The sequence below is a fragment of the Liolophura sinensis genome, chromosome 8, assembly GCF_032854445.1.
Source record: "Liolophura sinensis isolate JHLJ2023 chromosome 8, CUHK_Ljap_v2, whole genome shotgun sequence".
Classification (NCBI taxonomy): Eukaryota; Metazoa; Mollusca; class Polyplacophora; order Chitonida; family Chitonidae; genus Liolophura; species Liolophura sinensis.
In genome coordinates this window covers 50,151,171-50,223,259 of record NC_088302.1, presented here as the reverse complement: position 1 = coordinate 50,223,259, position 72,089 = coordinate 50,151,171, and the positions used below count along the sequence as shown (strand labels likewise).

General features: G+C 37.8%; 3 protein-coding genes across 4 annotated transcripts in view; 1 reads left to right on the top strand and 2 right to left on the bottom strand.

Moving 5' to 3' along the window:
• Positions 1–15,091, top strand: part of LOC135472612 (uncharacterized) — a 64,643-nt gene extending 49,552 nt beyond the window's left edge. Inside the window, exons 16-28 of the mRNA XM_064752196.1 lie at positions 1–80; positions 389–532; positions 1,817–2,048; positions 2,384–2,516; positions 2,650–2,888; positions 3,250–3,374; positions 4,172–4,416; positions 6,536–6,736; positions 7,413–7,580; positions 8,479–8,623; positions 9,444–9,623; positions 10,253–10,389; positions 11,338–15,091. The exon at positions 1–80 is cut by the window's left edge and continues 52 nt beyond it. Coding sequence (XP_064608266.1) covers positions 1–80; positions 389–532; positions 1,817–2,048; positions 2,384–2,516; positions 2,650–2,888; positions 3,250–3,374; positions 4,172–4,416; positions 6,536–6,736; positions 7,413–7,580; positions 8,479–8,623; positions 9,444–9,623; positions 10,253–10,389; positions 11,338–11,511 — 2,203 coding nt within the window. The 3' untranslated portion in view covers positions 11,512–15,091. The remainder of the gene's footprint in view (positions 81–388; positions 533–1,816; positions 2,049–2,383; positions 2,517–2,649; positions 2,889–3,249; positions 3,375–4,171; positions 4,417–6,535; positions 6,737–7,412; positions 7,581–8,478; positions 8,624–9,443; positions 9,624–10,252; positions 10,390–11,337) is intronic.
• A 4,041-nt stretch (positions 15,092–19,132) lies between these two features.
• LOC135473011 (sodium- and chloride-dependent glycine transporter 1-like) lies at positions 19,133–48,062 on the bottom strand. Of its 2 annotated transcripts, none has more exons than XM_064752781.1 (14): positions 47,939–48,062; positions 45,777–45,969; positions 44,767–44,898; positions 40,507–40,834; positions 39,424–39,556; positions 34,856–34,990; positions 34,096–34,199; positions 33,566–33,690; positions 32,378–32,490; positions 25,577–25,708; positions 23,870–23,969; positions 23,096–23,196; positions 22,498–22,665; positions 19,133–21,977 (listed from the first exon to the last, which is right to left on the bottom strand). In XM_064752781.1, exons 1-14 carry the CDS (start codon positions 47,966–47,968, stop codon positions 21,732–21,734), a joined length of 2,040 nt encoding a protein of 679 aa, XP_064608851.1. In that variant the 5' UTR covers positions 47,969–48,062; the 3' UTR covers positions 19,133–21,731. The 2 variants fall into 2 exon arrangements, with proteins under 2 accessions (XP_064608851.1, XP_064608852.1); XM_064752782.1 differs by lacking the exon at positions 47,939–48,062 and adding an exon at positions 47,394–47,561.
• A 14,531-nt stretch (positions 48,063–62,593) lies between these two features.
• On the bottom strand, positions 62,594–71,847 carry LOC135473640 (sodium- and chloride-dependent glycine transporter 1-like; the record flags this gene model as incomplete). Its single annotated transcript, XM_064753502.1, has 12 exons — positions 62,594–63,661; positions 64,168–64,332; positions 64,658–64,758; positions 65,960–66,059; positions 66,742–66,873; positions 67,235–67,472; positions 67,960–68,198; positions 68,614–68,752; positions 69,277–69,571; positions 70,054–70,263; positions 71,237–71,368; positions 71,700–71,847. Coding segments are annotated over 12 exons (2,190 nt in total), but the record flags the coding sequence as incomplete, so codon positions are not given.
• Between the last annotated feature and the right edge of the window lie 242 nt (positions 71,848–72,089).

Below are 72,089 nucleotides of genomic sequence, written 5' to 3'. Positions count from 1 at the left end.
GGTGTTCATGGAGCTTTCGTTTGGGCAGTATGCCAGCCTGGGGCCTATCTCAATGTGGAAGTCTGTTCCTCTTCTCAAAGGTACTCTTATGCCTATGGCATGATTTACATGTGATTTTGTTCAAGCCCTTTTTTATGATCCGTAAACAGCTCCATTACCAAAGTTAATCATAGATTCATAGATAAATGAGCTTTTGGACACAAACCATTCATTGAAATGCCTCTGTGGTTTCCTTATTTTTAAAAATGTACTTGAAATCTTCAGTGATTTACAGAAAGTGAATTTTTATACAAAGTACTAAACTACTTCTGAATCTGTACTTTCCATGCAAAATATAATACTATTTTAATTAGAAAATAGAAATATTGGTTATTTTCTGGCTTACCAGGTGTTGGTGTCTCCATGGTGATAATCTCTGCCTTAGTGAGCCTCTATTCCAACATGGTAGTGGCATGGTCATTCCTCTATCTGTTCACCTCCATGACGAGCAAGCTCCCATGGATCTCCTGCAAAAATACCTGGAACACTGTATGTAAGTCACCCAGAGCATTATGGTTCCTCCAGAGCCGAAGGGGTTAGCTTGCCAGTGTAGATTTAGATTTGAAATCAGGCCATCTCATTTCCAATTTTCTCTTCTTTTCTCTATTTCTCCCATGTTATTTTGTCAGAATAGGGCGTCCCAATGATACTGAGACACCCCTCTGACGTGCCAGCATAGCACAATGATTCTAGTGCCTCTCACCAGTATGGTCAATGTGAGTTTCATGCCCGCTTCCTCTCTGGCTGCACATGAGAAGGTCTGGCAAACAACCCTGGGATGGTCGTGGGGTTTCCCCGGGCTCTGCTTGGTTTCCTCCCTCCATAATGCTGGCCACCATCGTATAAGTGAAATATTCTTGAGCACGGCATAAAACACAAATCAGATAAATCATGAGGTAATGATATCCACGTATCCACCTTATTCACATAAAAGAAGCCCTTCTCTCTCAAGCTTTCAATCATGCTACTTAAAATCACACTTATAGTCTGATAACAAATAAAATATACATGTACTTATGCTTTCAGAGTATCAGTTATACTTAGATGCATTATTATAATTATTAAAGAAAATCTTTAAATAAGGCTATGCCCCTGTAGCATGCTTTGCACACATGTGCATTGTTCAGACCAAACGGGGGATGGGAAAGGGGCCATCTCCCACTCACTTGGTTTGTTTCTCTCTGTATGTGCGTAGAGGGTTCCAGCCAGCAGGGGAAGGGGTAGGAAGGGGTCGGTAATGGGCCGTCTCCCACTACCTTACTTCTGCTGGTTGGGACAGTTGCAAGACAGTTGTGTCCTATATATTTGTTTTCTCTGCTAAGGCCTTGGATAAAAACCTTGGATAATAAATTCACTGAGCTCCCTTCGATAAATAAAGATGTCATTATTATATATATCAAACTCCCCTAGGCTTTTATCAGTAGATTTATCAGTCTACACAGAATAATGTCGACAGAATATGTTTGAATTAAACACCTTGCAAACATGCAAAGAGGCTGAAGAATTACAGTCCATTATACTCTACATAGTGTTTTTCATACATATATGTACAATGACAATTTCAAAGTTGTCAAAAAAGATTTTAAAATATTGTTTGCAAAATGGGATACCCTCTTCAATATTCTGTATATTTTCATGAAACCAGCTCTGCAGTATTTTTTTTTTCTTTTCTATCCTTTATAAGCAGCCAACACTTTCAAATGAAATCTTAAATGTAAACATATGTTGTTAAAATAAATGTGAAATGATTAGCTTCATATTCTCTTCCTTCCTTCAGGGTGCAATGCCAATATCTTGTTGCCAGGAAACTGTTCTGCAGATTCCACGTCATTAACAAACTCCAGTCAGCAGCCATCTTACAACATGTCAGAACAGTATTCAGGGGACATCACTCCAAATGGCTTTGACCCGTTCTGTACTCAGTGGTCTGTTAATACGACTAACAACACACTATCAGTACTGCACAAGGATGGTTTTCGCTATAATACCCCGAGTGAAGAGTTCTTCTAGTGAGTCTTGTATGCACCTGCAAGTATCTATACCTATACATTAACCTTAACTATTGTTCTCAAATTTCACCCATACATCAAAATTTCTTCCCTAATATTCTATTGTACAATAAGAAATCAGTCTGTTTGCAATGTGAAATGATTGGGGTGTCATGTGTGGTGTCTATTGAGGCAGTAATAGAAGTAACATAACTGGGACAGTCCTTCTTTAATCAGCCACTGTCATAAATCAAGTACTGGAAAATGTTGAAAACTCACTTACCACCTATTTAAATCAAAAGAGAGAAAGATACACGGCTGTTTTAGATACATGCAATGTGTTGTGGTTTTTGCAGTTTGTACATCCTGAACATATCTGGGACTATCGGTGAGCTTGGACACATCCAGTGGAAGCTTGCTCTCACTCTGTTACTCGCCTGGACCCTTATTTTCATTTTCCTGGTCCGGGGTATCAAGTCATCTGGCAAGGTAGGCAAAATGTCACATTCACACTAAGTCACTTCTACGAATAGTTCTATGATGAAAGTGAAAGTATTTTTCATCGTGTTCAATTTGTCATCGTATTACAGTAACACAGTATGCTTGTTTCTGACTGTTCCAGGTGATGTACCTGATCGTGATTGTACCGTACCTGACCATCCTCACCCTACTCATTCAGAGTACAACCATGGATGGTTACCTGGATGGCATCAAGTACTACGTGACGCCAAACTGGAGCTTGCTGGGGGAAGCCAGAGTGTGGAGCGATGCTGCCGCCCAGATTTTCTTCTCTCTCTCCGTCTGCTGGGGTGGCCTCTCTACACTAGCCAGTTACAACAAATTCCAGAATAATATATATAGGTGAGAATTTACACACCTTGGCTTTTTATGAAGCTGGCCTTTTTAAAGACACAAACAAATCATTTTCAGCATCATTTACAAAAAGAATTATATGCATGAATTCCACTGAGGAAAGGACTTTAGTGGTTGTTAAAGGTTGAAAATTTACAGCATATAATTAAAAAGTTTACTTTTCCTGGTTTGATGAAGGAATATTGAAAAAGTAAATCATTTCTATATCTGCTTCAGTCTACTGGTATTCCCACTGGCAGTTTCAGACTGGATTTCTTCAGGGATATGATGTACCTGTACTTTAATACCTGCTTGTTGGTTAAACTGTGATGAATGAATGCCCATACAGGTGTACTGCCATCTCTTACAGGGATGCTTTGATCATATGCTTAGGAGATACACTCATGAGCGTGCTGGCTGGCTTTAGTGTATTCTCCATGATTGGGGTTCTGGGGAAACAGCTGAACACTACAGTTGAGAATGTCATACAGTCTGGTGAGTGAGAATGTTCCCGATTCATGTACATGTGTCAGTGTCAAGTGTGAATGAGACATCTGACTCATTATCAACAGGTCTTATCATGTTAAAGCATTGTAAACTTTTGCAAGCAAACACAATTTGAAACCCTGTTCACACTTTGTGGCGAACTGTTACAAATTAATGTTGTAATGTGATTGTGTTTGCATTCATTGTCTTTTGATTTGTGATTTTTAAGCAATGACCATTTCAAAAAGTTCCAAATCTTTGTTACTGGAAAAAGGTGTGTGATGATTTGCAAGTATTCTTAAAAACTTTGTAAATATTCACGAAGGCATCAGTTCAACTATTCAGTGATGTTGGAAGTATTGGCGTGATGGAATTTACCACAGTGATCAGCGGTGACTAATCCACTGGTAAAGTTTCCTGAAAGGTTAACTACTTTTGAATCATTGCATTTGGCTCCTGTGCATTTGCGAAACTGACATTGAAACACTGAAACTGACAAGTATCAAAACAGCAATATTTTCCAGTGTCATAGGTTTTGATACTGAAATAAAAGATAGACACCTACCTTCAAGAGAGGTAAGTCATTGAAAAGGAAAGTAACCTATGTATTTTGACAATTTCAAATAAATCTCCTCTCATTTAATGGGATTTATGTTTGAACGTGCTAACATATGACAGCCTGTAGTGCCTCTAAAAACTGGTATTTTCAGTGTGAAAATTTGGTGATGTCATTATGTGAATCACATCTCCAGTTGGCTCTCTGATCATAAGAACAAGGAAAAATTGTGGCTTTTCTTACATTTTAGATGTGGGTCTTACCTTCATTGCCTACCCTGAAGCAATATCCAGGTTCCCGATCTCCCCGCTCTGGTCTGTCCTGTTCTTCCTGATGCTGTGCATGATAGGGTTGAGCACACAGATAACCACCGTAGAGACCATCGTAACAGCCATCGTTGATGAGAACATGCCACTGCTGAAGAGACGACGAGTGTGGATGTTACTCTTCCTCTGTTGTTTGCTCTACCTGCTTGGTCTGCCCCTCACCACTCAGGTTTGTTACCGGATGTGTTGTATATCTGTTGAAGATAGGTATATACCCGGTTACAGCTGATGTGTATCTGTCTCTGCAGGGAGGTACAAAATGTATATACTGGTTACAGTTGAAGTGTACCTCTGTTGTAGGGATATACATACGGCTGATGTGTATCTGTGTTGCAGTGAGGCATGTACTGGTTACAGCTGATGTGTATCTGTGTTCCAGGGAGGTACATACTGGTTACAGCTGATGTGTTTCTGTGTTGCAGGGAAGTGTATACTGGTTACAGCTGATGTGTATCTGTGATGCAGGGAGGTATATACCAGTTACAGCTGATATGTGCCTGTGTTGTAGGGAGATATAGACTCACTACGGCTGATGTGTAACGTGTTGCAAGGAAGTATAGCCTGGGTACAGCTGATGTGTATCAGTGTTGCAAGGAGGTATCAACTGGTTACAGCTTATTTGTAACTTGTGTTGCAGGGAGGTATATAGTGGTTACAGCTGTTGTGTGAGTGGTATTGCAAGGAGGTATATACTGGTTACAGTTGTTGTGTGAGTGGTATTGCAAGGAGGTATAGACTGGGTACAGCTGGTGTGTATGTGTTGTAGGAAATATATACTGGGTACAGCTGATGTGTACAGCTGATGTGGATCTGTGTTGCAGGGAGGTATAGACTGGTTACAGCTGATGTGTAACTTGTGTTGCAAGGAGATATATACTGGGTACAGCTGATGTGGATCTGCGTTGCATGGAAGTATAGACTAGTTAGAGCTGATGGCTATCTGTGTTGCACTGAGGTATATTCTAGTTACAGCTCATGTATATTTGTGTTGCAGGGAGGTTTATACTGGCTACAGCTGATGTGTAACTTGTGATGCATGGAGGCATGTACTGGTAACAGCCGATGTGTATTTGTCTTGCAGAGAGATATATACTGGGTACAGCTGATGTGTATTTTGTGTTGCAGGGAAGTATGAAGTGGTTACAGCTTGTGTGTAACTTGTGTTGCAGGGAGGTATATACTGGTTACAGCTGTTGTGTGAGTGATGTTGCAAGGAGGTATAAACTGGGCATAGCTAAAGTGTATGTGTTGCAGGAAGGTATATACTTGTTACAGCTGATGTGTAACTTGTGTTGCAGGGAGATATATACTGGGTACAACTGATGTGTAACTTGTGTTGCAAGGAGATATATACTGGGTACAGCTGATGTGGATCTGTGTTGCAAGGAAGTATAGACTGGTTAGAGCTGATGTCTATCTGTGTTGCACTGAGGTATATTCTGGTTACAGCTCATGTATGTTTGTGTTACAGGGAGGTATAGACTGGCTACAGGTGATGTGTAACTTGTGTTGCAAGGAGATATATACTTGGTACAGCTGATGTGTATTTTGGTGTTGCAGGGAGGTATAGACTAGGTACAGCTGGTGTGTAACTTGTTGCAGTGAGGTATATACTGGGTACTGCTGATGTTTAACTCCGTGGCTCAGTTGGTTAGCGTGCTAGCGCAGTGCAATGACCCAGGATCCTCCTACCAATGTGGTCGCTGTGAGTTGAAGTCTGGCTTATGCTGCTTCCTTTCCGGCCGTACGTGGGAAGGTCCGTCATCAGCCTGCGGATGGTTGTGTTTTTTCCCAGGCTCTGCTCGGTTTCCACCCACCATAATGCTGGACACCATTGTATAAGTGAAATATTCTTGAGTATGGCGTAAAACACCAATCAAATAAATGAATAAATAAGTAACTTGTGTTGCAGGGAGATATATACTGGGTACATCTGTGTTGCATGGAGATATATACTGGTTACAACTGATGTGTAACTTGTGTTGCAGGGAGGTATATACTGGTTACAACTGATGTGTATCTGTGTTGAAGGGAGGTATATAATGGTAACAGGTGATGTGTAACTTGTGTTACAGGGAGGTATATACTGGTTACAGCTGATGTGTATGTTGCAGGGAGGTATATACTGGTAACAGTTCATGTGTATTTTGTGTTTCAGGGAGGTATATACTGGTCACAACTGATGTCTATCTGTGTTGCAGAGAGGTATTTACTGGTACAGCTGATATGTAACTTGTGTTGCAGGGAGGCATATACTGGCTACAGCTGAAGTGTATTTTGTGTTGCAGGGAGGTATATACTGGCTACAGCTGATGGACGAGTACTTGGCTGGCTGGTCAGTGATGGTCCTTGGTATCATTATGTGCTTAGGCCTGTGTTATCTGTATGGGGTGAACAAGTTCCGGTTGAACATCATGCAGATGGTGGGTGAGATGCCCAGTCTGTGGTGGAAGATTATGTGGTGTTTGATCAGCCCTTTGGTCATTGTGGTGAGTAAAGTACACTTGACCTGCATCCTTTATATGGACTTCAGATTTTCTTTAGAATACTACGACTGACATGTGGACTCATAGTGTGTTTGGTAGCATGTCAGTCTTGCTGTTGAGCATGAATTTCATGCTGTATGCAAGGCCTTCTCCTTTCATTTAAAGAAGTTATCCTGCAACCTTTTCAACTGCCTCTGCAACTAATATTTTGAAAGACTGAGAGAACTGTGGGCGTATAGAAATAATTTGCACAGTTTTATGAAGCTTTCATCTTGAATGATTTGGTTCCATTTTCATGATTATGTAATTATATGCAGTTCCACTGAAAAAGTGCTTTAGTGGTTGAAAAGGTTGAAGATTGGTTTATAGTAGTTAAAAAGTGGTGCACGTTGTCTTTGATATCATTTTTATAGTGAGACAGCACCATGGATATGAAAGCAAGTAGCTTAGTGGAGATCATGATATCCCTGATTGCGATATCCCCGAACAGTCCTGTAAAATGTCTCCTCTACGTAGCCAAAAGAAATTCGTGTTATAATTGCCAGTTAAAATAAAGAAAAATAATGTTTTCTTTGTTTAATACATTTGTCCTTCCCTTCCTCTAACTGCCACCTCGGAAGTCTTTAGTGAATTCTTTTAGGATAATAAACATCATTTCTCATACCTGTTGTTGTTTCAGTTTATATTGATATTTGCCATGGTGGACTATGCTCCAGCAAAGTTTGGCTTGCGTATCTTTCCGCCCTGGGCTCAGGCTGTAGGTTTCTGCTTGACCATTGTACCGTTGCTGCCCATCCCCTTTTACATGGTGTATAGAATCGTTTCCCAGGAAGGAACTTTCTTACAGGTGTGTTTTATTATTCATTTTCTTTGATGTAAGATTAGTGCCTAAGGTATAGAAAGAACACAAGCAACACAAGGTCTGTCAGCAAACTGCAGATGGTTGTGGGTTTCCCCCAGGCTCTGCCCGGTTTCCTTCCACCATAATGCTGGCCGCCGTCGTATAAGTGAAATTTTCTTGAGTACGGCATAAAACACCAATCAAATAAATAAATAACTAAACTACTGAGCAATTGCCACTCAGTACTGCTTGTTTCTTTTTGTTTTTTTTTTACCTGTTCGAGCAGTATCGCACAGTTCAGATACTCTACAGTACCAAGCAGTTACTGTTTTGCTTTGCCACAGCATATCAACAAAGTTCTTGCATGTACCCTGTTTCTTCTGAAATCTGGACACCCCGCCTGCTCTTTTTAGCCAACATATATGTAACTCTAGGAGTAATATTGAATTTCTTTTCTCTCACACGGGATGACCATCTAAGGAACAACATACTCATATCTTTATTTTTCCAATAGACTGGTATTATAAAAGAAATGTAATATTCTTCTTTTAACACTACTAATACCTGTCCCAAAATTTGGAAGAAATGAGGTGTGCATGTGCTCGTCTGTTGAATCATTGGGTTATTAGCTGAACAAAAAGTAACAGAATAAGTATCTCATTAGAGAACAAAAAGTAACAGAATAAGTATTTCATTAGAGAACAAAAAGTAACAGAATAAGTATCTCATCAGAGAACAAAAAGTAACAGAATAAGTATCTCATTAGAGTAGCAAAGAGTGTAAAGCTAAGTTACAATTTATCAGAATGAGTGAATGATTATGGCTTATTGTCACATCATTTTCTTAGATACTGTGTGAAACAGTTGATGGATTTACATGTAGCAATGTCTGTTTGACTTTACAGAAAATAAAGTCTAGCTATCAAGCAGACACAGATTGGGGTCCAGCTCTGGGGAAGTACTGGGACATCCAGTACATGCCAACTGTCACTGCCCTCATCAATCAACCTATTCATGACTTGGGAGTCAGCTCTATAGAGACTGTCACAGGTGAATGCAGACCTCAAACTTGCAGTTAAGAAGACTGTAGTTCATTATTGAGCTCTTTTTGCTATTCATTTGATTGTTGCTTAATGTCATGCTCAAAAATTAAAAATAAATAAACCATTGACCTTTGGCAAGTTACTGATGAAGTTTTCCTGATGTGACATGTATGTACAGATATGCACATGGTAGATTGGTGGAAGACAAGTGTTTTTCAACAGATGTTAGACTATGCAAATGAGCATTAGCATATTGTTACAAAGGACCTTCCTTATGGGTATAATAATGATGAATACTTTATTTTCTTGCCAAATTGCTTCTAATTACATCATCCTTTTGTGTTCAGTATTTGAAAGATAAGATTCCTCAAGATAATTAAGTGAGGCAGCATTATGCTTCAATATGTTGGAATTTAAAGTTGGGTCTCTGCTACAAGTAGCACTATTGGGATTAGACTTAGATAGTTGTTTTAAGTGTAATGCTGCTGCAGTGCCAAACAAAGAGTTATAACCTTGTCAACAGATGCAAATGGCTTCAGTTGCATGATACCGGAATATACCTCATGTGATTGTTACTGTCCGCTGAAAGACGGAAAATTTTTTGTCTTATACAGGATAAATGTATATTCATCTATTCACTGTTAATAGTATATTCAAGGCGGTAATTTACTCTCTGCATTCTAGGTTTATCCAGTCATAAAACTGACTGTAAGTACTGTGCTAAATTCCAATCAGATAAACAGATAAATAAATTTATGTTAAAGGAATATATAAAAATCTATTATTATTATTTTTACCAAATTTTGGTTTTTATTGGGATGTTTCAGAGAGAGTGGAATTCACGACGACGGGTGTGAGAACGGGATGTTTATCTGAGTCTAGTCTGCTGACAGGGTCAACAAATTTGAACTCTCCAATCAGCCGTAAACACTATGACAACATACGTCAACGAGCCATTTTACAACATGCCTATAGCAATCCTCAGTGTAATGCATCCCTCTATAATTGTGAGTGCTATCAGCAATAGATTCTTCTGACAGTAGTACTAGACTCAGGAATGCACTGATTAATTGTATAATGTATATATATATATCTCAGACATATACATTCATATTTTTTTTTAAGTGTACAAAATTTATCACAAAAGGTTTTTTCACAGAATGTTGAATAAATATAATACCAAGCAATTAACAATGAATTGAAACTGCTCAGATATTAAGTTTTATTATGTGCCACTGACAGTTCTTACAACTGCAGTTTTGTTAAACTGTTTCTTGTTTGTTATCTCACTTTACAACTCAGAGACAGGTTGAAAAGAAGTGTCACAAAATATTACACAATAGACCAACATTTATTTATTTATTTATTTGATTTTGGTGTTTTATGCCATACTCAAGAATATTTCACTTATTCAACGGCTGCCAGCATTATTGTGGGAGGAAACCCAGGACCATCCGCAAGTTGCTGGTAGACCTTTCCATGTATGGCTGGAGAGGAAGCCAGCATGAGCTGGACTTGAGCTCACAGCAACCGCATTGGTGAGAGGCTCCTGGGTCATTATGCTGCGCTAGCACGCTAACCAACTAGAAGACAAATAGAATGTACACTATAGCGCACTTTATCTTCGGTCAAACAGCATCCAGTGAGAAACTACAAGTGTCCAGACAGAACAGCAGTAACTCTGATTACATTATAATGCCGAGGAAGAAAAGGGCGGTGGAGATGTGTGATAAGTCAACGCAGACTGGCCGTGGCTACATATCCAGTCTGTCAGTAAGTCAAAAACCCTTACTCCAGCAAAATATAATGAGTTCAAGCACAAAAGCAGATAAAAGCCATTGATGCTAAAGACATTTAGATAAAACGAATTCATGCACTTCCAATGGAACTTTTTCCAATAAATTTGCATTTGCTCCCCCAAATTTGTGATAGTTAATTTTTTTACACCTACATTCATATGCCTGCAGTCCTAAAAATGAGAGGTAAATACAAAATTTAATTTCATTCAAAATGAATAATTGGAATTGCCTGTTATTTGCACCTGAACTCTTTGTATGCTTTTCTGCTCTGGTTTTATTCTTTATGCTGTACATCTTTAAATTTGACCTGTAGTAATGGGGTTACATGTACCTTTGTCACCAAAGGTAATTTGCACCCCAGTTTATAATAGTATGTTCTTACAGTAGTAGTGTTTTGTGAGCAGTCTGGTAATGCTATCACTATCTGACATGGAACTAAGTTTACTATTACAGAAGAACATTTACCTCATTGACATGTATCTTCAAGCTGTGGCTACGGGTCATTTCTGCCTCAGTTACCCCTAGTGGTACAAGAGCTGCTTGACCAATAAGGTTGAGAGTTCAAATCTATCTCTTGCTGGTTCAGCTACGCCTTTTTTGTCAGGAGGTTTGTCATATAGATGTACCTGTCAAAGCATAATCATTATTGTTTGTAAACATATTGTAGTTATCAAGTGAATTATTCTATACTATAATCTAAAACCCAAATCCACAAAATAAGTCAAACTCTGATTATACATATCGTCCTTTTCGTTGAGTGTTAAAAACTTTCAGCAGTGACTTTGTCAGATAGATACAACTTTCTGTCAATGATTTCATTGTGGGATATACCTGCAAATTGTGTAGTTTTGTGGCTTTTACATGTACATGAATGCCTATTTATGTGTACATGCACTTGTTTCATATACTCACTGTGTTTCAGCTAAAGAATGTATCAGGGGAGATAATCGCTGGCAATGGGGAGTCAACTAATTGCCCAGTGGCAGTTGAAATGGACAACATGGAGCCTCCTAGTTATCCAGAAGAAGCTGAAGTAGACAATGAGGAGTCCACTGGTTATCCAATAGAAGTAGAGATTGAGATGACCAAGCTGTGAAGTCAGGGGTGTGAGGAAACCTACATGTAGCCCATGCATTAAAGTTTTTGTACATGGAACTGTACACAAGACTGTGTTTCTCATGTGTGTGTGGTCACAGTGTCTGATTTAACTTGGATGTCTGCTGCCGGTGAAGAGTGTCTAATTTTCCATGGTGTCTGGTGACAGTGAAGAGTGTCTGATTTTCCATGGTGTCTGGTGATAGTGAAGATTATGTCATTTTCCATGCTGTCTGGCAACAGTGAAGAGTGATTTCCCATGCCGTGGAGTCTGGTGACACAGTTTTTGTATTTTGTGACACAGTTGTGCCTGGATTTCCATGGATATCTGATGGCATGGCTGTATTTGTGTATCTGCATTTAGTTGAATGCCTTATGGCATGGCTGTATTTATTTATGTGGATTCTCTGAATGTCTGATGGCATGGCTGTTTTTGTGTTTATGGATCTCTATGGATGTCTGATGACACAAGATGTACATGTATCATTTCACATACCTAGTTCAACAAGTACAGTTTGGATGGTTTCACACAAATATACATTTGTAGTTTCTTACAGATATATTGTTTACAAATGTTGAAGTAGTTCATGGATATATTGTTTACACGTGTAAACGTAGTTTATGGATATATTGTTTACACATGTAGAAGTAGTTCATGGATATATTGTTTACACATGTAGAAGTAGTTCATGGATATATTGTTTACACATGTAGAAGTAGTTCATGGATATATTGTTTACACATGTAAGAGTAGTTCATGGATATATTGTTTACACATGAGAAGTAGTTCATGGATATATTGTTAACACATGTAGAAGTAGGTCAACATGAATACAGTGTCATGACACAGATATGTATCATAAATGCACAAGTATATTCTTTTGCAAACATTTTGGAGAAGTTTGTTTTCTTTGAGATGAAAACGAGTTTTACGGGTACTTTGATTCAGAATTTGGGATAGTTCATGCTCTTGTATATTGTGCATGCAGGTATTGAGTACCAAATACAGCACTATATTATTGTTTATTTCATGTGGACGTGTATCAATGAATAGATATCAAATATTTTTACGTGATATGTTAGAATTTAATTTTTTTTAATATAAAAAGGGAATGTTACAGGAAAAACTTGAGTTTCAGTACATGTATCTAATGGCTATACAAACAATGGACATGGAACCTACAGTAGTAACATGTTTTGTTAATTTTCAGCTCATCTTAAATGTATATGCTTGTAAATGTATATGTACAAACCTGTATCAAGTCCTTCCAGTTTTAATAAAATAATTGTTATCCCAAATAGTAAAAGAGACAGATAATTGTCTGGGTGTGGAGCCACATTCACTAAACTTCGAATTTTGTAGCTTTTCTTGTAAGTGACATCACCTTATGGCACTATATTATTACAAACCTAGACAACGTCTTTTACGAAAAATATTACGAGAAGTGATAGTTACAAAGTTTTGTGGCCCTAGTATGTCTGTCATGATGTGGTTCCACGCAGTAATTGCTCGATGTTATCCAATGTTGATAAAATTTTGTGTGCAGGTTCACTTTGCAGAACTTCAGGTACATGTAGAGTTTGAAAATTAGCCCTTCCTGTGCATACATGTGAGATCTGCATATTTAATGAATTCAGCAATTTTCATTGGTTATCAGTTTACCTGCATAAACTGCCATAATGTCGGATTTGGCCCAGAAAATTTGGTAGAGGTTCATTGTGTTCAAATGTCCAATCGAGTTTGAATAACAACTGGATACATGCCTGAGTTATGTGTGTTTAAAGATTTCCTTGATCCTTATGTGTAAATTGTTTCTGCAACAACTTCTTCAAATATTTTATGATTTCTATAAATTATTGTTTGCAGATTCATATTGTGTTCCATCAGGTCAAGATCGAAAACAAGTTTGTTTCTTGTTTTACACATTTAGTATGGTGTATAATAAAATTAGATGGTGTTTTTAATTTTTAGAATGATATCAGTGCTAAACACAAAGCTGCATGAAGGGAAATTAATCACAGGTTGTCATGGAAATGACCTGCTTAATATTGCTTGGAATCAATTTCTAAACTTTCTGTAATTACTAAATACATATACAGTGTCATTAGTTGTACTACATGAACTGTTCCACTTCAGGTACTGCAGAGACTGTGAGCATGTCATATACACGGATTGAAGGCTTGATTAATGGAATGCTTAAGTAATACTAGAGAAATTCATTATTGGCAAAAAATATTTTTTTTATAAATGGAATCTGTTGTTGATAGATACAGGCTGTAGTCCAGAGCTAATGGCATAAGTGTAGCCACATCTAGATGCAGCATGTTGATAGGGTAGCATGTGATGTAATACGGGCTAGCCGAGCTATCATACTCATGCCTCATTTAATACCCAAAACGCCAAAGGCCATGCCATGTCTGGCATGATTCAGACTGTACAAGTTTGAGGCTGATGTCTGGGCTAGACTTGCCATCTGTATTGTCTGTCTGTCCATAGAAGTCTACAGTACACATTGTAACACATTTAAATGCACACTGAACATATGAAAATATATTATTCATTCTGTACAAGTCTAATGTCTGCAAAAAGATGTAATTATAGTTCATTTATGTATAAATCTACATACACAGGTACATATGCGTTTATATCGGGGGTTTTTTCTTTCTCAAAACAAACAGTAAAGGAAAGCAGGCATCCAATATGTTTTTGTACAGTATGTAAATATCTCTAGGTATTAACTGCTAGTAGTGCCTTACACACAAAGACACGTGTTTAAAATGTTGATATTTGTTACAGAAACTTTGTATAGAAAAATGACACCCTGAAAAATTGCACATGCACATATAAATTATAAATGCACATGGACATTTAATTCCAGTCAGTATGGTTTTGTATATATGTTTTCATGATGAGTCTAAGTGAAAATTATGTGTGAATAGTCATGTTTAGTGAAAAGTCTACATACTGACATGTTTATTAAGTGAAAATGTCTTCATATGCAGACACGTTTAGTAACTAAAAGGATTGTATATACAGACACATTTACATGTACATGTATTAAGTGAAAAGTCTGTATGTACAGACATGTTTATAAAGTAAAAAGACTGCATATGGACATGTTTATTAAGTGACATCTGTATATATACAGACATTTATTAGTTGACAGATCTGTGCATAAAAATAGTGCACAAGGATGGGAGAGTGAAATTATATTTTATATTCCAGAAGCATATAGAATGCAGATAACTTTTTAAAGGTTTTTCCTTAATTGTACTGTGCAGGGTATGGGATTTAAATGTGAATGTTAAAGGTGTACATATTGTACATGTGTGCATTGCTTTTTGATGTTTCCTGCTTGCAGATATAAGTGCTTTTTAAAATTAACACAATTTTTATATGGAGAAACATATACCGGTAATTGTCACATGAAATACAAATACTCTTTAGTTTATAATGATTCATGTAGCAAATATGTTTGTACTGTACTGTAATGATGCATAAATATTTACCTGTACATGCCAAAAGAGAATTAAATAAAGTACTGCAGTCCAGTATGGTGGACATCTCCAGTGTTTCATCATGTGAATTTAGGCTTGGGGTTTACTTGGGTTTTAATGTTTGTTTCAACATGATTTCATTCATATTTATGCAACAGTGTCTCTCTGTAACAGGCTGACCCGAGTTCAGATGTTCTTTTATAGTGCTGTGTCACTTAAACACCATGTGTGAGAAACTGGACTTGACTGACCAGACTACATTCCCTGATCAGTAACTGATATACTGACACTAGGCAAATCAGACACCAAGTCTGTTGCACCAACCAGTAACTGTGTACTGACACCATACCAACCAGACACCTTACATGACACCCCACCCAGTCACAGTATACAAAAGTCAGGCCGACCAGACACCTTACATAACATTCTCCCCCAGTAACAGGATACTACTCATACCAGGTAAACCAGTCAACACACATGATGCACCACCTAGTCACAGGATACTACTCTTACCAGGCCAACCAGTCACCAGACATGATGCACCACCTAGTCACAAGGTACTACTCTTACCAGGCCAACCAGTCACCAGACATGATGCACCACCTAGTCACAGGATACTACTCATAACAGGCCAACCAGCCACCAGACATAATGCACCACCTAGTCACAGGATACTACTCATAACAGGCCAACCAGTCACCAGACATGATGCGCCACACAGTCACGGGAAACTACTCAAACTCACACAAGGCCAACCAGCCACCAGATATGATGCACCACACAGACACTGAATACTACTCAAACCAGACCAACCAGACACCAGATGCAATGCACGACCTAGTCACAGTACACTTACAACCTTCTAAGTAACAGTACATGTATGTGGACACAGGCCAACCAGTTAACAGACATAATACACCACCCAGCCACAGCATACTTATACTATACTGACCAGACACCAGACATGATGTGCCACCCAGTCAAAGAACACTGTTGCAGGGGCCTGGCCCATGTACCCACTTAGGCAGAGTACAAAGCCTCACCACACAACTAAGCTTAACAGAACTCTGGACTGGTTACACTGACTGTAGAGTTCTGCTCATCAACAAATGAGGAAATTCATTCATATTCAACTGTAACATCAGTAGTTTTTTGCAAATATTTCAAGACCAACTTTGCTTTTAAGTGATGAGAGCCAGATTTGACACAAATTGTAAACATTTACAAAAAAAAAAGTGCGTGAATGAATAAAATTCACTGAACTAAAGTAACATGTTGTCATAATGGCTGTGCCTGTCTCTAAATTAGGCACGCTTTGTAGAAAGGGCCACTGGCCTTTATTTACATGTACATGTAGACATTTCACTTAAGACTTTTTGTAGCCTTGCATTTAGCTAAATACATGGGCTCACCATGGCAACCATATGTGTACACTGTGTTCGTAACTGCTAACTCATCACCATGCAGTACAGACACCTACATATTTTGCATGCATAATAGCAGACATGCTGGGCTCACATGTGACATGCCAACATCCAGTCTCTGTTTGCTGATAATTGTAGCAGAAGTGACTGGGTTTGCTTCGTTAATTAATACAGGACTCTAGCATAAGATGTCAGGTTGTCCCAAACATAAACAGTTAACACTGAACTTGACATTCTAGGAATTCTCTCTCAAGCTGCAGACCAGCTGTAATGACGCTTGGATAATAAGGGTGTATGCCTCATAAATGCTTGGACTGCTTCAGTGGCCAAATGGTTACAGCGCCTGCCTCGAAGTCGGGACACCTAGGATCAAACCTGGGTCAGGTCATACCAAAGACTTTAAAAATTGGACTAGCGGCAGCTTTCCTTGGCGCTCAACACTTGTACTAAGGAGTTAAAGCAAGGAAACAGGACTGGTTGGCTTAGTGTCAGTCTAATATGACTGGGCGGGGCGTCATGAATAATAATTATATCTTTATTTATGGAAGGTAGCTCAGTCAATTTACACTGAAACTGGTCTTCACAGAGAAAACAAATATATAGGAAACATATACTACAGAGTACACACAAAAAAAATACTTCAATATATCATGTAGTTTGAAAAGTGAAGCTTTATACATTCATACATATAAAAGGCAGCAACACAACCAATAGAGCTGTCCCTACAACTGTCCCAAACAGCAGCAGAAGTAAGCTACCCATAGTGGAAGATGGCCCATAACCCACCCCTTCCTACCCCTCTGCTGACTGGAACCAACTACACACATGTACAAAGAAACCAACCAAGTGAGTGGGAGATGTCGGGTATCTTTGACACCATACTTTTATGGCATGGACTCACCCAGCCACAAGACAATACATGTACACACACAAAATGACTCATTGTCTTATGACTGAAAAATTGTTATACATTGATGTATATTGTTTACACATCATAAACGGTACAGTAAGAGTCATTTCATATCTACATTTACATGTAAGAAATGGATATGTACATAGTTACCAGTAGTACAACCTGGCTTGGCACTCTTCACACACAGAGGGATATGCCAAATACTGCTCTCAATAGACTGTTTGCATGTCTTCAGTATGGCGGTCCAGTAAACATGAGAAAATATGCTGACACTGGGTTCGGCCTGCTATTCTTGAAACACCATTGTGATATGACCCAGATATTGTTGAAAACTAACTTTCACCACTGGTTGGTAATATTTGCAGATATTTGTGACTGAATTATTTTCTTGGAGATATTGCTGAATCATTCAGCTAACCCGGTGTTCATTCTGCAGTCAGTCTGAGTTCTAACTATGAAATCCACAGTCTCTGACGCTGACGGTCTGGTTCATGGGTGGCTTTAAGTCAGGAGATTTCTCAGGTAAAAGTACCTGGTAAGGAGAAGAGAATTACTTTGGTTTTCTCAACCCTGTTTACCAAGCCACTGTGAAAAACTCTTTACAGTCTGGTGTGTGAACACCTATGAAATGGATCCAGCCAACTGTCTGCTGACAGTGCTTTTAGTTAGATTTTCGGTGCTTTGTTCTGTCTCCACCACAAATCTTGTTTTTTTTCTCCCATATTTCACAAATCTTGGATCAGTTTTTGTCACCCACAAATTATTCTTGGTTTCCATCACTACCAAATCCTGCTAATAATTTAGTTGATTCAGACGTAAAACTTAACTCCTAATGAACTATTTGATATCATTTATTAATGTTCATATCACATGAAATAAAAGAATACATGCTTGATAAAATGTGACTCGCATTTCTTAAAAATAATTACATAAACTGTTTGAATACTGTTACACACTCGACTCAACCAGGTAACAAACCCACTAAGCCAGTTTCAACTTTTGCAGTGAAATTTTTAAAATGTTCTAGTGCTTATTCTTGGATAATTTAAGTTAAAACTGTGCTTCTTTAATGCACATAAGTCTTCTGTAGACACAAATATATCTGCAAAGTTTGAACTTACGGGCCCATTCACTGCATATATTGCATCAAAGTTTTATTATGACTCGAGAGGCAAAACTGAGTAGGAATTCAACCCCAACCTGCCTGGAGAGGATGCAGTTCCTAACCCTTAACCATATGACATCCATAGACATGTTAATGTGAGATAACAAGTCGCTACTACATGTACGTTATGGTAGTTAGAAATGAAAGTTTTGACATTGTCAGAACAAAAAAGATTTACACTGGCTATTTTAGTAACTTTTACAGAAGGTCAAACTTCAAACAAAATATGAAAGCTGTGGACTTGGGTTTGCAATGAATATTTACCCACTGGAAGAAAGTACACTTTGAGAAAATGCCAAAATTCCCAAAAATTCCCAAAATTTAATTTTTCTTGCAAGTGTAATGTCAATTACATCTCAATTCCTTTCTCGTGCAGATTATGGTTTCACTCTCCTGGAGCCCAAAAGCTCTTGTCAACAATATAACTATTTATACACACACAACATTTACAACAACCACAAAAAAAAAACAAAAAAACAGTGACAGTATTTCTACATCTGGTCCCTGTATACTAATGCAGGAAGGATATAATGAAGTATTTTGTTTTGGCCATATATAAAAATACCTGTAATTACTAAAATAAAAAACATGATGGAAGGACACAGAATCTCCTGCAACAGTTTGTCTGTTGCAGGAGATGGATAAGCTGACAGTAGACATGTAGAGGTCACTGCGCACTCTATGACTAACTGTACTGATGTCTCGGCTAGAATTAACTCAGTCAATCGATGACGATTCTGTACATCTTTGAAATCACGTGGATTAAATGTAGGATTGGAAATGCTCAGCCAAAGAAAAATTGTTCATTACAATAACACAATCTCCAGCTGTCAGTTTATCATGCCCTAATTCTTCTAATTCTTGTGACATCTGGTCTGCTGTTTTTGGTCAATTCACATGTAATTTTGGCAGGAATATATAGTTTCTATTTTTCACATGGTTAGTCCATCTAATGAACAAAATATGTATATCTTTACTTTCCCAAAAACTGCCAGAGAAGAAATTAGAAGAACTTCAAATAGGGCCTTGGTTCTAGTTTTGCCCACAGATAGCTTGTCATACTATGACTGGTATATTTATCGAGTACACATGCATCAGACTTTCTGGCTAAACAGATGAGATCTTAACCAATCAGATACAAAGTACTTTAACTGTACATTAGTGAGATCTGTAGTGCCTATTAACCAGCTGTGATTGCTGAAAGTATCTACTTTTGGGCTTCTACATACCATATTGTGATTTGTGCCATGTACCATGACATGATTCAAGCCTGCAAATTTTTATCTTTCTACACTGTTTTTCTTTAAACAATATGGCATACAATGCAGCACTGGTAATTGCCAAAATGGCTGACACATGTGGAGTAAACTTGAATATATGCATACATATACAGTGAAAAATATAATACCTTGTCGATCTGATACAAAAATGGTTTAAAAACTCAAAAGTAAATGCAAGTAAAACCCCTTAAGTTTTGAGGAAGAGCACTTCTGCTATATACACAACAATTAAGCACCTCAAGTTTTGTTGACTTCTTACAGGATGATACACATACCCATTTCGTCATTGCCATCTTAAAGTGTAATGTGCTGCATGTAGATATGTCCATGAAGATGTTTTGGGCCACGTATGGATGAAGTCCAGAGAGAGATTTTGGCCGAGTATGGATGAAGTCTAGAGAGAGATTCACAGAAACTAGGACATGTACATGTAAGATGAAGCCAAAAATACACGAGTACAATTACAAGGATTGGTTAGTGAAAACTGAACTTGCTTTACATCAAGAGATAAATTATTGTATCAAATCATGGTCACTGATGCTTGAAGTCTATTGGTAGAGCTTTTCATTTTAAACTGAAGTTGCCCTTGTTAACCAATTGGAGTGCAAGTGCATGTAACTGAAGCATTCAGTCTGGTACAGTTCACTTTGCTCACCTGTTCTCATATCTTATTCTCTTTTTTGAGAACAGGATCTGTGATTGTAAGAGGAGTTTCTTCACCCTTGTGAACCAACTGGGTTATAAACTAAGTCATAAAGTCACATCCAAACAGGGATGTCAACACTATAGCAAAGCTAGAGCAAAGGCTTGCAGGCTAGAAATTACTAAATGTGCATGGTGTGGTTCTGATCAGCCGAATTAAACTTTTGTGATCCACTTCGCAGTAAGCAGCGAAATCTTAAAACATGTGTATATGTAGCTACATAACATGCTTTCATGAAGTACACAGTAAATTATATATGCCTGTGAATTTTGTATTATCCAACCAAAGCTATGGAAAATACTAGGATTTGATATAGAAAGCATCTTTTTTTTTTTGTTTGTTTGTTTGCTATACTTAATGTTTGTGACCAAGTAATTTGTTTACTGGAGAAGTTAGTTTGTACCATGGGCCTTGATCGAACTGAAAATGGTGTATCAAATACCAAAGGATAGGCTTGACATAACTATAACTACATGTGGGCAGCCAAAATGTGATCCTACTATAAACTCAGTATGAACATGGATCAATTCCACAAAGCTATTCTTACTCTTCAGTTAAAAATTTAAACACTAATTTACATATGCATGTAAGTGCTTTGTACTTGATGCTTGGAGTTCAAATCTGAATCAAAATTTTCTCTGTGAAATCAACCACACTCCCTGAAATACTTTAGGAGAATAACCTACAAACGTCAAATTTCTGCATGTGGATAATCTCTTAACCCATACATCTTAATGAAGCCAACATACTGGTCACACACCAAACACCAAACACATAATATAACAAAATTCATACTAATACAAATATGTTAACGATTCTTAACCAAATTAAAGTCTTGGGTTAACAAACCTGTGTACTCCCAGACCACAGCATGTCTCAAAGCTAAAATGTCAACATCCTCACTCAAATGCCATCAAAATATCTTACTACCAACATGATCCACTAAACAGAATATTATGAAATTCAATATCCATTATTAAATGCCATCTTCTAAAATAGGTGCTTGAAATATAGCATTAAGTTCTCTTTAAAAAGCTTCTTTGAGAAGATACATCACGGTTGTCTGGATATACAAAACATCTCTGTACACGTGCCAACAACCAATTTGAACTTGGCATGGTTTGTGACAACTTGGCGCAACAGGCACTTGAGCGTGCTAGCATAGAGTACTGGAAGCTAAACTGAAGTACCACCACAAACATCACTCTGACTGGACATCACGCATCCTTAACATCACCTTAACATGCACTGTCTGACTGTTTCAAGATAAGGTTCTCGTCTGGACACACTACAGCACCAGATTCTGGGCAACCTGCCTCCAGCGCCTTAGGGCAGGCGTTCACGGAACTCCGCAAGCGCACTCCTGCCTGATCGATACCACAGCGCTCTCGCTCCCTCTTGCTCAAAGATGCAATGTACTGTTCACGGAACTGTTCCACTGCAGGTCCCCAATCTGCTCTCGGGCTCATACATATTTTTAGCCTCTGAAAACGTAACCATGATACAACACATTACATCATGTGTATTAGCTTCAGCAAAATTATAAGACTTCTATTTCACCTGAGATAAATTTTTAGTATTCTTCAAGGGACTCATTTAGCTTCATTAAGACTGAGTCATTCACCTCACAGGGCCAATTAAGAGATTTTTGGGAATACTGATTTATTTCTTATCAGAAAAACTTACATGTTGGCATCAAAAGCATCATTTTAAGGCGTTTATGTGCTTCTGAAAGTGCATTTTTACATCCCAAAATTAAGGTGAAGCACAGTATATAAGACATTCCCTGACTAGAATGAATAGAAACTGCAGATGGTCAAAGGTCTGGAAGCTATCTGGTGTCCTTGTCAATGAGTAGTGTAAGTAAAGGTGTGTAACTACCATGGATGAGTGTCTTACAGGAGAAAATACACAAGAATTAACACGCAAACGTTACTAGTTTCTAAAATTATGATCATCAATTTAATCTGTGTAAGTATTAAATATTCTGACATCTTTATTTACCTGAATGAAGGACCCCTTAGCCTTAAGCATCTCAATCAGCATCACAATTGGCACAGGAAGGAGAGAGAGGACACCCAGAAACCATCCGAACCGAATAGCCCAGGCTGGGTACTGGTAATCACCGTAGGACACAGGGGCCAGCTGGGACACGCTAAATGCCCAGATAAACTACAAAACACACATCACCGGGTATGAACCTGGGCTAATTTTGTTACTTATAAACAGAACCTGTTATTTGATCAATCAACTGCTCATCTGATATACATGATTACATACAAAAATGTTGATTGCCTGTTATTCTTGTTGTTGTTTATTTACATCATAAAGTAACACACATAAAACAATGACATCAAGTTTTTCTTTACATTTTAAAAAGAATTGTTTTTACGCTGTACTCGAGAATAATTCAATTATACAATGGTGGCCAGCATTATGGTGCGAGGAAACCGGGTAGAGCCGGGGGTGTGGGTTGGAAATCACAACATCTGTAGGTTGCTGGAAGACCTATTGTAGATGTATATATGTTAATGTAAAATGTCAACCAACAAAAACTTTTTAAATCTGACTTGAATCATTCAAGAAAACATACAGCACCTACCAGAATCACAGCTGGGGTAATGAAACACCAACAGATTTTCCACCATACACTGGGCTGGTAACCAATCATCAATTCAATGTCCTTGTAGAAGCGGTTTATCCCTGTAAAAAAAAAAAAGAAAAAAAAATTTCCTTCATTTCATATGAAAGACTTCACACTTTCAACAGAAAAACAAAAATCACATAGGATGTCAAAATAAACCAGAGAATTTTAGGCGAATCATAATAAAATTTTGAGGGTCACGTCTAAGTTCTGAGAATAGCATCAGCCAACTGACTATTTTTAGGCTATAGCAAATGCTTAACCAGGATTGGCTGAGGTGCGTAATGCAGGGTAAATTTAGAAATGGTAATTTAACATTTAAAAATGTTGTAATAAAATAACTCAGGGATGAAAAGGAAGAGAGTGTGTTATGGCAAACTATTTTTGTCAAATACTCCAGATTCTTGCACATTATGGTATTAAATTTCAGCATCCTCGGTTTATCTTTTGCTTCTCATTGATGAAGAGCTGCTTACCTCAAAGAAACAAACTAGGTCCAAGTCTACTATGCATCACAGCTTCATGACACTCACTTTGAATTTTACCATGAACCATACTTGGTAGGGTTTCACAAGAATACATGTCAATGCCATAAATCGACTGAAGTATCTATAATCAAAAGATACAAATCTTACGCTCTTTGTTGAGATATTCTTTATATTAAAAAACATGATGCATGGCATGATTATCAATTAAACCTGTACATTCCTCTTGTGTGCAAAATTAACATACCATACACCCATGAAATGACAACACATTCCATCAAGGAAATCAGCATAAGGGAGAAGCTGGATGCATACCAGTCCATGATCTGGAGGACATAGACACCACCCTGTAATAAAGACAAACAGCCAGTTATGTGTCTGTCATCAGTCAGGCTGCTGTGTGTTCAAAGCAATTAAAACATTCATATGTGACGTGTATCACCGTTAAACAAGTACTATCCATGTACAGGTACACCTGTACTTGACTAATGCTAGCTCTAAATAGAAACAGTCGATGTCTACATAAACGGGAATAATGTACAGCAATTTCAATAAAACAGCAAATTAAACCACACTTCAGGCTAAAATGATGCCCTTATGGGTCAGATGGTAAACAGAAGCCACATTTCACAAACATGACAATTGTATTTTATGTATTCTTCTGACGTGTACCAGTGAGTAATAACTGGCCAAATGACATTCATATTTTTGTTATATACATGTATCAGTTTGTTTTCGTGGGTAATGAATTTGGGTACCATCCAACTCATACAGGACATGAATAGAACTTACCACAACTGTTCTGGAAATTAAACATCTGCACATATATGAAAACATATGGCAGAACATACATGTAGGATAAAAGGTGACAAGTTAGTGCCTAACATCTTGTATCAAACAATTCTAAATTAATATCTACATGTGCACCGGATTAATTAAAAACAAGAAATATCTGTTTTGGTACCATGGGTTTAATGGTATATAGATGTAAGTCGACAGTAAAGCTGATTACTCTAGAAATGTTTTGAAACTCTGAATTTTGCAAACACCACCTGTAATTATATAACATACTGTGATGCATAACAGGACTTGTGGACTTTGTTGTTGTTCTGAGAGATGCATTTTATGAGTATATACTTATATACACCTTTCACACTACAAGAACACCTACATGGCAAACTGATTTCAGCTGTTTAGGTGACGTGTCCTACTTGTGCAAATTAGAAGTCAGAGGTAATATATGCTGATCAGTAAAGTAATAAGCATTACTGATAATTCTGCCATTTCAATGTACCGCAGCTGTTGTGTCAATAACAACTACAAAGTATAAGCACGTGCTGTTACCATAGAAACTACACATTGATCCATTTAATCCATACTTAAATGTTTTAACAAGGATTTACAAGACACGGACAAAGGACATTCTGCACATAAGATCTGGGAATACACATACTATATTGTCAGTTTTATTTGTAATGTGAGACAAACCAAATTTCAATCCAATATCTGCCCAGTTAACATGTATTACAAAATGTCAATTACGCTCTGGAAACGAAAATCCCCACCTACATGTACCTCACATCATTCAAACAGAAATGCAGTGCTTCAAGTTTGAAATATAAATTGTGATGGAACCAGTTGAATTTATCTCATTGATGCTTTAACCCCATACTAAAAATTTATCACTTACACAATGGTGCCCAGTTTTACTGATGGAGAAAACCGAAGTACTATCAAATGTGTCATCTTGGTGGAAGCTAAAATGGTCTCCCTTTCAGAGGACTTCCTTTAACACTACACAATGGCTAAAGTGTCCAAAACCAAATCTAGCCACCACCAAGGGATCAGGAAAAATGGAAACAAAAGTATCTTGAAATGTCCGTGTCTGAGAGTTCTTGTTCAAGAGCAATTTGTGTACATTTACAGGTAGTTATATGATCATGATATACGCTACCTGAGTTATGCACGGAATGCCAAGAAGGAACTCAATAAAACACAGCAGGGCAGTAAAGAGAGTCTTCTTCCCTTTCAGGTACTGTGGAAACTCATCCACAAAAGCACTGGTCATTGTCTCGAACATCCCAAACTGCAGAAAAAAGACAACACAAGACAATAAGGCATCGTTTCTGACTGGGTTCCGGTCAAGTCCGGCTTCACATACTCTATAACACTGACCAGCCAGGCATCACATGTGTGTGAAAATTAATTTTAAATTGAAATCATGCACCAGTTGAAGTCGGCGTATCGTATGGAGTGAACACGTGTTTCCAGGAATTTAGATTTTTTTGTTGTTGTCATCAACAAAACAATGCCAAAAGTCACAAAAGAGAGATTTCAATGAATAAATGTGTGAAGAAATAAATATGTCCTGACTGGTCAGGACTCATGACGACATTGTCCTGTGATGTCAATTTTTAACAAACAGATTAATTTAGATAAGATATCATGCACATTTAAAGAAAGTTATGAAATGTTTGGAAGTGGTGTGAAGGTAAGCAGTAATTTATAATACATCAATCTTTTCGATCAATTTAGCTTTTTTCCTTCTTTATTTTATAACCAGAACAAACCCGTCATGAGGTTAGAGCATAGCAATGGATCTTGTACGCTCTGTCATACAGATCTTCTGACAATGGGAATTTCTTCAGCAATAATCAATCAATTTAACTGTTGAATTCTGTCATCACAAATAGAAAAAAAATGAAATAGTCACAATCCAGAATAATTTTACTTTTTTCAAAATTTTCATCACATTTCAGCACTTTCGGTAAATTTTTAGTTTGCTGGCTTACAGAAACCTGTATGACGGGGTACAAACTTGCATATACCTGCAAAAACGGAAATTAATAATCCTATTTGTAAATAAAAATTAACATGAAGGAGAGGGGGGGCCTTCCAATCAACTGGACAAACTCAGGAAAACTGTCATAATCAAGAAATACGTGGGCAAAACAACACCCAGAGTTCAGCTAAGGCTAGTTTTCATTTGCTGGAAACTGTATTTTAATCTCACTAAGTTTTTTAGTGAGATTTGGAAAAAAATGGATAAATTTAGATAAGAGTAAAAAGTTACATTTACATCTTCCTGAGTTTGTACAGGTCTGCAAAAGAAAGGAGGGTTGGAGACAATTGCAATGCAGGTATTAAAGTAATCCTTAACTCATGATCTAGTTAGTATGATGATGAACGTGACAGTTAATAACAACAAAATTCTATTTAAGTCTGTGTGTTTTTGTAAATGTTTTTCTTCTTTTTCTCTATTTTAATTTTTTTTTTTTTTTTTGGTAATGGTAACCATTTATAGCATGAGAGTATGTACATGTATATATGTAATCAGGCAACAGATACAAATTAGAACCTATTGGTGGCTTGAGGTCTGTGGTGCGACCAGTCTTCCTCGGGGACCTGCCGGTCACCTGGCCGCCTTGGGGTAGGAAAGGTAGAAACATTTCAACATTATAAGTACAATTTAACTATACAACAGTTACAGCAATTTATACACCTACACTTAGCACAGCTCAAGCTTCATGGCTATACAATATGAGGTTGGAGAGAAGGGCACCTCTTAAAACTGAGGTAAAAAAAGGGTTGTTTTTGTTGAGAAACCATCAATGTTACCCACTTCAGTTATTTTTTAATTCACACAAGTCTTGGTTATAAGCTAAACAATACATCCAGACATACCAATATTGTCATAATGTGACAGATCGCACGTAACCTTTTAACAAGGATAATCAATCAAAATTTATACTGGTGACTATAGGAGCTTTGTGTTGTTGCAGAATTCCTCTATGACAAATATGTATAAATTGCAGCAAAAGTTCACTAACCCATATTTAACAAACAAGGTCAGTAAGAACTTGTTTTATGCAGTCACAAGAATCTAGGTCATTTATCTGATGCAAGTTAGAGTGTCTGAGTATCAGCAGGATGTATGAAGAAACAAACAAGCTACTTAACAACAAACAACACTTTTTATCTCCAAATGGGGGTAAGGAAGTTCTCTCCAGCCTGCATAGTACTGATTGAAGGTTGTAAGTACCTGGCTAGCACAACTACAGTTACTGTAAGTCAACCTTCACCAATTGTAACAACTACATCATTTCTAACATTATTTAAGCCTCCCTCTATCATAATTATGTGTGTGCTTCCCTACAGGTAATTAATTACAAGTATCTGTTAATCTGCTAGAGAATATTATAAAAAAAAATACATCAACCACCCACTATTATAGCAACATGTACTGCAACTTTCACTAACCAAAAATTGAAAAATTTTCAATATATTACTTGAAGAAAAAAAAAAGACATAAATTTTACCACAAATACTGATCCTAATACTTAAACATGTACTAATAAATATTTGCAGTCAACATTTATCTTTTATGCCTCAAACTCCCAAAATAAGCAACTTTTAAATTTTCCACAGCTGTATAACTTTCTGGAACAGTTCAGAAGTGTGAAAATAAAGTTTTGTTTTTTAATCTAATCTCAGACACCTATATTATAATTACCAGTAACTATCCTGTAGAGCAAGTTTTCATAAAAATAATGTAAAATAAAAAAAAAACAACATACTTTTTTAATCTGCATTTCTGACTGTCCAGTGCATGAGAGGAATGAAAGATTTCCTCAGATAGTGTTACACATACAAGACCAGTCTGGAATATTTCCAATGCCTCTTGCTCTGAAATCCAGCTTCAGTTTCTTCAACCAAGCCTTTGTAGGCTTTAATAGTTTTCATTTCACACACACAACCCTTTAGGATTCTGGACGCTGTCATATATGGACTGTGTGTTACGTGCTACATGTAGATTGTCTACATTCAGCAAATTTCTCATGAACGCTGATCCGTCATGAAACACTCATTTAAAATGTGTCTACTGTAATACATAATACCATATGTAAAATGGTATTTAATAATTTACCCGTAAACAACTACTAAAAAACGGTAACTAATTCTTTATACACGTACTGTCCTCCATTACTAACTTTAAAAGAAACATGTACATCGCACATTTATCTGAGAAACCATTTATCTGAGATCTATGAAACCATGGGTTTGAAAAACAATAAGAACAGTTCAAAAGAGAGCAGAACCCAGTTATCCATTTTTTTAATAATTAAATTCAGCGTGCACCAATGAGCATATGCTAGAACTTACATGTACAGAGAGTAAGACCAAATAAATTTTGTAGTAGAAGATTAATTAAAAACAGCATAACTCCTCACTATACATGCAAATATGAGAAGACATCCCCAGTAAGCTTAGCCCACTCATCACAATTAATCCGTGAGCGTGGGCATGAGAATGAGCACAACCCAGTGTATTCTGATATTACTGCCTTCACAATTCAATGACAAATGTCTATATAACACACAAAAAATACTAAATAGTACCTCCCTAATTTCTTTCCTGAGGCTCAAACCATCTTTTCAATGATGGACATACTATGTGAGGTTAAAAGCCAGAGGGTAAGGAGGTGCAGTTAGTTTTCTGTTTACATAGCTTTCCCCCCACATGGCTTCACCCCTTCACCTGCAAGTCAGTCCTGTTTCCAGGCAACCTTACTTTTTTATGCATCAATAGCAGATTACCACATGCACTTTTACTCAGCAACAGAGGCTCTGCCCAAGAAATCAATAGGCTCAGTTACCCTGTATCTTTCCAGTTTGAGGACACTGCTGTAGTCATAGCAATGACCTCTGCGGGGGTCAGACACAGCCCAAACACAAGTCAGACTTTGTAATTGAGTAGAGGGCTGATCCATTGTGAAGACAGCTTTGGATCCATGACATCAACATACTAGCAGATTCCTCAAATACAAGACCTCCCCAGGCTAGCAAATTCAACAGTGGAGGAGTATTGTGTTACAGCAGAAACAAAGACTACCTCTACCCCCCACTTCTTGGATTGGTGTGGACTGACCAACCAATTGGGGACACAAGGGTGGGAGAAGGGACCAGCTGCAATGGCATGGCCACTGAGATCAGATCTGATTTAACTGTTATTAGAGCAGCAGATCACATCAGGCTCAGCCGCTGGTTCAATACTCTATACATGTATGTATCCACCCAATTTAATGTCAGGCCAAACAATATGTCTCCCTTTTACTATTACATGTAAGTGGCACTAAAAGTGTCACTTTAGTGTTAACAAATTCCAGTATTACAACCCTTTTAAATACTGCACATCGTTTAATCAGACGAAACCTCCTTCTGTACATACTTCACAACTTTTACAAAACTACTGTCCTGACAGCAACAGTAATACACATACATATTAAAATATTTTCATACTTCATATTACAAAAACTACACATTTCTCACAACACTTACAGCTCAAAGGCCAATTAATAAAGCACTGTTCCAAAGTGTTTGTTAATTTCTTAATAAATTTTTCCTTACCCCTCCCCAAATGTTCCCTTTTTCTAATAAAGACATCAGGCCAAATACAATTTAGTCACATTAAGTGTTTACTTGAAATAAATAGGTTATGAATTTAAAAAAGACCAGTACACACCAATGTTTTCACTTTTCTTTTTTAACCATTGAGAAAAAAAAAATAATGAGTAACTGAAACTTTAACAAACTTGAATGCACAAAATGTTTTGATGTGCTTTTCTTTCCCCAATATTATGTTGCCGTGATGGAACCCGTGTTGTGAGAAAATAGAGAAGATTATTCAAGAGAAGCCCTCAAGTTTCAGCTGATGTCACTCATCGTTTTTCATTAGGACTTGCTCATAGCTTGTGATTATGAAATCGATTTACGTGATATCTGGCTTTAACAATGCATGCTTATGTTGAATAACCTGCATGGACTCCGCATTAAAACCTGCTATAGCAGAGAACACCACATGCCAACTAGCAGTCACTGTCTGAGAAGTTGTTACTTGTATTTTTGCAAAGAAAACACCATATGCTCCTTCCACTGACCAGCTGGCCAGTTTGAATTCATGCAATTAGGAAACTTAAAAATTAATTAAAGCTACAACAGGTATGAAGAATTTACACAGTCATACACTAAAGTGATGAAGAAGAGGCTAAAGAGAATTGTAAGTTTGCCTTGAATCAACAAGTAACAAATCCATGAAGATGAGACTGGTTTGGCATACTAAGCTTACCTCTTGTCCTGCCCAAGTCGTAACTCATAACGCATCACTCAACCTTTCGAGTGTCAAGCAAGCTTCAAGTTGAATGCTTGAATGAGGAATTCAAATTAACATCTGTCTTATGTATTGATAGCACTTTGACATATAGTGGTATGATAGGTACATCACATATGTATAATTTATGCACAATAAGTTATGTCAACAAGTTACAATTACCTGAAAAATGTACCAAAAACATTTTGTATAAGTTAAATATTCATATAAGTATAGCTCCCACCCAATTTTAAATCATAAAACAAGAAAACTCAAAAAGCAAGGAATTACAACATATGCATTTTTGTGTAACTACAGTTAAGCAAAATCCCTTCCCACCCCTGCCTGTAACAAGGTGAATATCTTGATGACATATATACCAGCAGTTCTACAGGTAACATATGGATTGGGGAATGGCATGCAGGGCTCTTCTAACAAAGAGCCAAGAACCATAAACATAATTCAAATCTGTAAGAGTTCAAATAGATCAAAGTGAGTTAAAACAGCAGTTTAAATGCCAAGCCTTTTGTAAATAATTTACGGAACAAATTTAAGAACACAAAAATTAAGAAACATTCTGGTGAGGTCACTGTGCAACTAGGGGATGGAAAAATGGAAAAGTCAGCAGGAATTTTTGGGGCTGACATATACAGTGTATGCTTGTCAGCATATCTCTACTTGCCAGGAATCTACTAGAGATTGCATAAGGCTGGAGAGTAATGTAAGGTGAAAGTGATACAGCCTTTCATATTTATACACTGGCGCCACCGTGTGTTTAGAAAGCCAACACATCAGACATTCCAGAGTACATATTTCATAGTATTACTCAAATCAACCAGATAGGATTCTTCATTAGGTCATTGGCTTTTACTTTCTCTCCAATGCTACATGAACATCATTTCTGCCATAAGTTCTTGCTGTGCATATACATATACTACATGTATGTCTCAGTTCATAAATGCATGGCTTATGATACAATGTACCAAGCTTTAATTTTCAAAATGCATTTTGAAAATGGAACACACTATAGATTCTCCAAAATCATGGTCACACTTATGGTAGGAGAAGATGGAAATACAGGTAACTGAACCATCATCTTCTGGACATGGTTAGCAAACATGTAAGCACCTTTCATTTAATCTGCTGTTTAAAAACACTTTGTTCTGATACAAAGACAATGCTGACTAGTCAGTAACATGCTTCAGATATGTGGAACTAGAATTACAGTTTTCTATGTTTCTCAGGTTATTTCCTAAAGAAATTAATCAGTTTTTGTTTTTGGTATATACATACATATACAAATTTTCAGCAAGAAAACTTTTATGGCACAGTGCAGAACAATGCAAATTTATTTTTATTTTATTTATTTATTTATTTTTTTAAGGTAGGTTCTCAGGGATAGTCCTGTTACTCAGACTGGAATAGAAAAAGTACTGGCATTGAAACTAGAGAGAGTTTATATGCAGTACACTTACATATATAATGATCAAAACATTCTAGAATTTTGATCCCGTCAGCAAGAAAGCTGCAATCCTAACTACACATGTGTCATCTGGAGGCAATGTGCACTAAACTGTCAGAAATGGAGTTGTGAGAAACAGTGTTTTACCTGACTGTCCAGTCCAATTGTGAACAGCATGAGGAAGAAGAGGATGGCCCAGAGCGGGGAGATGGGAAGATTGGTCACAGCCTCTGGGTACACCACAAACACCAAGCCTGGACCTGTCACACAAGTCAGCAACAATTTTAACACTCAGTCACAACCACAACATAGCATTCTTTATTAAACCACAATGCTCCACACATAAATGAAACAACATTATGCCATCAGCAAGGGCAAAATAACATGTTTTGTAGGTAAATTAATTATTAATAAACCCTGCCGTGTATACATGTTTCACAACATGTATTGCCAATTCTTAAGTCATTCTTAAGAGCTGACATTTTCCTTTTATTATACAACCTGATAAAATTATTACCTTTTTTTAAACTTCATGCTGAAACATGTAATAGATACCAGTACCAATACATAAAGAGCTACATCATCTTCCGGCTACAGTATTGCCTGATCCTAACAATATCCTATACTCTACGCGCGTAATCTGCCCATCCAAAAGTAAAATCGTAACCCCAGTCCAGGACAACCCATGACATAAGTTCTCGCTAAAAGCTGTACTAATATGACAAATTAGCCATTCATGGTGCCTAAATTATCATGTAAAATTTCTGTTATAACTCATACATTAGAGATGGCACTTCAAAGCGAATTATTGTGGAAACAGTCAAAACTCCATCTATAACACGGTTGGTGTTGAACAACGTGGCATTTGTTGTAAGTTACATGAGTTTATGTGTGAATGTTTCTATATGTCTTGAAACCCTATGCGGATGATGGTCGTATCCTACGCCCATCATTCCCGGATCCTATGCACCCATCATACAAGGATGGTACACCTGTCTTGGCTGTATGATCCGTGTATGACATGAAAATCTTCCTGTGACAATACCCCCTTCCTACGTGGATGTTCCCACCCATATCCCCGCCAAATAATATATCGTCAGGATTGAGCAGTACTGTACCTCAGGATAGCTACCTTTGACAATTATCTGGTTTCTTGGAAACCATCACTGAACTATGGTATAGCACATTTAGAATATGTCAGGTGAGACTTGAGTAATTTTGGCTAATCAAATGTGTCATGTTATCAGAAATTACATACATGTACTTACATGACAGACATAGATGTAACAGTGTGTATAGATAAGAGGTACATATGTACTGTATATAGGACATTACCTTGTGTGACCACTTTGTCAATGCTAACTCCAGTCTCATGAGCCATGAATCCAAGGATGGAAAAAATGACAAAGCCGGCAAAAACAGACGTTCCACAGTTCATCAAAGGCAACATCATAGCATCTCTACAAGATGTAACAAAAACAGGGTCAGGGCATTTCATATATACTATTGGAAGTGTTGTCCAGCTTTAGACAGTGGAGTCATCTCCAGTGAAAAAAATGGTGAAATAGCAGTATCAGTGATGTAGAAAATGGTCACACACGTAGTGTTGTAGTTCACACACACAGACACAGACCAATATTACCTTCATGTACCAGACAATTTAATACATCAAAATGGAATTCAGGAACACAGACACTGTTGTTGAATGATTGTATTTACATATTCACGCAGGCAATACATTAATACAGAAATAAGAGAAGGATGTTTCACCTGCATGTGAACATTGTTGCTGAACTGATTTTGTTTATAAATCCACCCAAGGAGAAGACAATACATGAATATGGAATTAGGGGAACGATGTTTACCTGTACACGTTGTTGTTGAACTTATTGTAACTGGCCATGGTGACCAATCCACCCCAGGCCATTCCAACAGAGTAGAAAATCTGAACAGCAGCATCTCCCCACACCTGTACAATTAAGCAGCAATAATCACAATGCTGGCAATAACCATCATTCGAGCTGGTGATTTTCTTTGATGTATAGGACTTCATAGAATTATTCTTCCAACTTTCAGAGGTCCTTCAGGTTTTCAATCAAATTCAGTTTATGTTGGCTATGCATACACAGGATGTTTGGTTTCTTGACACACACTTGAAAGGATCTCAGCATTACATTGGTACAGATGTACTTTAAGGTCCCAATAATATAGTTTCCTTGTTTTACAGAAACTACAGAGTACTATGGTCTACTTTAACCATCAGTGTGTTTCACAAGTTTTCACCCAAAACAACATTGTGATTTATGTTTTTGACAGTAGATAGGCTTACTAAATTGGCATCAGATCAAGCTCAGCTGGAGCTAGCTGGCTATGACTTACGTATAACAATACACAAATGCAAAAAGGTTTCAGGCATTCGCCCTCTAATGCGTTCACCTGGATTGCCTTTGACCAATGAGGTCGCATGTTCAACATCAGCTCTTGTGGTGTCCTGTACAAAAATTAACATAATTCATGATATTGTTTTAAAAACACCTACATGTACATTCTGGACCATTTAATATTTATTCCGTACTTGCATACTGACCACATGCACACACCAAAAAAACCTTGCAATGCATTTACCTTGAATTCAAGAAGTCTTTCCCACTGTGGAACCATGTAAAATCTTATTCCGTCCATGGAGCCTGGGAGAGTAACTCCTCTTACCAACAAAATCAGCAGAACTAGGTATGGAAATGTGGCCGTGAAATAGACAACCTGTAACGCAAGAAAAATATACATACAGAATACAACACCAGTATAAAAATTAATCTCATGTGTCCTTACCTGTTAACAGTTCTATATATATATATATATATATATATATATATATATATATATATATATATATATATATATGTATAACTTTATTTTCTGAGGGTGACAAATGATGAACATTTACTCTGTCAGTTACAAAAACTGTTCTTCCCGGAGGCCATCTGACAGGGTGACAAAACAAACACGCATTTACAAGTTAATATTAACAGTGACCAGACGAACAGTTTAAACGCATAAGGGTATCAAAAGTTACCATGAATTCAGTAATTATATGCTATACAAAACAATACAAAATGAACACAATCAGCAAAGGACAGATTACAATCAAGATATTAACTGTGTATATATTGAAAATGGGTTTTTATGCATTTACATTTTGTTTTCAAGCATGGTCAAATGAAACTTTATACAAAGCCCTTTCTAATTAGTTTCACAGTTACTTCAGTCACCATCATCACAAAGTAATCAGTACAGAAACATCCAAATACTTGTGTTTTGTGTTTTAAAAAGTGTTAAAATCGTTCCAGAATAAAACATATGACCTGAGTGGTTTTTGAATTATCTCTATGTGTATTTTGTGGTGCAAGGTATTTTACAACAGACTGTTTCACGCAGAACTTTCAATACTTTTTTCTGTCGATGTGATGTGTTGACCTCACACAAACTTACATGCATAATATAAATATATATGCAAACTGAGCAAACAGACTGAAGCTAAAGTGAACCATAACCACATGGTTATCCAGACACACAACCACAAAGACGGGCAAAAAGAAGTTTTATCTCCTAGCTCACCAACTTCTTGGTGAAGAATTTATACTATGCTGCCATAAAAAAAAAAAAAAATAGTTGACAGTAACTATACATACACTGATGTTTGTGGCACAGTGAGAGAACACCAAAATTAAAGCAGGGCCTGATCAATATTAAAGTGGTGAACAGTGAATGTAAAAACATCTGGGAACAGAACTATTTGTCAAATTGGCGAACATTTATAGCCACATGCACATTCATAAAATACACAAAAAATGGCACGAGTCAGCTAACTGTGTGTTCTTGTCACTAGCATGAGATCATTATTGTAACAGCTGGTTTAAAGCCCTCGTGCCTTCTAGGGGAGGAGGCCATCACAAACGAGGCTTTACATCCACACAGTACTTTATACAAACAAAATAGGAGATGGAAATCTGGAGTTGTACTGCATGTGCTCAGCTTGTCGACCATATTTCAACAATCCATGGTCCCATCCAGTTCATACAATGTACATATGATGGCTACCCCAATTTCTTTAGTTACATGTACATACATAAGTATGCAAATGTTTGTGTTAAACTAAAAAAACTACCCAAATAAATATGTAACATACACATGTTATCAATTTGCTCATCTGGAAATAGCTATGTAGCTTTAAGACCTTATTAATGTATTACAGAGCTAATGATTACAATCTCACGAACAAAAAAAAATACTGAAACATTTCCTTCAGAAACTGTGCACGAAAATGGTCTCTATAAAATGGTTCATTAAGATTAATACACTCATCTCTCTGCCACATTGCTATGATAAGGCCAAAAAGTTAAAACACAGAAAAAATCTGGTAATAAGCAAATGCAGACAAACATATGATACATATACATGTACAGCCTTCACCATACTTTAGCTCATAAAAAAAATGTGATCTGTCTCCATGTACATGTATGGTGATGTGAGTATGGGCTAAAAGAAAATTCGCAATTCTTGACATCAATCTGTTTCTTTGTGTGAGATTTGTTTATAGCAACTAGTAGACAGTGAGTGCATCAGTTGTCAGCGCAGCGTTATTCTGAAGCGACCTACATAGTTATACCCTTCCAAGAATCACAAATAACTTTCATCTCACATAATTCCTTTACCTTTTACCAGCATTAGGCAACTACAATTTTATTTTACGTTTTATTTGAATGCGATAAAAGTAAATCTGACAATCTAACTTTTTATTTTCTCCCACCTTGATGTTTTTATGATTTTTATGTTTTTCAAGGCTTTCCAATCTTGTAAACATTCCCTCCTGCATTTGTCCTCTTTATGCTATAAGACCACTTATTTTTTTTTTCTTTTCTTTCTTTTAGGTACATTATTAATCAATTAATTATTATTAGTCAGTGAGATTTCAGGCAATCTAATAGGGGAGTTTTCAGTTTGAACTCTTTTATCAGTAGAAAAGTCGAACGGTATCATGTGACCTGTCAAAATGTTAGGCAACTGTTTTTGACCACATCTATCATAACATGGATGTCCAAAAAAAAGTTTCAGAAAAGTAATTTCAGACTAGGCGGCTGAGAAAATTGAGATAACGAATGTTTGTGAACTTGAGAAGTTCCTAAAGGAAAAAGTGTCATTTGTACCCTCCAACAGAGTCAGACATGTAACCTGTAAATTAATGTCAACAAAGGTTGCCTAACACTTTTCACAAGACACAGTAGTACTCGTTTTACCTTGACGACAAAAGAGTTTCAACTCCCCTATTCCCAGGGAAAAAAAGCATAAATCAAAATCAGAATACAGCAACATGTATAATATGAGCCAATCCTTGGTCATGATGGCCTAGCTAACCTAGTGTCAGTAAAATTATATCTGATAACATGACAGCCAGCCTATGGAGATCCTTATCAAGTAAGCCTTAATCAAATCAATAATTCTGAAGGAATTAGTGTTGATCCTAATTGTATACTACATATTGATAATGCTGGCACAAAAATGGCTGTAAACAACTATAATCTCAGAATAAAAGAAAATTCATTGCAATATGAATCAGCAAACTGCAAGCCACTTTGGTCCCTGGGAAAGAACACCCACAGCAGGTTTCTCAAGAACACACATCTAAGAGGACTTCCATTGGGATTTGAGTGGGCTGCAGATCAGGCATCTTCAGTTTAACCTTCTGATGGGAGATATATTTATATCGCTTACAGATACAAGCATATGTACGCTATCAGACAACAAAGGAAGTTCAAAGTTTATAAGAGTTACACAGGGTAATAGTTTTCATTTTCTTTCAAGAAAATGTAATCTTGACAATTTAAATAACCAGATCTCCTCTAAACTCACTGTTTAAGGCCTTATTTTCTTCATCTTCTATTTACTTATTTCTTACTGTGTACATTACCAGAACATGTGTTCATGTGTATGTAGCATAACATTATCAAACCCTGTATAGTCTAGCTGATAAGACATGACATTTTGGGACTCCTAAAGATAGGACACCACGTACACACTCCTTGCAGCAAAAATACGTCCAACTGACCTTTACTACCACAAGAAACTATACCAACATGCAAAAGATAAAATAAAGGGCATGCTGGAAAATACAGGCCAGTAGGTAAACGTAATCTGGGTGAAAGCTTTTGACCGGGGGAAGTAACATTCTTGCATGTTATACTAGTCTTCACACAGCCCCATCATCCCCACAAAAAGGCCCAACAAAATAATATCTTCCAGTACGAAATATATACCTTTGTAAGGTCAAGGTTCATAACAGGAAAGGCAGACAGAACTCAGCAAGTGGGTAATTCCGCAAAAAAATTATTTATTTGATAGGTGTTTAATTATGCCGTACTCAAGAATATTTCACTTTTACAATGGTGGCAAAGTATTATTGGAGGAGGACGGCATAAGTGAGAGGCTCCTGCGTTATTGCGCTACGTTGGCATGCTAACCACCTTAGCCCCCTTGACAAATTAAGGAAATTTCACATACAAATTTTGCACCAGTATCACCTGTATCAGTGCGCATGAACACTAAATCAGAGTGCTTGAATTTCCCATTTCTTCTGTAAGTTTTAGCACATGCTGTCAGAAATTGTTGCACCACGACCCTTCACCATGCCTAAATATCCTCGTTTAAACAAACTATTTCACCATGTAAACAAGATTAAGGGACTTCATTGCTGGTCAATGTACTCAAAGAAAGGAAGTCTTTGATTCACCTATGGCCAGAAAGTAGGCTTCCAGTATGCTATCAATCTTAACCTACATAACAGATTGCCATTCAGTACCTTGGGTGTCAGCAACCCTGGCCTTTAACGGTGTTATTACAGGACAACTATCCTAAAGTAAAAGGTAAGATAAGATAGTGCCATAAATTTTTGGAGACTCTTCACTGTACATTGTTTACTCAGGGCAAACTTGTTCCTTCTGACTGCAATAAATCAACCTCTACAGGTGACCCTGTCTCGACTTAACAGGCCTTTATCATTCTTCCTTGGGCTTGACCAGGGTGTAATAAGCTAGTAGTCAGTGATCCTTTATCGGTGACCCTTGTCTCCACTTAACAGGCCTTTATCATTCTCACTAGGGCTTGGCTGGGTGTAATGAGCAAGTATTCAATGATCTTACCCTTCCAGAAGACTTGATCCCTTTGCATAGACAGAGAAAGACTAAGATCCAGGCCAGGGCCAAGCAGAGTAGGAGCTGCCACCGAATTTGACCAATGTCATCAATTCCATCAGAAAGTTCCAGCACATGGTTCCTGAATAAAAATGTAAAATATAACATGAGAAATAATTTTGTTTTTCTTTATTTTTTTTAATCAAAAAAAATATATCTGCAATACAGAATGACAAAATTTACCTGGAGTAGTGCAGTGTCAAAAAGACAGGTACATATATTGATATATTGTCTGACAGTGAAATTTCAAAATAACATTTGCTTTATTGCCACAAAATGGTTGAGAGATTACAGATCTTATATGAAAACCGATTGCTGTTGTTAGGTGAAATACTCCTACAGGGTTGAACACCAATGACATCAAATAAACACATATACTGATATACATACTGGCATAGATTTCATCAACATACATGTAGTCCTGGTTTTGTCACATTTGTAATCACTACATATCTGAATGCAACACATTCCCAATAAATGTTATCATCAATGTTGAAATCAAATGATTCACAGTTAACACTTACTGACAAACTTTATTTCAAAGCTTTACTCGAAATGTTTTCACACAAAGAAAAAGAGTCTGCTATTCCATATATGTATAGTTTGCTCTTACAGGATAAGGATAACAGACTAGAGCGGCAAGAAAAAAATCACTATGTTAGCTTTATAATTAGGTATACTGACTGACACATCCATGCTGAAGGAGAAGATGGAAATCCCATTTGACCAACGTCTGTATAATTAGCTTAAGCCTAATCCTAAGCATTTTTTCCAATATTTGTACACGAACATCAAACCATACCACACGAGACAGCATGATCATGAAAATGTACATCTCTCAGAGTATTTCCATGGAATAATTCAAAACAGCTGGTGCATGACATGTTGGGACTCTCAAAGCAACTGATGGGCTAACTAGTTATCTACTGAATTCTTGCCACTGTAATCTTCTTGAAACATATCTATCATTATATTAATATATTTTCTACAATCTTTTCAGACCATAAATTTGACAAAGGCATACATGCTTACCTCCAGTATTCCTCACTTGCAGTCACCTTAGTAGACTTGTTGATTGCAGATGACAAGGCAGAGCTGTTCTGAACCATTTCTTGCACGGTGTTACCAAAATCCTGAAATGGAAAGCTGGTTTCATTGGCAGACAGCGTGTCATTGTCAGTGCTGTTGCCAGCATGAATGCCTCGTAAAGCACAATTCACAGTATTCCAGACGTTGTCACATGTGCTCCACGGCAAAACCCTCCTGAAGGACATGAACAGGTAGTAGAGAGTCCATGTGATGATGATGTTGTAATAGATGCAAACAATCCCGGACACTATCACCATTCCATAGCCCACACCTGTCAAATACAGAACATAACCATGACCTATCTTCCTTACAGTCCTCAATTTTAGCAATGTCTAAATATTCTAATACTAAGCAGCATGTTCCAGAGCTTTGAAAAACGTATGTACACAGCAATACATGAAGGAGGTCTTATGAACAACAAATTCTATGGCCAACTGTACAAACAGGCATATGGTGTAAGTTTAATCCTGTGAAAGTAGTCAATTTAAGGAAAACTGCTATAACAGTATATTTGGCTTATGAGGTATGGTAAAACTTCTACTGAAAGAAGTTGGATATGTTTGGAGTTTCTCTTTAATGCTTTCAGTCCGGAGCAACTTGGAATTACTGCACAAGTGATCAGTGGTCAAATCATCACATCACTGGTTATTTACAGAAATAATTGGCCTAATAATGTTTTCATGAAGCTACAGCTGAGAAGTTCTCTCCAATACATTATTAAAAATACCATTCAAAGCACTAAATACCCCTTGGCCAAAAGGCACAGTTGCAATAGATGAAAAGCAATAGGTCGGTCACATGAGTACATGTATGTACACGTTACACAAGATACATATAGAGATATATATTGTGCTCACAAGCTATCACAACATGCATGTGTAACTGAAAGAAACCAGTGACATTTGAATAAAGTTGCCAAGCCTGTCATCAAAAAAGAACAGGTTTCTTTCCAATGCCTGTAAACTGGTAAACATGGTATTTTTTAGTAAACCTGGATTATAAGCTTTATAAGCATTAAAGAGATAGAATGTTTACACAGTAGTGGAGGCACAGGTTTAACGGCATTGAAAAAATCAAACAAGATCAATGAAAATCAACGGCCTTGACAAAATAATAAATAAAAATAAAAAAAATACATATGGTACAAATTTGATGATAATTGCTTATAATTCAAGATGCGTTACAAGTCCGTCACAAACAACACCAATGACCTTGAAACAATCAGCCAACGTCACCAAAATGAATACGGTTGAATCTTCTCAATGTCTATTCCTTTACACTGATACCTATTGTTACGAACCCTGTCTTTAAACATTGTATTATATTTTTTATTTGTCAGTGTCTGACCTACATTTTTCTCTCTGTGTATTATAAAGCCTGCACTGTAATTCAGTTGAGCGTTTTCGTGGCTTTGGTGTTTATGAGTCTAGTGTCATTGTAAATTCAGTGTACATTCTCAAAATATGTATCGGTGTTGTAAACATGTTTACTGTCAAAACATGTTTGTGTTTTGCCACTTGCTATAATTTGGAGATGTTATTTTGGAGCTTGCATCACTCATTGTCTCTTGGTGCAATTACATACATTTCATCCCAGTTTACCCTGACATTGCCTTTGTGTATATTTCCGAGGAGTAAAATGTTCATCGACAGCTCTGCATCACAGGCGCTACTGTCAAACCGTCTACCTTGAGAAGTTATACCTTCAAGGCAGCGGTGACCAACATCGTCAGAGGAGAATTCATCTTAACTGTGGATTCCATATTTACCTGAACTGACTCACCTTTAAAAGCTGGAATATTCCATCCTGATTTGGACGTTGTCTTCAGTAAGACACTATATATATATATATATATATATATATATATATATACTTGTAATTATTTGTATTGTTTTTGTATATTATTGTCTGGAGTATTATTTATCTATTTTGTTCACATGTATGTGCTGAATTTATTCCAGCATCTTCGTGTTTCTTTGTTTGATCTTGTATAAGGCCTATTGCTGATGTAAGAGTTAAACAAGTCGTTTCTCATCTTTACTCTCTGATAGCGGTACCCTTCCACTGTGAAGTTTGAAACCTGGAAATCCTGTTTACAAGCTTTAAAGAGTCTACGTAAATATACAAACAGAAGGCCAGTCAAGTGAACAGATAAACACTTCTCTGCTAGGGCAACACCCTTAAGCCAATCTGGATGAAGAGTATAAAAATATTTTATCAGTTTACACACATCAACTATACTTACATGCTTACAACGGTTGCAAATGTTCTGGATACATGCAAGTAGGCTTGAATGTTTTTGTTGACCCAAGGAAATCTTGTAAGTGCATATTTAATGTAATTAATACTTGTAGATATATAGATAAAGCCTTTGAAACCTGAGGCATGTACACAAGTAGTAATGCATCATCAACACTAAACAAATGATTCAGTCTAATGGATATGACTGAATAATTTGTTTAGAAACACATGTAAGTGTTTATTATGTGCTACTACTTGTGTATGTGTACACTGGATTTATATGCTGACTATCATTGGCCACTGAACGCCCAAACATACTGCAATATTAGAATATAAATTTCTAATAAAGATTAATTGTGTAAACTTGCACTTTTTCTATTAGTACAGGTGGCTGCATGAACATATGTGTATACTGCTGAAAAAGAGCAGATTCAAAGCTGTGGGTACATCATTCATTAATTAATTATTCATTTTAATTAAATAATTTTGAGTAAACTTTTAATTGAAAACAATTCAAGATTATACATCTTTGTCTGGACAAAAAAAAAAATAAAAAACAACACTAACAAAAGCTTTTTGTTCCTTTAATTAAAAACAAAACATTAAAATGTTAGCCCGCCAGTTGCCTAAAAGTCAAGCCCTGTTTCTTGGCAACCTATTGTATGATATTCAAATTGCCTGTCCAACTGTTAAGCCAGCCACTGGTGTGTTTGCTAGATCAATGGCAGAAATAAGCTTGGCCAATCAGAATTGAGCTGCTGTATATCAATGAGCTCCACTGCTGGCCAGCCTGATGGAAAATTACCCTGAAGAATGAAGGATGGTTCTGTCTGCAGCCTTACCCATGTGCCATGCTCAGATTCTTAAAATAAAGGTCACACAAACAGCAACAGGATCTTTCTTATACATGCCGGCATGAACACTTGTTATAAGGAAGAAGGGAAATCAAGAGTACTCTTGAGTGTATACAATGCGAAATTCAGGTGTCTTTAATACTATAATTAGGAAGAAAGATTTATAGCTATACGTAATTGCTAGGACACTCTGGATTACACTGGACCTATATTTTAGCTATGAAGTTTGAAGAAGATTCACTGTCTGCATATCTAGAAGATGTGATGAATCCAATGTAAGTCTGACACAACAATGAAGATCTTGAGATCCCAAAAAGAACCATGATGTTGTAAAATGCATCACAGAAAATGGGAAAACTGTAATACATTTTCAACACATTTATGACACTCAGCATAAACATAATCAGCCAACTTCACTTGTGTTTGGAAGAGAATGTTTTGTCACATTTGACATGCTTGCACAGTTTAACACTTTTATACACAATTCAAAAATTAAAGATTTATTTAATTTGACCACAGTTCTTTTGGTTTGGTATCGCCAAAAAACTTCCACAGGGACGTATACCTTGAAGTGTTTAAAAGCAAATTTTTTTCACATTTAAATCTTGACCCAAAATTTCTATTCACATACCAAGGTACAATTAATGTTGTACAAATCTCTTCTTTCGGTTTTTTTTTTTTTGGTTCATCTGAAAATACTTCAAATTTGTAAATCTGTAACCTTGCAGACTGAAAATGATTGTCTACACAACAGCGGCCCCAGAGTGCTCTTGAACCTTCTATCCAGTAAACTATACGTTCAAGAGTATAGATGTGCTAAATGTTCTTCTGTGTCTACTACAATGCTACATGTAGCTGAGCCTCTTCATATGCACTTCAGGAAAAGATGTCAGACAAGTACATTCTTATCACAGGACTTATCTCTTAGTAAAACCTATCTCTTATGGTTTAATATACTGAAACCGCATTTGTTCTCAATCATGATATTACGGTATACTCCCAAGAGATAAAGTTGATATGAATACACAATGTGTTAACAATATTTATACTCAATTTGTATTTAAAGGTAATCAAAAGAAGGGAAAGAATATAACAAAGACTACATTACCTTTAAACAGCGGACAAAACCTCCAAACAGATACAGGGCTCAGGCTGGAAAACTGCCCATATGAAATCTCCAGAAAGAACAGTGGGACACCACAAAGTATAAGGAACGTTAAATATGGGATCATAAAAGCACCTGGAAAGAGAACAGATGAAAAATGCCTTTCATTAAGTTACAAATGAGAATACATCACGAAACTAACACAAATAATTGTCTCAATGTTAGCATATAAATTGATCTTTCACCTTGGCATTTAGCTAAAGTATAAAAAAAAAAGCTGAACAGCAAATGTAACCTCAGTAATATTCTCACAGGTGAATGAATGAATGATTATGGCTTACTGCCACATCAGCAGTATTGCAGCCATATCATGTTGAGAACATCTTACTGGTGAAGATATGTTAAATAGGTAAATAAATTAAAGAGTATTTAAGAGTGGTTAGAAATCTGAAGCATCAAAGTAATATGTACCATTTGTATTTATTTGATTAGTGATTTATGCCATATTGATAGATCATATATTATACATCTGATTTGCAGGTGAGAGAAAAAAATCACCCAGCCAGGTACCCACGGCCATTACAGCCGGTGAGGAAGCCAGCATGGTGAGAGGCACCTGGGTCATTGTGCCGTGCTGGCGTTCTAACTCCCTCAGCTATGGAGGCGATGTTATAAGATACATGCAGGATGTCAAAAATGTTCGGACCAACAGACAGAACAACTGATTTACACCTGTGGAACTGCATAGTCAAAGCTAAAAAGTGCAAGTGGTCTGAACCTTAAGGACCCTGAAGAGTAACTAGGTAAATGTATCTATGAATTACGAACCTGAAGTGTGGCATTATAAACTAATTTAAGCTAGTGAGGGACAATGCAATTTTTAAATTATTCAGGAGGGAGTAAAAATATATATACTGGAAGAAGGAATAAAAAAAAACCATACAAATAACAATGTCTAAAATGTATCTTACATTGAAGGCACATATTAAAAGTTGGAATTATTTCAAACTCACCTCCACCACTTTTGTAACACAAATATGGGAATCTCCATATGTTGCCTAAGCCAACTGCAAAGCCAATGCAAGAAAGAATGAAGTCTAACCGCCCTGTCCAGTTGCCACGTTGCTTATTTTCATCACTTTTACCAGAGCTCCCCATACTTATTGAACTGCCACTTGAAACTGATAACTGCTTTCCACTGTTATCCTGAAAAGAGAGAGCATTCTTTTCTTTCATATTTCACTCTAGATATGCTTAGTGACTGGACAATATTAAGACTGTTCTTGTAAAAAAAAAAAGAGCGAGTTCTCACTACAATAGTGACTGTTACACGTAAAAATCAATCTTTAAGGGTTTCAAAAAAACAATATTCAAGACCAAAAAACAGTATGGCCTGTTAAACAATATCAGGCTATTTACACATTAATTTAGTAAATTTTGCTTCTTCCATAAAATATACTTCCTTTGCATTTTGTCATTTACAGAATCAACATTCAAGTAGCTAAGTGAATCCGCCACTTATTTTTTTAACACATAATATATATATATATATATATATATATTTTTACCCTAATTCTTCTAATTTTTGGAACAGATATTAGTAGTGCTGAAAGCTGAATATTACATATCTTTCCTAGCTTTCTGGAAAAGTGAAGACAGTATGTTCATTAGTTGGTGTAACCATGTGAGTAGAAAGAAACTCAATATTCTTGCTACAATTCCATGTACACTAGCTAAAACAACCAGACCAGGTGTCCCAAAAATGAGAAGAAATAAGTTATGTATCAATATCATACAATGTACAATTTATGCCATGCACAACAGATACCAATAAGACAAACTTGAAAAAGCAGTAAAGAACGTGTCTAGCACAACATACCTTCTAAAAAGGTGTCACAGGTACATGTATGGTTACAAGGTTACAATGAAGTTAATGACAGACTGTGACTCTCCCAGTGCCCAAATGAATAAACTCCCAAGGCCAACAACACCAGCTTAAACTGGTTTGATACCTTCTTTAAATTAAGTTATCTACTAATATATAAGTACTCTAGTTACAATTTCCATGGACAGATGGTTGAATTCCCATTGGAACAATGAGAATGTACTCATAATGACACTTTTCTCCCTCAATAAATCAAGATATATATATATATATATATATATATATATATATATATATATATACACTTTTCTCCATCAATAAATCAAGCATAGAGCTCAGTACAGCATTCATGGCCACTGAATTATTTTGATTCAACAAAAAAACTAAAAAAAAAACATTACCAGTACAGCTGTAGTTTAAGAAAATCAGCATATAAATGTATTACACACAATGAATTGCAACAAATTAACAGGAGATATGTAAATTTTTGTTTTCAAAGCATTTGTTTTTCTCTCTCCCTCTCCATAATGAAATTACTAGTTACAAGAGGTAACTATGCAAACCCCTCTCACTACAAGTTTCACAGTAGCTAAATAGTGTGCATCTATTCTTATTTACGAGTCATATTGTACATTTATAGTCACAAAGTCAAGAGTCCGAAAAGAGAAAAACTTCCTCGTCTACTAAGAAAACTGATCATGCACTCTGATTACTTGTAAGGAAACACTCTGACAATGTCACAAACCTGGTTCCGCGCCGTAGCTGATAACAATATTTCGGCCACTCTGTTGAAAGTAAAAAGTGCTCGACCACGTGTGCCGACAGTGATATACTGTACTTTGGAGTGAACCGTTTATAGTTTGCCCCGTTTACCGCCAATGGTTTGGCATTCTATACATTTGGAAGTATCTGATAGGAAATACGGATTAGACCCCGAAACAAGAACTGGTGAGATAGACAATGTTAACATTGAAAATAACGTTGTAATCTTATTGTGTCACGTGACTTTTGCCAGGAACAATGTCTAATAAAATAAAAGCAAGGCACTTGGATTAAAACTGCTAGGACAAAAAATGAAATTTAACTCTCGCATATTGCTGACATTAATTAAATCAAACATTTACAGGTCTCACTACGTGAATTAGCACCTGTCGCAAATATAACCAAAGATCTCATTTCATCTCACAGGACTCTCCGCATCACAATAGGAAATGAACTCGACTGGGATGCGGCTGCAATATTGTCTGGCCAGGCCTTGATAAATATTAAGAGATCCAACAATAAAATTACCTCATCTCCTTTGCATTTTTCATAATCCATGGTTTTACTTTCCTTGAAATTATTTCTTCACAGATTGTAGTACTAATCCACGTTTGGACACGCACTATGAATTGAACGTTACTTAAGACCTTTTTCCAGTTTCAGACAGTCAAGTCATAGACGTAATGACGTCACTGGATGGACTCATTTTGACTTCCGGGAGGGGGGAAGAGGGTTCGGCAACTTAATGCAAAAGAAAGTTTAGAAAAATACAAGTCATGATAACAATTAAAGTCAGTTGAATCAACCTTGCTCGGTTTAAGTACAGACGCGACTGACTGGAGAAAACAAATAAGAAATCAGACAACGCAGTGGAAAATTACTCTCCACAAGAAGTAGCATATGTAGGCAGCATGTGTGCAGCCTTCGCTTGTGCACATAATTTGTAGAGCCATGTCAGGCTGACGTGCATAAGCCAGCAGGATCAACACAGATCGATAAATAAAACACACTTCGCGCATTTCTTTCCCATACACGTGTCACTGTAATTTAGACACAATATGCGTATGTGTAAATCCAAATACAGCTGAATTAATTGATTACAATCTTTTTCATCAAATAAGCAGAGAATTAAACAGGTAACATGAAACACTTGAAAATGAGCAGCTGAGACAAAAAGCGTGACAAATGCCAGCATGCTTTACTCCAGCGTGTCAGTGGGGCACAATCTTAACAACGGTAACCCATTTATTTTTACCTTGTTTACCTTAAGTTTGTTTAAGACGTAAAAGTTTGTCACAAATAAATGAAGAAAAAGAAGGAAAGAAAGAAGAGAAACCAGAAATATTTCCACCCCTGAACAAATTCAGATTTAGAAAGAATTCTTAATATTTTCCACACCACTTCAGTTTTTATAAAAACAAAAAGTAGTTAATTGAGGAAACTTAGCTGTGTGTTAAATCTATACAAGCATGCACTAGCATATGAGCGATTGTGAATGAATCAATGAATGAATGAATGATTATTGCTAAACGCCACATCGGCAATATTTCAGCCATATCGTGGCGATAAGTGATTGTGAGTTGGCTCCCTCTCAGTTAAGATATGTTGTGGAAAGGGTATGTATGTATCCATTTACATGCATCGGTATGTATGTATGCATGTATGTATGTTTGTGTGTATGTGTGTATGTATGTTTGTATGTATGTATGTATGCATGTATTTATTCATTCATTCATTCATTCATTCTGGGAGTTTTACGTCATACTAAAAAAAATTCAGCCATTTGATGTGTGTATTGTTAGGTGTGTGTATGTACATACTACGTGTCTTCTTATGGCAGAGAGAGTCCAAGCCCCAAAGTGCTGCCGCCACTGAAGTATCATTCCAGACATTACACCCCGCCAAGTCACATTAGGCCTATACTGACACCGCGTCAACCACTCCTGTTTCCTTGCTCTAACCTCTCAGTGCTCGAGCGCCAAGCGAGTCGGTAACAAATGCCATGTTTAGAGCCTTTGGTATGGCCCGACCCGGTTTGATCCCGGGGTCTCCCGATTTGGAGGCAGACCTTTTAACCATTAGGCCATCGAAGTAGTACGTGGATAACGGAGAAATCATGCACCAGAGTGCGTTGTCTATAACTATATATGCATGTACACTTGAGGTTTAATGTCGTCACTGAAATATCGTGCCGAACACCCCATCGAGTCAAATTATACTGCCACCAGGCCAACCAGTTCGGTTTCCTGGCTCTAGCCTCTCATTACTGAGTGGCAAACGATGCATAGGCCACAAGATGGTCACAAAAGTAATCAAATACCTGCAAAACTTTTTTCGATCTACCTAGTATATATATATATATATATATATATATATATATATATATATATATATATATATATATATATATATATATATATATACGGTCCGAAACCCATACAAGTGTGTTAACTTTTGAAAGTGAATTACGGTCTTATGTAAGATTAGTGGCCTATATTGTATCAATATAGAAAACACCGTATTATTAATTTAACAGATTAGTTTTTAGAGGGTCTCATATAATAGCTTTGAGATGACGAACCCAAGAGAGTTATGGGTTAATATCCCAGTTCAGTTCTTCTCCACGTCTTCCTTTAAGGTCACACGCACAATCCCCTAGATCATTACTGACATTGTTTCCAGATAAATGTGCATGGAGTTGTTCATTGGGCAATGGGCAAACTATGTGATTTAAAAGAGCACTAGAGTGATTCGAACAACCGTGGATAATGACAGGTTGATCTGACGAATTTATTGGTCAGACATTAATGGTCAGTTCTTTTCTCCAGAGAAGGTGGTGCTCTGATTTATTGGGTACTTACAGCAAAATAAGCTTGGAGTGAGTGAGTGAGTGAGTGCTTGGGGTTTAACGTCGTACTCAACAATTCTTCAGTCATATGACGACCAAGGAATCCTTAGGGTGCATGTACGTGTAATGTGACTCCTTGTTGCAGGACAGATATCCACCGCTCTTTTATTCAGTGCTGCTTCACTGAGACGACTTACCGAAGGCAAGTAAGTCTCCCCGCCCGAGCCATTATACTGATACGGGTCAACCAGTCGTTGCACTATCCCCTTCATGCTGAACGCCAAGTTACAACTTCCCCTTTTAAAGTCTTAGGTGTGACTCGATCAAGGATTGATCCTGGATCTACCGGTCCCGAAGCGGACGCTCTACCATCTGTGCTATCCGGGCCGGTAATAAGCTTGGAAAATTGAAATTGGTGGCGGTGTGTATTAATGTTTAATGAAGTGTATTTATACATATGTAAATCAGAGGAAAAGTACTGGCGTAGTATTCTCCACAGTGACCTTATACCTAACATTTTATTAATGAAGCCAACCTGCGGATGGTCGTGGGTTTCCCCCGGGCTCCGCCCGGTTTCCACCCACCATAATGCTGGCCGCCGTCGTATAAGTGAAATATTCTTGAGTACGGCGTAAAACACCAATCAAAAAAAAAAAAAAAAAAAAAAAAAAAAAAAAAAAATTAATGAAGCTGCACACTTCATCACTTTACACGGCTGACTGAATGTCGTAATACGGATGGCATAACAACGCTTATACACGCGAGTACTTTTCCCCTGACCCACATACAGGAGCCGTGACCTGCTCGTCTAGGAGTCGTAGCACTTATATGAGCTATTACTGAGATTTTGTTGCTCTTAATTAAGTTAACTTCGATGTAATTGTCGTTCCCTTGCAATTTTTTTTACCTGGATAATTTCCCTTCCCAAGCTATACATGCCTATCTATAAATACTTTTCTCCATATATGTACCTTGTATATGTACGACAGCCGGTGTTCACGTGCCCCCTAACTTTCAAGACCACATGTGTAATATTTTATTTGACAAATTTCGTTCCTGACACTGCAAGTTTCCTGTTCGCAATGTGGGACAAATGACAAAACCGCACGTCCGCATGGATGTTTTACCTCTTTTTGTCAGTGCAACATTTCTGTTCTCTATATGGTTAATCTACTTGAACAGGACATTTTCCGGATTGGCCTGCTTCCAATCATTGTTTTTTTTGTTCCTTAGTGGCCATGAGCAAGTCGGTTGTTTTGTGTTTTAAAACCATTGTTTTATCATAAGAACTAACATTTAGCAGTTGCACTCCATTTCAATTAAAAGCAACATATTCCCCAAAATGTTGTTTATCAAGAAATTATTGCGCCCTTAATAAACACTTCAAAAGCATACATGCATCCGGTGCTCCAATCCTCTGGGTTCCTATGGTGGCAATAAGCGGTCGACGGTGCTCTATTGGTTGGTCCTAGATGACTTTTGTTTGACTTCCACCAGCCTGGCATGCACTTGTCACACGTAGAAAAGTTCACAAGTAAAAACTGCCGCAGTTATCATTTATCTGTTTCGACATGTGAACAACTGTGTTGGGCTTTACTGGGGAATACATATATATGCTAGTCATAAAAAAGACTTGTAGGGAAAAATGACTTTCCGGGTAGGCCTACTCCGATTTCCTGCAGGTACAATATGCTGGCACCAATCGTACAAGTGAAAATTTCTTTATTTGTACCTGTGGATTGTATGACACGCATGTTACAGGAAAGGCAGAAGCCGAAGATGTCGCCTTCCAAATCAATGGTTGCAATCTGATAACATGTCACTGGAAATTCTTGACTATGCATCACATTAAACACGAATCAAATAGATAAATAAATACAAATTTTCCCATAATTTCTCTGACCATGTTGCTGAATCGGTTAACACCTACATATATCTGTTATATTGTCCCCGTTACCCTGGTGTCTTGGCGATTTAAATAAACTAAATATCCGTTCATGAAGATTATTGATAGGCTGCAGTATATATCGGAACATGTGTGTGCCGATACTTACAATGAGAAACTCGATCGAATTTTTCATACCGGTATTGAGAATTATGTTTTGAACAAATATACATCTAGTAAAGCGTGCTGTAGGCAAGTGGACAGATGGAAAACGTATACACTGGTGTACAGGATGTATCTTTATGTATCTCTTAATGTATCTTTAAATGAAAGTATTCCAAGCCAAATGTCTTTAAATTCCAAATTCTAAACCCATTTCATCATGCATATTTCAGGATCTTGCAAAGATTTAATTGTCCTTAACTAGGTGTTTCATAGTTTCATCATGTTAGCGTGTTAGAAAATCATCAACATATAAGGTTTTAATCTTTGGATTTCTTTTTTAAACGAGGAATTGCCTACGGCATTTTGCCCACAAGTGGGTCTCCTGAAATTGACATAGACCGTAATAACAAGATATATCTTTAGACATTGCACATATATATTTAGATGTATTTTTTTAAAAAGTGCATTTATACACGAATTAACTATGGGGTATATAATGGATTGTATAAATGCTGCAAAAAATAATAATGCTAAAGATTCGCAAGAATACACGTGATGAATTAGATTACATGTTGTTACACTGACAAATCCTTCCTAATAAAACATTAAATGTGTGTACAGCCATAACAGTACATTCACCGCAAGAATACACATGATGAATTAGATTACATGTTGTTACACTGACATACAGGCTAACAAATCCTTCCTAATAAAACATTAAATGTGTGTACAGCCATAACAGTGCATTCACCGCAGCAAGAACCAAAATAATACATGCATAAACACACGGAATTTTAACAATTTAAGGGTGTGCGTTTAAGGTGGAAATGTATAAAATTATGCAGAAGAAGAGATATGATTTGTAAATTAGTGAAAATATCAAACAACAAGGATGGTTTAATATTCTGGAAAATAAATGCAGGGATACCCATTTAAACATTTTTAAAAAACTGATTATTTGGGCATTGTCTGTATGATTTAGGGAATTAAAGGGTCCAGTTCAAGAGAATATATGTATCAGCTGTATATATATATAAGTACATGTATATCGAATGAAATAAAATCTTGTTGGTTAACCGGAATCATACTTTGTAAGCTGATATGTAATTTCAGTTTAGCTTTATGAGGAAGACCATATAAGAATATAGTGAGGCGATATAAACGGCAACGAAAACACAGATGATTGACAGGTGTTAATATTTATTTATTTATCTATTTGTTTATTTCTTTATGTATTTACACAAGAATGCTGAATTCTAACTGATCACTTCTCATTCACCTACATCACATGAACGGCAAAATAACTTTTTATACTCTCTTGCGTTGTACCACATTATCCAAGAATTATGACAGTGTATATGGTGGCAGGTCTCATCTGCCAAAATATGAAACACGTCGAAAAACAACTTGTTCTATTACTTTGCTGAATCAATACTAGCTACCGCTGGTGAAATGATTTCTGGATATATATGGTTATATGCCTAATCTTATCTACATGGACCGACTGCTTTCGAAGTATCAATGTTTACACGAAGGAAATATCAGTAATATAAAAAATAAATATGAAAAACACAAAATGTAGACAATAATTGAACTGAATGCTTTATTTCAGTTTAATTCATGCGTATTGTCGTAAAACAAAAGAAGGTAAAAAAAATACAATTTCAAAAAACAAAACAACAAAAAAACTCTCCAAAACATTACAAAAAAAAACAAGAAAACAAAAGCGAAAGCAAACAAAACATGAAATTTTTGTATCATGTGCCTTTCTCTAAATTTTATTTCATATTTTATTTAAATAGTTATTTATCTAATTATTTATTTACTTCATTTTTCATGGTTTATCGCTGATATTTTATGATAATGTATTCGTTTGGTACACTGTGAGATTCTCACACCTATATACTCGCACCGTAGATCAGTGTCCAAACCAGACGTCCTGATGCTGACCATGTATATATATATTCCAGTCGGTGCTTGCCTAGATACCCAAATCAAGGTGGGCATGTATATATATCCCGGTGGGTGCTTCGAAGGATGCCCAGGCCAAGATGACCGTGTATGACACTGGTAAAATCTCGCACGCTCGGGCCACCTTGGGCACGTACACCAAAGTAAGGCACTAAAAACAGGTCAGTTACCTCACGGAATTGGACATAGAACTGGACGAGTTGTTCTTCTAATAAATTGCAAATAGCATCATCGCATTTTTCTTTTTTACCTAATTCTGCTTAAGCCAGAGCGCTGGTGGGGGGGGGGGGGATGTAATTTGCTCCTATTTATGTATTTACATGAACAGTTAGAATAAAACCCTGAGGTAAGTCGGCCAGGAGCGTCTATTTCACCGGTTATATGTAACCATTTGCCAGCTATCACACTGTCGTCGCTGCTCTGGTTTTACTCTCTATGCTTTTCGTGTTTAATTAAATTCGTAGTCCACATGAATACACAGAATGAAAGGCTGTATATGCACCTTTATGATATGTGTAACTGTTACTGATAGTGGTTTTAACTGAGGGTTCCAAGGGGTAAAGAATGTTTATTTGGATTATTCTCTTTCGTCATGCCTGTGTTGCCACGCAACAGTTGTCAATGCTCTGGTGCATGGGGAATTTAGGGGAAGATCTATAACACAGATTAGCCACGATGGTTTATCCAGAATTTCCAGCTAGATCATTTCCTCGTCGTGACTCTCGCCATCAACTCGGCAAGTTGACAGAATCTTCTCTGAAATATAAACGCAAATACCACCCTATGGGGTAGACTCATTTTTATACATGACATACCAGGGATCCGAAAGACCTGAAAACGCAATTCCGGAATCATGGTGTATATTAACTGTGTAGACTTCAAGCGGTTTTCAGCAATGGCTGTTATGCCTAAGTGCTTTTAAGGCCATGCACTGCTGTGGGCAACGTAGTGCCCAGATATTGCATAACTATAACAGCATGACGCTCCGGATGTGAGCTCTGTATCACCGGACAGGGTTTTGGGGTCACTTTAAGGACAAGCATAATGCGGTAGGTTTTGCCACACAATGCCAGATTGACTATTCTTCTTTGTAATACGCCAATAATACCTGACCAGCTTGTTCACAAATCGTCATAGTAAAGACAGCAATGAACAATGGACTGCACAGCTTGGACCTGACATGCTTTTAGATGATACAGGTCTCACATAACTGTACTCCAGGAATCTGATGAAGATATCTCACTGATTATTAACATAGTGTGTCCTTCTGCATGCTATAGCAGGCGAGCTAGAGACAGCGATATATGTGTATATATAACCTGTGACCTAGCACTATCCCCAAGAAAATCCCATTCTTCAGAGCAAACATGAATGGGAGGGGATAAATAGTTAGTAATGAAATGAACATGTAGAAAAGAAGTGTGCATGAGCTCTCAGGCTTTTTGTAAGTTTAGATATATCTCAATAGTAATCGTATATATACCTCAGTCAAAGACACGAAAATAGCCGAGTGATAATTAAGTAGTCTAACATGAAGCCAATGTGCCAGTGAAGTTACAGAACTATAAAGCACGTTGGACAAAATTTACGTGGTTTTATTAAATATAACTAAAATCTAAATTTACTAATTTGGGAAGTCACAAAAATTGCATACTTATAATGTTGTTGAAACTTATAATGGCATATTCTGTTGTTTCACTTAAATTTTCTGCGTTTGTGTCCAGTCATTCCTATAGGGAGCCGTAAACCGAACATTCGAAAAAGAAAAAATATTTTCTCGTACCCTGTTGTTCCCATTTTTGAAAACGTTATCTCTTGGTCCGAGAAAAATATATGTTATTTAAACAAGAGTAAAGCAGTTGTGGCTGCAAAATGTTTTTCACCTCTGAATTTTTCTTTGTTTAACTGTAATGGATGGTTAAAATACTGTTCCGTATATTCCGCAAGCCCTCCAGCCAGTAATGGTGACAGCACGGACCGTTTTATAGCTGGCGTCATGATTGTATCCCGGATCAATGAGTGATCTAGCTATCAGCTGCACCAGCACACTGCTTGATTACAATCGATATGCCCTCATCATGACTGTGAATTTATCCAAAATAAAGCTGGATACAAACTACAAATTACGTATTTTCTCTTCTTTTCGAAGGTGGCTTATAGAGTTAGACATGGCACGTGGCAAATAAAAATGTTTGATTTGCCCTTGAACGAAATGAATAGATGGGTCGATTCTCTAATTAGACCCGAGTCGGTGTGGAAAATTCCACAGGAAGACGTCACTCCTTACAACCCAAGGCTTTACGTCAGCTTGACGAAGCCTGCTGACAAACAGCTCTTGGAAGGTATCCTGAAAATACATCGTCTTGCGTAGTCACAGACAAGCAACGCTAGCAAGTCTATCTGATCTGTTTTTAACATCTGCACCTTGTCAGGGATTAGCATCTCCCGCCTAAGAGAGTACACCTTTGGTATCGCCCATGGAGCCGTACCATTACTCATTCCCCAGTACTTCGTGGTCAGGGTGCGTCTCGGAGGTGGCAGGCGATGGGGCGACAACATATCATCAGTATATCAGATTCTAACCTATTGATGGATGGTGAAGTAACACCATGATAACATAAATCTTAATATGGGCACCTTCGTGGCCGAGTGGTTAGCGCGCTAGCATAGAATAATGATTCAGGAGACTCCAATCTATCAATGCAAGATATTATGCACAATTCGTATTACGCGGTATTCTCCTGTCGCATTTGGACGCGGGACCGTGGAAGCTATGACTCTGCCAGGTTAAGATTCGTCCGATCTTGACGATTTGTAGATTTACCAAAAACAACCACAATCCTGTCATGTATAACAGGCGTTTTGGGCTGCCAAGTGTCGAAAGACAAGGACGATAGGCGTGCAATATAGCTAATCCACATGGTCGATGTCTACAGTAATAAATATAGGCTAATATAATGTCAGCTGTAAAGCTAAAATAAGCAAGACCGCGACAAAAATGTCCTAGACACATCTCTATGCAGGGTGGTGATGTTTGCCCCAAAACCCCCATTGATATTGCTTGAAAACTGTTGACGAAAAGGCTCTGTTTATAAATAATTACAGACAGACGGACCGACAGATCAGAACGCCATATCACAGGCCTATATGGCTTTTTAGTATTGGCGTGTTTATACCAAAAATATCGGACATGTCAAAACCACATTTCTTCTAAGAAGGGGTTGCATAGAATTATAACCCGACAACCAGATTTTGGTGTGATGGACAGGCACATCATTACGTAGCATTAAACCGTATGGTTATCCAATCGTCAAAGTCTAACTCTGACATCGGTAGGCCATATTAACAGCTTAGCTTCTCCATTTTCGAAGCAGGTGTATCTGTTGCTAAGGTGGACTTGCCAGCGAAGTTTGGCTTGCTTTCAGTGAGACAGGTACATTTGTTTTAGTTGCTATTCACGTGAAGCCATAGGTGGTATGAAATCTAAATTCTTGCAGATTGACGGAAACATGATTTTGTAGCGTAGAGCTTTGAGGTTGAGGACAGCACACGTAAAAAGACAGTGTTCTATGTTAGTGATTGGAAGAGTACAGATCTGCATTTATAAAAGCTAAGCTGGGTAGAATGAAACAGATCCCAGAACTATACACGTAGTTAATGGTCAGCATAGTACCAAGTTTGTGGTGAAAAAGCTAGATTAGTTATAGTAACAGATTAAACTTTTCTCGGGAACTGGATCCATTCGATGTGTGGTTCTCATTCCATGTCACATATAGAGATGCCAGGGGACTGCGAAGATACAGTATACAAAAGACAACATCATAGACTGGTCCTCACCATAAAAGCATACGTACAGAAAACATAACATAAGAAGATTAATGGGACAATTTCACGCGATCAACAAATGGAATGTTATGAGATCATAATCTACGAACATTGTTCAACACACCATTTCTGGATGAATTTGCACCTACGCCCATTGACATCGGCAGTCCTTTTAGACTGTTTCCCACAAAGAATGCTGCACTGATTCCGACGTTCCCCTCGACCAACACCCACTAATCTGCGATATACCAGTGGTGCATGGTTACTTGTGAAACCAGGAATCGCAGAACGCCCTCCATCTCTTTGCCCCAACATCCCTTGTCAGGTGCAACTCGCGGCCTCCCAAGACATCAAACCGAGTACCTCATCCTTACTGTCACGCTGTTCTTCACACGCCTCTGAGGCTGTGGGTTACCGTCATCCTAACTGGATGCTTACTTAGACAAAACTGCAAAAACGTTTGCTGTGGGTGGGGCGTATTCTCCTGTGGAAGTGAGGTATTTGGCTGAGGGTTGGGCGTATTCTTCTGTGGAGGTGAGGTATTTGGCTGTAGGTGGAACGTATTTTGCTGCGGGTGGGGCGTGTTCTCCTGTGGACGTGAGGTATTTGGATGTAGGTGGAGCATATTTTGCTGTGGGTGGGGCGTATTCTCCAGTGGAGGTGAGGTATTTGGCCGTGGAACGCATTTTGCTGTGGGTGTCAGGCAATAGCACCTTTCGAACAAGACAAAAATATCATTGGTCTTTTATATCTTCCACAAAACACAACTGTTTTTACGGTTGTAACTAGTTAAGAGGAGAAACCTTGACTTAAACATTAATACTAAATATGGGAAATATATTTCGGTAATAGTCAGTATTGGAACTCATCACATGGAACTGATTATATAAGCAAAGGTGTCTTTCTGTTTTAAAATGTAGCTGTTAACTAATGGAAGGCAAACAATATAATTAAAGGCAGAAATAGCATGGAGAGTAAACCAAAGCAGCAACGACAGTGTGATGGTTGGCAAATGGTCGCACGTAACCGCGGTAAAACATGACCTCTAGTCAGTTTATCTCAGTCAGGGTTTTATTCTAACTGTTCATGTTACTGCATAAATAGTAGCAAATTACACACCACCTATCATCATGGCTTAAGCAGAACTAGGTTTAAAAAAAATGCAATGATGTTAATTGCATTTTACAAAAGCATCATTACCAATACTCTGCAGGAGCTTTCAGGTTCTACACTTTCAGGGTCGAAACTTACATTCGTATACCAGCCGTAAACCAATAAGGACGTTCCCGGACAATAATCGCAAGGCCAGTTCTGATTGCAGTGTGGCGATCTAATCAACACGATGAATAAAATGCTCCTAGCCCCTGGTTAAGCGTAACGACTGTGTCGGTGTAGGGCTCCGTCTTTGGAATGCTTCATTGAGTTGATATCATGAATATAACGGCACTTGTCCGCAAGCTCAACAACGGCCGTCAAACGACGTAGACAATGTTGTAAGCGGTGCCTACGATCTTTGCCAATCAATCAATCAATCAATCAATCAATAAATCAATCGGGCAGTGAAAATCCTCACAAACACAGTTTAGGGTGTTAATGCTAAAATTAACCACAGTTGTCTGATCCAGGTGAGAGATGCGATCAAGAACAAAGCCGTTACCCAAGGCGTTTAGAGTTACTTCCCTTACCTGGGCAGAAATTCTATCAAATTTTGTTGAAATTTTTACTTACCGAATGATGATTATTTCTCGGCAGCTAAATACCCTAAGTCAGGAATGCCTCGTATATATATATATGAAACAATCGTATAGTATTTCAGTTTCAAGTTTCAGTATGCCTCAGGACTGTGACAGCCTTACAAAACTTAAGCCTGTTAATATTTACCTCAATATTTTCTAACTTGAACTTGTTAATAATTGATAACAGATAAATGTTCAGATCGTCTGTTATGCATCAGTTGCCTTTTACCTACTGATGTTATCTTTATGAAAAGTGTAATGAATGACACACCTGGTGCATGTATAACGATCTAATATATTGTTTGGTTCCGAATATAAGAATATCATCCACTTTCGATATTATCGATTAGAGAAGGCTTCTGTTTGCTTTCATTTATTACTTATTAAAAACTTAATGGTTTGCACAGTAGCTCACGAATAGCTCAGTTACAATGGGTTTATATGGAAGAAAACCACACAGAGAGGAGAAAAATCGAAGTCTGCCGGACCAGTAAGGAATCGCCTCGTGTTCATTAAGCAACATTTGACATAAGTCAAACATTGCAAATGCTTAAAAAGTCAAACTCAGCACAAAAAAGAGCTCAAATTGTAGGCAGTATATTGTTGCACTGCAGTAAAAAGAAAACAGTGTACAAATTTTTAATTTCCTAGAACAAACCATTTAAATTGTACATGTGTGAATAATTTACTTAAGTCTGTACACCTTTTTAATTATATTAAGACATTTGATAAAATATGGACCATGGATAGTACTGCTCCTTATCAGACCCGTGTTAAATTTCTTTACACGAACCGAAGAGTCGAACCAGCCATAGGTGGCATAGAGGATACGAGGCAGGACAGAACCATGAGCACCAATTACCATACCAAAGACCCACTTCTGACAGAGCCACGAGCACGATAGCGCTTACAAGGGTCCACTGCAGCGGAACCATTGCACCAATTTCCGACAGAGCTGTGAATATTACCTTTTACAAAAGGGTCCACGTATTGGATGACATCCAATACGTCATTTTTTCCCACTTCAGTATTAAATGACTATCTGATTGGTGTTTTACGCCGTACTCAAGAATAGTTCACTTATACAACGGCGGCCAGCATTATGGTGGGTGGAAACCGGGCATAGCCCGTAGGAAACCCACGACCATCCGCAGGTTGCTGCCAGACCTTCCCACGTACGGCCGGAGAGTAAGTCAGTATGATGCTTATATGATGTGACGTGTAATTCACTTAAGACGTTTGATTCAAGAGCGCGCGTATAGGCAGTCAAAATTATCATCTTCAAATATAAGGCATGGTTTTATTCTACATTTTTATATGTCATATACCTATGGAATTATTCCACACATGGATACCTTGTTTGGATATCAGAGTGGGTCTATTATATTATATATCAAGGGCCGAGCTTCATTCATTGCGTTGAAAGCCATAGCATTACTTCTCACCCTCACTGAATGCAAACAATTTAATGGTGTAGGCCTATATCTTTGTGGAAAGAAAACGCCGTGTCATGACGGTCAGTTTTATGGCTGAAGTCAACTGGACTGCGGAGGTGGAGGGGGTGGGGTGTTGTGGTAAACTACCGACCTTTGGGAACTTACCCGACGAACAGATATGTACTTTACTGGAAGAACATATCACGGGTCAGTCTCAGCATCAGAGGCATGGTTCTGGGCTGAAGGACAAAGGTCATCGTTGTAATGCTACTGTACGCTAAATGTGATCACAACGCAACATTCTGATTAATTCCATGCCAGTGAAGTGTAATAAATTGCAATTAACATCACTATATGTTTATCTCATTCTGCTTAAGCCATGGTGCTAGGGGGCGTATAATTTGCTAATAAGCATTTAAGCATTTACATGAGCATTTAAGCTGAGGTAAGTTGGCAAGAGGCCGTATTTTACCGGTTAGGTATGACCATTGGTCAACTATCACACTGTCACGGCTGCTCTGGTTGCACTCTTCAATTGTATTATAGGAATTATCAGTAGCTTCAGATACATAACTCTACAGCACGGTGAGGAAACAAGAAGAGCAGGGCTGAAAAATGGTCACAATATAGCGGGTGTAATACGACCTCTTTGTCATTTGACCTAAGCTGCGGTGGTACTCTATACTTAAAAGACGTACAGCACCGAGGGTAAATCCAGAGCAGCGACGACAGTGTAATAGTTGGCAAATGTTCACACGTAATCGGTGAAATACAGCCTCTTGTTAATTTACCTCAGTTAGGGTTTTATTTTAACTGTTCATGTAAATGCATAAATAGTAGCAAATCCCCCCCCCCCCCCACCCATTCACATGCATTGATGTTAATTGCAATTTATTATGCGTCACTGGTCACTCAAAATGCTGTGGTGTCATCACATTTAATATACAATAACATTAAAACAATGCAAAGGGACCAGGCCTTGGGGGCTTAGTCCACCAGGGGAACGCCCCCTAGCGGCACAGTTTGAATCTGACTACAAATACGCTATGCATGGTTCCATATTTTTTACGTGAGTAGTGTTCAAAAACTTAATATTTCAATATTTCGCTTGTAAAGCAGAGGTGAGATTTGGGACAGGAGGAAATCGGGTGGAGTGGGCGTGTTTGAAATTACCTCCCTTTACGAGGTACCCGATAAACATCCTTACGAAAAGCCGCAGCCTGTGTGTCACTCGTGTCATTCGTTACAGGCACGATCTTCTGACAGCATATATACCCCTTAGTGTCAAGTATTGTATATTACATCATATGCTTGATGTTGCTTATTCATTATTTTATTCAAAAATATGAAAAAGTCTTTACATGATCAAATAAAAGTATATATAAAGGAAACACAACTGGTAATTTTTACAGAAATATAAACATCACAAAAATTATTTCAGATATGTAATACCACGGTAGTCATAAACAAACTCCCTGATAATTTACCGCATCATGATCACGTGTCATTCACGTGGCTAAATGGTGGAAGCCTGAAATATATAAGGAAGCCCTGAACTCATTCTACTATGGAATATACCCGATAGATTTGTCAGTCAGTATTGTTCACTTAAATTTTGTATACATCTTAAATACATTTACACTAAAATTTACGGATGGAGTATTTAGAGCTTGGCTCATCTGTAAAAAAAAATATGGGGAGAATCCGGGCTGTATTGGAACGAGGAAAAGAAATATTAAATTCCGAAAACGCAAACATTGATATAAGCTCGAAATTGCCACTAAAGGCTAACGTATTCATATCAACGGATATAGCAATGCGTTAAACCGCACATGACAAAACTACATATAGTATACCTGGATAAAACTTGAGTATTTTGACACGAGTTCTCGATATGTATATTTTCTAAAACAAAATTTATGGAATGTGTAACTGAAAGTTTCTGGAACTACTGGTTCTCATAAAGCTGTGGACATTAAAGTTATAAAGCCCTGGTATTTTACACCAGACCGCATTTTGCTGTAAATCTGCATATATGAACAGTTTGCTGATTGATAAATGAGCAGGTAAACTTCGAGACATCTTTATCCTTCTCTACATGTGCGTGTCTGCTTCTTCCGCTCGGTCTAAAGCAGAAAATCTTGCTGGTTCTCCTGGATACTCTGGTGGGCTCTGCCCATTAGCTTGACCGTTGGCTTTGCCGTTCGCTTGACCGTTGAGATGACCCTTCGTCTGACCGTTAGCAGTGATGTTGTCACTGGACACGGTGTCCAGCACGACCTCGTCCGGTTGATACGCACTGTTGGTATAGGCATAATCACCCGTCCGGTTTTCTGGCAGGGCGGGACCCCATGTCTTTGCCGGGGACATCGCTTCTTTAATAGCCTGAAATTTAAAAAAAGTCACTAAATTGAAAAAAGGAAATAAACAAAACAAAACAAAAAAAACCAAAGTATAAAAAAAACAATACAAAATACATTCCCAAAAATAGGCGAGCAACCATCTCAGCTTATTACCGGTGGGGGTCCCGTGGCCGCCTATGACCTGGAAGCTCTGCGACCCTAGATTGTCGTAGAGAGAACTCAGACATTTTGGGGCATCGATATGAAAGTTGGGGAGCGCATACATAGCATATAGCTCTTCACAGACATGATGAAAAACAGGAATGTGGCTACATACGACTAAAACAGTGTTATAAATAAATAAGAATAATCTCATGTAAGTCTCAATCTTAATGATATTTATCTAGTCTTTCTTGTTCATTTTAGCACAGTAAAATGTAGAGGAGTAGAAGTCTTACAGCGAGGCGCTATAATGTACATGTAGGCCTACTGTGCTTTCCATGCAGGGTCAGATTATCCCTGGAATGTAAACAGTGGGGCTTGACTTACGCTCATCAGTTCGTTATCACGGATGACCTCGAAAATGAAGAAGATAGGGATGTTGATTATAGACACTGCCATCATAACCCAACCCAGGCCTTGAGCATATTCGGGGAACACGTAATCTCCATACGAGGCCGGAGTGTTCCGAACAGCCGATGATATGAAGATAAACTGTGTAAAGCAAAACCATCATTAGTTTATATATGAAGGAGGAAACTATTTTACATCATCACCCACATTTAGATAGGATTTCAATAAAGCGCAAGATTTCTGGCATGAAGTAATTGTAACAGAGGTCAGTTGCATAAAGTTTTAAGAACCAGCCATTGTGTCAGCAGTAAAAATAAAATTTTCATGGTAGAGATCTGAACAAAGATTATTGAAATAAGTTAGCGTAATAAATGTGCCCAAATACAATAAGAAGAATGAAACAGTATCCTGTAACAAACTAAGATTCAATATCCATACGACAAGAAGTACTCTCACACATACTTACCACGAGTACAAGGGGTGTGATCACACACCACATGGAGGCCCAGTAGTAGTTAGGGCGGCTCCCTATCATCATCTCAATATCTCGCGAGAACCTTCGGTAACCTGAAAAAAAATATTACAGAATGAAAACTAAAAAGAATAACTTTGAAAAATGTATTGAGGTGAGCTGACGTCAGGATTATAGAAGAGCATATGGGTGTTTGTCGTTATTAGTAAACGAGAAAACAAAATATTAGGACAGTAACATCAGATCATAACAACTAGCAACAGACAGCATGTCATAAAATATTCAATCAAGCCAGTTTATTGTACATTCTTGTGGCGAGTCCATTGAGCCAAAGTGCTGACGCGACTTAAATACCATGCCGAAGGCATCAGACATGACACCCCTTCCAGTCACATTACCAGCCAACTAGTCCTCTTTCTTTGCTCCAACCTCTCAGTTCTAAGCGCAAAGGGAGGTACCAACAAGTAGCATTTTAAAAGTCTTTGGTATGCAACGACCCAAATGGATTCCAGATGCAATGACTTCGTGGCGGACACTCTAGCCATTAGGCCACCAAAGCTGCCAAGAGTACAACTGTTATTATGACTTTTCGTGGCTTCAAGGGTAAAACAGGTGGCTTTTGTTTGTTGGCGAGGGGTTTAATGCGTGATAAATATGCCTACTCTGAAATCTCAGCGGCCGCAGAATGGCAACCAATTCAGGATATTTTCACACGTTATGAAATCTGGCAATTGGTATATTTAGACAGAATGCTTATCTGGCTTTCGAGTATAACCTGGGCACTTTGCAACTGTCTTTTAATAGTGTGATATATACAAAATTTAGGCTTGTCTTTCGTGTGACAGACTTAACCATTTCGTTATTGTCTTTCGTGTCGTTAAGCGGCTTTAGTGTGATAGCTGCTGAATTTGTTTTTGTTTTTCATATGGTAATTAAGCATGTTTTCGTTCTCTTTTCTGTGGTGCGTAACCATTTTATCATTCTCTCATCATTGTTTTGCGAGTGGTACATAACTAAAATACTTTGCCATTGTCTTTTGTGTTATACATGGGTTGTCTTAGCTTTACTTTCCCTGTGGTGCAGACGTTTTTGTAATTTGTCACTATCTTGTTCGTCATAACTAATTAATTGGCCATTGTTTTTCTTTCGGTGATCTTTTACTGTATGTTTCGAGTGTTGTTTGAGCAATACAGCTGATACATACTTTTGTGTGTGTGTTGGGGGGGGGGGGAGGGGATGGGAGAGGAGGAGAGGGGAGGGGGTATATACACAAGTTTACACAGATTTGTGGCGTACCGTAAATCCACATGATGACGACCAGGTTAAAAAACGAGATAATGAGAAGAGAATAACTGGCGCAGTACCAATCCATTAGCTGTAGGACGTAGATACCTCTCTGTGGAGAAAGCAAAGTTAGGCCAAGTTAAATGGTAGAAAGAAACTTTAAAATGGCGTAGAAAATCAGGCATGGCCTCAAGTGGAATTAACCTCGGTAAAACGCCATTAACAATTCCTTAAAGGATTATGTTTTCATATTATAATAATTGAGCATGTCTCTGAACTGTAAAGCGAGAAACTTGTTGGTCAGAAAGTTCTCCGCAAAAAACAGTCCACGGTGCTCGTTTTGTGCAGTCTTACGTTCACAGAAGGTCAATAGCCTTCACGAATATGGCGAGCAAATGTACACGTTTTACATCGTAAAGTCCGTCAGTGACCTGCCAAACATTGATATTTACCCGGGTATTCCGATTTCAATCACCCACAAAACTGGACGCTTTAGTATCAGTTGAAAATGCTTGAGTATATGCGTTAAACAACACAATGATAAATACAAATACCCGTTTTAATATTTCCGTAGGTCTGGACATTGAAACATACATCAGATGACTTTACATATCTTTTTACCTAAGAAACTGTTGTAAAAACACTTATATGAGTCTACCAATAATGAACAAAGCTTTGACGATACCAGTGTTGCTTCATACATTGTAACCAGAATACATTTGCCTATCTTTTCACACGAGTTAAACCATGCTGAACACTCATGTGTGAGAAGGTCAATATTGTTCTGCACATACCTGAGTAACACAAGGAAGCCCAGCTAGAAAACCTACGGAGCAACAAACTGCTGTCAAGAGCATCTTTCGATGTCGGAGAATGTTCGGAAACTCATCGGAAATGGCGCTGATGATCGTTTCCATCATTCCAAACTGAAAACATAAAATAGGTTTGCAGCAGTTATTAAGGTAATGGTTAAAAAGCATAAGAAAGTAACAAGATCATCCCTCCCTTCTTTCAAGTGCAATAAAAACGTCACTAAAATGGAAAAGTATACTATTCATTTGGTTTACACTTACAAACACTAAATCACTGACCTTACAACAGTTAAAGTATTCGATTACGTTTGATTACGACTATCAAACCATGACGGAGCATTCCCCACTGAAGGTATACGTCATCATGGTAAATGCATTGGTAACGTCGGGACAGCATAGTAAAATGATCTTCTGGGAAGTATTTTCATTCGTGTTATTCTTGAACGGCGTATCTTAACACTTCGCCTGATATTACCTGGCTGTCTAGACCCAGAGTCAGCAACATGAAGAAGAAGAGAATAGCCCACAATGGTGCTACAGGCATCTTGGCTATGGCTTCTGGATAAGCAATAAAGGCTAACCCCGGTCCGTCAGCTGCCACTTCTGACACCAACTGATCCGTGCTATAGGCCATGAAGCCCAGGACGGAGAAGATGACGAATCCAGCAAACACACTCGTGGCACAGTTGATCACGGTGACCAACACGGCATCTCTGAGAGACAACAAAACAAAAACAACAGTACATAGGGTGGCTTAGAACTGAACTAATGAAAGCTATATAAAAACTAGATAATGAAAGCATCTATAGGCACGAAAACCCTTGGCACACGGTTTTACAGTGGGTTTACTAAACATACTAATTTCACCACAACAGCAATTTTTGCAACACATGCACTCTAAAAATACATTCAAAATATATTTGAATTCATAATCATTCGCTTACGTGAGGTTTCACACTTGGATTTACCGCCAACACACACGTTCGCTCTGCTTAAACAGAGCTGCGACAAATGTGTTTCTATATACGTTTTTTTTTTCAAGTAGTCGTTGCTACCACTATTTCCTATTTTGATGAGGATTTGTATATTTCTAATAATCTTGGTCAGGGTGAAATTTCTGTCTGGTTTACGATCCCGACAAAGTGTGATCTTGACAAGTAGAGAAATTGTGTGGCGGATGTTGAAGGTTATAAAGAGTACCTGAGACAGTTGTTGTTGAACTCGTTGTAACTGGCAAACGTTATCAATCCTCCAAATGCTGGCCCCAGTGAGTAGAAAATCTGCGTGGCTGCGTCTGCCCACACCTTCGGATTGGCCAGTTTGGACCAGTCTGGAATGATGTAGAACTCTATACCTTTCGTGTAACCATCAAGAGTGACCCCTCGGACCAACAGAATGACCAGTACCAAATACGGGAACGTGGCTGTAAAGTACACGACCTGGACAACAAAAATGGAATGTAACCTCAAATATGACCAGCCATGAAGCTGTCTGAGTGCTTATGATGATATTTTTAATGGTTGACTTTCAGGGATACTCCTATGCGTACAGGCGATAAGAGTGTTGGGTTGGTTGGTTCGGAGCTCACATCGATTTCCACGACTCTCAGGTTATATGCCAAATGTGTCTCTTAAACTCTGTCAGGTCCATAACCATGGCCTTTGTCGAATGTGACATACATTTTAGAGCAGATCTTCAGAAAGCCGTCGGTAAATGCATTCGAACATGAGTCTTAAATAAACGTGGGCAGAAGCAAATCGTCTTTGGAAACTCGACCAACAGCTGTGTATTATGTTGTTTGCGTACTGGAAGAGATAGAAGAGGCAGAAAACAGTATAATTTGTAAGATCTAACCTTTCCTGAGGACTTCACTCCCTTCATTAGGCACAGAAACACGATGACCCAGGCTAGGAGCAAGGTCAAGGCCAACTGCCATTTGACCGTTCCTAGGCTTTCGATCCCTTTGCCTTCCTCCAGCTCGTACATGTAATAGCTGTTGACCACACCCAATTAAAATGAATTAAAGCATTTACCGATTCGAAATTATAGCTTTGGGGGGGTATATGAGATTTCCAACCATGGACATTCATAAAGATCTACAAAACGGTAGTCCACAAAAATTTATCAACAGTGGTCTACATAAGCATTTACAAAACGGTAGTCCTCTAGCTTTTCACGCCATGGGTCTACGTAAACATCTACGAAACCGTAGCCCTGCAGCTTTTCCCCAGAAAGGATTCACAAAACAGTAAAAAAAGGATTTTTCACCTACAAAACGGTAGTCCTCCAGGTTTCCCAAAAGGGTCTACATAAACATTTGCAAAAAAGAAGTCTAAAGGGGTTTTCCATTAGGGATCCATAAAAACATTTGCAAAACGGTAGTCCACAAAGATTTTCAACCAGGGGTCTACAAAACGGTAGTCCACAAAGAATTATAAACAGAGGTCTAGCATCTACTAAGCAGCAATCTACATTTTTCCAACAAGGGTCTACCAAAACGGCACACAGTACTCTTACCTCCAAAAATCGGAGCTCGGCGAAGTAATTTTGTTTTTACAAGCTGAAAGATATTCCCTGAGAATGTAGTAGACCGTGTTTCCAACGGTGGCGTTAGGTGCCGGTAAATTGTCAAGGAGTAAGGTAACATTCGGCAACAGGTCTATTCTTAGTTTATCAACGGTGAAGTTTGCCAGTGCTGGGTTGTCCAGGGTTATGTTGGTGTCGCTGATCATTGTGTCCAATAGCAGAGACCCGTTCACGGACACATTGACCATTGGTAAAGTGTCTGCCGTGCACGACATATTGTACCGATCTGCAAGAAGATATTGGTTGATTAATTGATTGATTGTTTAATGCCACTTATACGATGACAGTCAGTTTTGTGTACAGGTGGAGGAATGCCACTTATACGATGACAGTCAGTTTTGTTTATAGGTGGAGGAATGCCACGATGACAGTCAGAATTATTGATGGGTGGAGAAAACCGAAGTGCCCGGGGTAAACCACCGTCTTTGCGATTCTTTGAGATTGCGCTTTAGGTTGTAAATATAATCTTCTCATGGCAAGCAATACTTGAAAATGTACCCGAAGATATTCTATATACGTCTGTTTGTGGAGAAACCAGTCAGAACTTGGGGAAAGCCACCGCACCATGTTAGTCTCACGGCAAAGCATCAGACGTAAAGCCACAGCCAATCCAGCGAAGGCTGGATTTGAACTTCGACCTTATCGTCTAAGCACGTGTACTGCTCAACCAGACACGGTCACACAACCTCAATATGAACCTGTGTTTACCTGTGATGGACGACAGCTTTTCGAAGTCTGTCTCGTAGTCCTGGATCCTCTGAAGCTTTAGACAGGTGCTGGATGCCCAGGGTTCCTGACATTCCTGCCAGGGAACCTCCGAGGTGAAGGACGCGAACAGGTAGAAGAGCGCGTACATGATGATCACGTTGTAGTAGACACTGACCAGCGAGGACACCGTGATCATAGCCCAGCCCAGACCTGCGCAGAAGATGTAAATGATACATTACATATACACTAAAAAGCATAAGGAGAATGAGAGAGAGTGGGAGGGGGGGGGGTCTTTTTTCTTATGCAATTTTTTAGTCTAAAATGTCTATTATGTTGAAAAAAAAATAAAATGTTTATTAATTTAAAATGTTACATGAAAAGGTACTACATGTATAAATCAAAATTATGGTTTTAAAGAAAATGAAAAAGATACGCCAAAAAATGAGAATTTTTTTATTTTATTTCTGAGGCATATTTTATGTTTCTTAATAACCCTCTGTTTATGCATATTTCCGTTAAGAGTCGGAAATATTCGGAAATGACGTCATCGAAGAACATACTGGGAACGCGGGACCAGCTAAGCGTCCCCAGTTTGGGCTCTCTTCACCCCCAAAAATAATGCTGAGAAACTTTCTTGCACTTTTATATGTTAGGCACCTCGTATACTCCATATTAAGAAATAAAGGATTTCATGTATCCATTAAAAATCTTGAAAACAAACTAAAAAAACTAATATTATTAGCTAATGTGGTTAACATTTTACGAGTTCAAGCTGGTAATCTTTTGTGTTCCTGGTGGATACACGTTTAGCAGACTGAGGACCATAGAGCTTTAAGGAAACTGAGCAGGAAAGTAAGGGATATGCGAACAGCTTATAGGTTGATTAGTGATATATCCAGGACGGAGCTTTTCGAGATACAAGACCAGTGCGTCGCATGCTCTCGAAAATCCAACTCTGAGCATAGATTGTAGGAGGAATAGCGACGATTACTGTTAGACTTCAAGAGGAATAAAGAGGATTACCGTTAGAGTGCAGGATGAGCATTAAAGATCACGGTTAGACCACAAGGCGGTCAGGAAGGTTTACCGTTTGACTGTAGGATGATCAGCGAGGATTACCGTTAGACTACATGATAAAAATTTCGGATAACCGATAGTCAGCAGGATGGACAGTAAGGATTACCTTTAAACAGCTTGTTGACCCTCCAGACGGTGATACAGCCGAGGGAACTGAACTGACCAAAGGCAAGTTCCATGAAGAAGAGGGGAAGTCCGGCAAGTACCAACATAACAATATAGGGGATGAGGAACACAGCTGAAAGGGCAAATACGGACATTTATGTTTAGCCGTTTTAGTTTTTGCGTAATTATAGACAAATTAATCATTTGTCGTTTTCTTCTTAGCATATGCATCATTTAATAATTCAACGGCGATCATGGGGTTATTTTGCTTTTTTTTTTGTTTTTCACAATGAAGACATCATTCTGAGCACAACGCGAATAAGTTAACATCACCATTTCTTTCAGCTTGTTTGAAATACTAGTCCCGGACATATCATTAGATGCGTATCCCAACAAAACGTTGAAGCACACCATTTTTAAGGTGTCCCTAGTGTCAAACAGGTGACCTTCACCAGATGTCTTACCTCCTCCGTTTCTGTAGCATAGGTAGGGGAATCTCCAGACATTACCCAGGCCGACCGCATAGCCGATGCAGGAGAGAAGGAAGTCCAGCTTGCCACCCCACTGACCACGCTCCTTAGCATCCTCAGCCGCATCCTTCAGCTCCTGGTCGTTCAAGGCAGCCTCCGCCTTCTACAACACAAGAACATGTTGAATTAGTTATTTACATATTCTCTTGATGTTATACGCCGTGCTCAAGAATGTTTCACCAATATCAGCGCCTTCAAGTTTATGAGCAAAGCAAGAAAGCGCCCTTTGGAAATGATCGCCCTTCGCCAAGTACCTAATAATCATACTGACGTAAAGTCCCAACAGACCAAGAGAAATCTGGATTGTCACGTGTCCTAGACCTG

Excerpts from the sequence above, each read along its gene's own strand:
- LOC135473011 (XM_064752781.1), bottom strand. The coding sequence starts at position 47,968 with ATGGATTATGAAAAATGCAAAGGAGATGAG. Across the intron at positions 33,691-34,095 it reads TTCAACAACAACGTGTACAG|AGATGCTATGATGTTGCCTT; the intron begins GTAAACATCGTT and ends TACATCTTGTAG. Across the intron at positions 21,978-22,497 it reads CTAAGGGGTCCTTCATTCAG|AGGCTAAAAATATGTATGAG; the intron begins GTAAATAAAGAT and ends TTACGTTTTCAG.